We start from the raw sequence: 72,089 nt of genomic DNA, 5'->3' as shown, positions 1-72,089 counted from the left end.
ACTCCAGTTCGCTCCGCCTTCCTGGAGATGTATAAAGGCCACTGCTCTGTCTAGTGACCCTTTAGTCTGGGATTGTATATTGTATATAGTGGCTCCGTTATTGTTGGTAATAAAAGCCTTTATTTCCCGGGTACAATCTAGCCTCCCGTGTGATTTATCGCGCATCAATTTTATTACCAACAAAAAAAAACAACCATGGAGCAAATGTTGAAACCCGAGCGGCTTACGTTAGATCCACGTGCGGCAGGAGCGTCGAACACTTTCGACCATTGGTTGAAGTGTTTCCAAGATTACCTCGATGCCTCTACAGCCGTACAAAACGACGCCGACAGATTGCGGGTCCTCCACGCGAGGGTAAGCGACACCGTATACTTATCGATCCGTGAGGCCCTAGACTACAAAGGGGCCATCGAGCTTCTCAAGAAGCAATACAACAAACCGCCGAACGAGATCCATGCTCGACACCTTCTAGCCACTCGACAGCGGCAGCCCGGCGAAACGACGGAACAGTACCTGTGTGAACTTCAGCAGCTAGCGAGAGCGTGCAACTGCAAGCCAGTGTCGGCGGCCCAGTATATGAGCGACCTAGTCCGAGATGCGTTCGTGGCGGGAATCGGCTAGTCGTACATTCACCTTCGGCTGTTAGAGCAAGGTAATGTCGACCTCGCTAAAATGGCAGAATTAGCTGACGCTCTAGAAACGGCCTCCAAAAGTCTGGAGATGTACCCCGACGACCGTGTGGGGACATCATGGCAGGTACAGCCACAGACTCCACTTTATTCAGCGGCTCCGAAAAACTGCACGATTGTGTTTCCAACTTCGGACCTGACGACAGCAGCAGCTCCAGGAGGCCTGCGGTGTTACTTCTGTGGGGGGGTGAAACACCCTCGGCAGCGATGTCCAGCTAAAACGGTATTGTGCTCCGCCTGTGGCAAGAAAGGGCATTATGCCAAAGTTTGCAGGACCAAACCACCCTCCAAACATAGCAGTGCGGCGTGTGATTCTCCGGAGCCGATATCCTGGTCTTCTGCGTCTTCGAGGTCTTCCACCACGTGCGATTCCAGAGCGCCGCCATTCCTAACGACGGAGTCGCAAGACACGTGCGACCTGCAGAGGCGGCCACTTTTAGCGCCATCGACCATGTGCGACCTATGGGGGCAGCCATTTTGGTCGGCACCGACCGCAAATGACCAGCAGGGGACGTCATCAACCATCTCAGCTGCCTGCAGTTGCACCCAAGATCCAACGGTGGCGTCAATCATCCTGGACCAGGCCAAGCCTCACAGACTCGACAAGTCCATGATGGACATACAGGTAAACGGACGCCAGATTTATTGTTTGTTTGACAGCGGGAGCACGGAGAGCTTCATTCACCCTGACACAGCGAAACGGTGCGGTCTCCGGATTCGGACTGTCAGGCAGACAATTTCGATGGCGTCAAGGTTCCGGTCTGTCACCGTGCTAGGGAGCTGCATGATCAACCTGACGGTGCGGGGCACGGTTTACGAGAACTTCAGGCTCCTTGTGTTACCGCACCTTTGCGCGCCGATACTCCTAGGACTAGATTTTATGGTCCACCTGAAGAGTGTAACCCTGCAGTACGATGGGCCACTCCCTCCGCTTTCAGTGGGAGACCCGCAGCCTCTAAATTGCCCAAAGCGCTCCACATGTAGTCTCTCGACGCTCAGGATTACCCCACCCTCCCTATTCCAGAATCTCGTGCCAGGCTGCAAGCCCATCGCAACAAAGAGCAGGCGTTACAGCGCTGAGGATCGGATCTTCATTTGTTCTGAAGTTCAGCGGCTCCTCAAGGAAGGGATCATCCAACCTAGCGCTAGTCCATGGAGAGCGCAAGTCGTGGTGGTTAAGAATGGGAACAAACCCTGGATGGTCATAGATTATAGTCAGACCATTAACAGATACACGCAGCTGGATGCGTATCCCCTCCCGCGCATATCTGACATGGTCAATCAGATTGCGCAGTACCAGGTGTTCTCCACCATTGACTTGAAGTCTGCTTACCACCAGCTCCCCATTCGCCCAGAGGACCGAAAATACACGGCCTTTGAGGCGGATGGTCGCCTGAATCTGACCTACAACAGGGAGAAGTGTGTATTTCGCACGCGCCGCCTAGCTATCCTCGGATACGTGGTGGAAAACGGGGTCCTTGGCCCTGATCCAGACCATATGCGTCCCCTCCTCAAACTCCCCCTGCCCACTAGCATCAAAGCACTGAGAAGATGCTTAGGCTTCTTCTCATACTATGCACAGTGGGTTCCCAATTACGCGGACAAAGCCCATCCGCTCATCAAGTCTACCTCCTTTCCCCTAACAACAGAGGCTCGCTTAGCCTTTGCAGGAATAAAAGCCGACATCGCGAAAGCCACGATGCACGCTATCGATGAGTCCATCCCCTTCCAGGTGGAGAGTGATGCATCTGATTTCGCCCTGGCCGCCACACTTAACCATGCGGGCAGGCCCGTCGCCTTTTTCTCTCGCACCCTCCAAGGCCCTGAAATTCGGCATTCTGCGGTGGAAAAAGAGGCCCAGGCCATTGTGGAGGCCGTTTGGCATTGGCGCCATTACTTGGCGGGAAAACGGTTCACTCTGCTCACGGACCAGTGGTCCGTGGCGTTCATGTTCAACAACACATTACGGGGTAAGATCAAGAATGATAAAATCTTGAGGTGGAGAATCGAACTCTCCACCTACAAATATGATATCATGTATCGTCCAGGGAAGCTCAACGAGCCCTCGGACGCCCTGTCGCATGGAACATGTGCTAGTGTGCAGGAGAATCGATTACAGGCTCTCCACAATGACCTCTGCCATCCGGGGGTCACTCGGCTCTTCCATTTTATAAAGGCCCAGAATCTACCCTACTCGGTGGAGGATGTCAGGTCCATAACCAGAAGCTGCCAGGTATGCGCGGAATGCAAACCGCACTTCTACCGACCTGACAGGGCACACCTCATTAAGGCCACTCGTCCTTTCGAAAGACTGAGTGTGGACTTCAAGGGCCCCCTTCCCTCGACAGATCGGAACGTGTACTTCCTCAATGTGATTGACGAGTACTCACGATTCCCTTTTGTCATTCCCTGTTCTGATATGACCGCTGCCACGGTTATCAAAGCATTACGGGATCTTTTCACCCTGTTCGGTTACCCCTGTTATATCCACAGCGATAGGGGCTCGTCGTTCATGAGCGACGACTTGAGGCAATAGCTGCTCTCAAATGGGATTGCCTCTTGTAGAACCACGAGCTACAACCCTAGGGGTAACGGACAGGTTGAATGAGAGAATGCTACAGTCTGGAAGGCTGTCTTACCGGCATTGAGGTCTAAAGGTCTTCCAGTCTCCCGTTGGCAAGAGGTACTCCCTGATGCGCTCCTTTCCATCCGCTCACTCCTGTGTACGGCAACCAACGCTACTCCTCATGAGAGAATGTTTTCATTCCCTAGGAAGTCTTCCTCTGGGACCTCATTACTGTCTTGATTGACGTACTCAGGACCTGTCCTCCTGCAGCGGCATGTTAGGACCCGCAAGTCCGACCCTTTGGTTGAACAGGTCCATCTCCTCCACGCCAACCCTCAATATGCCTATGTGGCATATCCTGACGGGCGAGAGGACACGGTCTCGATTCGAGATCTGGCGCTTGCAGGGGGCTTGGAAACCCCAGTCGCTCCCACACCCCCAGTTAGGGACCCCCCGACCCTTATCTCTCCTCCTGACACGGCGCGGGCAGTATCGGGACCACCACCTAATCCTCTTACTCCTGTGTACAGCTTGCCTGAGTCCAGGAGATTGTCGCCACCTCGAGGCGTGCCCGAGTCCAGCAGATTGTCACCACTTCGTGGTCTACCGGCCCGTGAGGAACTGGAGGAGTTACTGGACACCGCTTTGGAGAGAAGGTCACCGCGATTGTCTGAACCGGCGTCATCGCCAGTGTTGAGGAGGTCGCAGAGACGGTGCGGTCCCCCAAAACGACTGAACTTAGAGAGAGATGAACAGTTGTTCTGTTTTTTTTGTGCCCCGCCGGCCTTTGTTTTTAAAGGAGGGGTGAATGTGGTGAACCATTGTTGGTTACCATCAGGAGTGCTGAGCCATGGTTGGCCAGCACTATGGATTTGTAGATATGTTACTGTTGGGGTTAGGGTTGGGCTGTTCTACCTGTTAATATTGTCCTATGGTACACTCCAGTTGGCTCTGCCTTCCTGGAGATGTATAAAGGCCACTGCTCTGTCTAGTGACCCTTTAGTCTGGGACTGTATATTGTATATAGTAGCTCCGTTATTGTTGGTAATAAAAGCCTTTATTTCCCGGGTACAATCTAGCCTCCCGTGTGATTTATCGTGCATCAATAACCTCGCTGTTTTTAAACTCCATCCCCTCTAGCAATAAAGGACAAAGTTCCATTTGCCTTCTTAATTACCTGCTGCACCTGCAAACCAACTCCTTGAGATTCCTGCACAAGGACACCCAGGTCCCTCTGCACAGCAGCATGCTGCAATTTTTTACCATTTAAATAATAGTCCATTTTGCTGTTATTCCTATCAAAATGGATGACCTCACATTTACCAACATTGTACTCCATCTGCCAGACCCTCGCCCACTCACTTAGACTCTCTATATCCCTTTGCAGACTTTCAGCGTCCTCTGCACACTTTTTGCTCTGCCACCCATCATAGTGTCATCTGCGAATTTTGACACACTGTACTTGGTCCCCAACTCCAAATCATCTATGTAAATCGTAAACAATTGCGGTCCCAACACTGATCCCTGAGGCACATCATTAGTCACTGATCGCCAACCAGAAAAACACCCATTTACCCCCACTCTTTGCTTTCTGTTAGTTAACCAATCCTCTATCCATGCTAATGCATTTCCCATAACACCGTGCACCTTTATCTTATGTAGCAGTCTTTAGTGCGGCACCTTGTCAAATGCCTTCTGGAAATCCAGATACACCACATCCACAGGTTCCCCATTGTCCACTGCACATGTAATGTTCTCAAAGAATTCCACCAAATTAGTCAAACATGACCTTTTCTTCATGAACCCATGCTGCGTCTTACCAATGGGACAACTTATATCCAAAGAGATCTAGGAGTACAGATGCATAGCTCCTTGAAAGTGGAGTTATAGGTGGACGGGGTGATAAAGAAGGCATTCTTTCGAATGGTCAGAACATTGAATACAAGAGTTGGGATGTCTTGTTGAAGTTGTGCAAGACATTTGTAAGGCCACACTTGGAATACCGTGTACAGTTCTGGTCACCCTATTATATAAAACATATTATTAAACTAGAAAGAGTGCAGAAAAAAATGCTACCAGGATTTGATGGTTTGAGTTATAAGGGGAGGCTGGATAGACTGGGACTTTTTTCTCTGGAGTGTTGATCTTATAGGAGTGATCTTATAGAGGTCGATAAAATAATGAGGACATAGATAAGGTAGATAGTCAATATCTTTTCCCAAAGGTAGGTGAGTCTAAAATGAGAGGACATAGGTTGAAGTGAGAGGGGAGGGATACAAAAGGATCCAGAGGGGCAATTTTTCTCATTCAGAAGATGGTGAGTGTCTGGAACGAGCTGCCAGAGGCAGTAGTAGAGACAGGTACGATTTTGTCTTTTTAAAAGTATTTACATGGGTAAGATGGGTATAGAGGGATTTGGGCCAAATGCAGGCAATTGGCACCAGCTCCTTGGTAAAAATTGGGCAGCAGGGACAAGTTGGGCAAAAGGGCCTGTTTCCATGCTGTAAATATCTCTGATTCTATGACTCGATATGATTTGGCAGAAAACTGCATTTCAGCAATCAGGCTGGTATTATTCTTGCTTCTGTCTCCACTAATCAGTCCATAGGTATGAGTGCACCTGTGGGTTAATGACGTGCTTTGGTTTTGGTATTGTGATTTTGATCAGGCAGTCCCAGTGTGTCTTCACAATGAGCTTCCTACTCAATAAAACTGACCCCAGGTTATCTCAGTGCTGAACTGATTACTCAGAACCAGCCTTAAATACAAATTAAGTAAAATCATCTTCTCAAAACTTCTGATTTTAGAAGCCATTTGCAGGATGAAGAAAGAAATGAAATCAAAGAGTTAGAATTTTTCTTTTCCGAATGTCTAAATGCATTCAGTAATTGTATTATTGTGTTGTTCCCTTAACCATAGTTTAACCTTATACTTCAAATGATTTCTGAGGACAAAAATAATTTTGCTATCTGTGGTACCAATAATATCAAATGCACAATATATAATCTCACATAAGGCTGGAATTATTTAGAAGACTTGCAACATCTTACATAATAAGAACATAAGGATAGAAGAAGGAAAGAGCCATTTAGTCCTATAAGTCTGTTCCATCATTCAATAGAACTATGGTTGAACTTCTACACCAAGTCTCACTTTTCTCACCTGATCCAAATATTGCTTGATTCCCTTTTTACCCAAAAAGCAACTGTTTTTAGCTTTCAATATACTCAATGACCCTTTACAGTTGTAGCAAGACTTCTCTATTCCTGTACCCCAAAATTCCTGCTTTAACGGCCAACATTCCATTGGCCACACTAGATTCTTGATAGGCCTGCTTGTGAACTTTCTTGGCATCCACATCCCTTTGAACGCCAACATTTGATTTGGCTCCTTAATGCCCAGTTTTTGACATTGAGTGACATTTTGCCTTCGAAATGGGGGGTCCATGCTCTGCAGGGAGACATTTGGTGCATGTTTTGCTCGGTGTCATTTTGAAGAGGGTGTTAGCACACACAGGAAATGGAAGTATCGAGAATAGGAAAATTGTAACATCAATAATCAACAGTGCCATTTTGGAGGTAAATGTTTCAGCTAATATAAAGAGATAATCAACTACTTTTGGGTTAGTTATTGATTGATTTCTGCTGATTATTCCTGCAATTGTCAATGTACTTGGCGACTCCTGGTGTTTTAAATTGCTGAAATCTACAGCAAGTGGCATAGCAGGTGCTGAAGGATTTGTTCTGACCTCAAGGTTTCTCCACAAACAATTTGCTCCCACTTGCATCCAATTTTCTTTAATAAAGTTGTTACATTTGCTACCTTCCAATTCATTGGAACCATTCTTCAATTCAGAGAATTTTGGAAGATCATAAACATGACATCCACTATCTCTGCAGCCTCCTTGTTTGGAACTCACAGACATAAGCCATCAGGAAAGGTGATTTACTGGCTTATTAATTTCTATGATGCATTTTCATTACCAATACCAATTACTTTAAGTTCCTCTTATTAGGCCTTTGGTACCCCAGCACTTCTGATATGTTTTTGTAACTTCCATTGTGATTCCAGATATAAAGTTAACCTCTCTCCCATTTTCTTACACTTCATTATCTTTTCCTGACTCAGCCTCTAAGGGATCCATATTTACGCTCATTTGCCGGAATTCTACTGCTTCGCCCACCATGAGAATCAGAGCTGACAAAGGGTGGACAATGGGAAGGTCCGTTGACCTTGGGAAGGTCCGTTGACCTCGGGCAGGATTTTCTGGTCTCAGGTCGAGTGAGGCTATAAAATCCTGCCCATTATTTCTCCTTTTACAAGCTGCTTGCATATTTCTCACCATTTTAGTGCCATGCTCTATTTTCTCACTCTTGGGCTGGGATGTGACGGAATTCTCCCAGCCCACTGCAGTGAACGGAGATTTGGCTGAGTGCCAAATTTTCCGACTTGGCTTCTTGCGGGAGTGTGGCATGAAGGGCTGGCAAGGTTGTGCCCATCATCAGTTTTTAGGCACATATGGCCACTTTTTAATATGTCCCCATCCGTTCAATGGAATGTATACTGATTGAAAATTTTGAAATATTTATTCATTTTTCAATTTCCCAATCTATCTTAGACCATAAGACCATAAGACATAGGAGCGGAAGTAAGGCCATTCGGCCCATCGAGTCCACTCCACCATTCAATCATGGTTGATTTCAACTCCATTTACCCGCTCTCTCCCCATAGCCCTTAATTCCTCGAGAAATCAAGAATTTATCAATTTCTGTCTTGAAGACGCTCAACGTCTCGGCCTCCACAGCCCTCTGTGGCAATGAATTCCACAGACCCACCACTCTCTGGCTGAAGAAATTTCTCCTCATCTCTGTTCTAAAGTGACTCCCTTTTATTCTAAGGCTGTGCCCCCGCGTCCTAGTCTCCCCTGTTAATGGAAACAACTTCCCTACGTCCATCCTATCTAAGCCGTTCATTATCTTGTAAGTTTCTATCAGATCTCCCCTCAACCTCCTAAACTCCAATGAATATAATCCCACGATCCTCAGACGTTCATCGTATGTCAGGCCTACCATTCCTGGGATCATCCGTGTGAATCTCCGCTGGACCCGCTCCAGTGCCAGTATGTCCTTCCTGAGGTGTGGGGCCCAAAATTGCTCACAGTACTCCAAATGGGGCCTAACCAGTGCTTTATAAAGCCTCAGAAGTACATCCCTGCTTTTGTATTCCAAGCCTCTTGAGATAAATGACAACATTACATTTGCTTTCTTAATTACGGACTCAACCTGCAAGTTTACCTTTAGAGAATCCTGGACTAGGACTCCCAAGTCCCTTTGCACTTTAGCATTATGAATTTTGTCACCGTTTAGAAAATAGTCCATGCCTCTATTCTTTTTTCCAAAGTGTACAACCTCGCACTTGCCCACGTTGAATTTCATCAGCCACTTCTTGGACCACTCTCCTAAACTGTCTAAATCTTTCTGCAGCCTCCCCACCTCCTCAATACTACCTGCCCCTCCACCTATCTTTGTATCATCGGCAAACTTGGCTAACTCTAAAGGTTGCAAGGGGCATGGGCAAAGTGCTGGATACAGTGTTGAGATAGAGAATCAGCCACAATCATATTGAATGGCAGAGCAGACATACCATTGGCTTTATTTAAATTTAATATTCCAATTTAGGATTTAAGTACATCACTCTCAAACTCAGTGTGAGAATCTAACCATTGCCCAATACTGTGGCTACCAGAGCAGGTCAGAGACTAGGAATCCTGCAGCGAGTAACTCACCTCCTGACTCCCCAAAGCCTGTCTACCATCTACAAGGCACAAGTCAGGAGTGTAATGGAATACTCCCCACTTTCCTGGATGAGGGCAACTCCAACAACACTCAGGAAGCTTGACACTATTCAGGACAAAGCAGCCCACTTAATTGGCAACCCATTAACAAACATACACTCCCTCCACCACCGAGACACAATGGCAGCAGTGTGCACCATCTACAAGATACACAGCAGGAACTCACCAAACCTCCTCAGATGGCACAATGCAAAGCCATGTCCACAACAATCTAGAAGGACAAGGGCAGCAGCTACTTTCCATCTGGAATTTCCTCTCCAAGCCACACTGATAACTTCTCAAGGGCAATTAGGAGTGGACAATAAATGCTAGCTTAGGCATCGATGCCAACATCACAAGAATTAATTTTAAAAACCTCTCATAGTCATGTACACCACGATGAAATTCCCGTTCAATCTCCTTTGCTCCAAGGACACAGTTTTTCAAAGGCATAGAAACATAGAAAATAGAGGTAGGCCATTTAGCCCTTCAAGTCTGCTCTGCCATTCAATATGATCATGGCTGATCATCTCAAAACCATACTCCAACACTCTGCCCAAGCCCCTTGCAACCTTTAGAGTCCAGAAATCTATCTATTTCCTTCTTAAATATATTCAGTGACTTATCCTCCACAACTTTCTGTGGTAGAGAATTCCACAGGTTCACCATCCTCTGAATGAAGAAATGTTTCCTCATCTCAGACTTAAATGGCCTACCCCATATCCTGTGACTATGATCCTGTGATCTAGGATATTCCGCACACACCTACCCCACCCCCCTTTCCCCCCACAACATGTTTCGTGACAGTGGAAGTGGCCCGCCCCTGGATCTCCTGGCCCCGTCGCTGTCAATGGGATTTCTCTTTGTTTACACCCTTCGTCACCAGGAGCCCATGGGTGGGGGGATCACTGCTGGTGGGACAGGAAGATCCCGCCAGCAGGAACAACCAGAAAGTTTTGGCCAACATCCCTGCAAGCAGTCCGACCAGCTCTGTCAGATTTTTTCAGTTAGAACCCCTCTCATTTTTCTAAATTCCAGTGAATGCCGGTGCAGTCAACCCAATCTCTCCTCCTGACATCCTTCCTATAGCATTGTGACTTAAAATGGACAGAATACCCTAGTTGTGATCTAATCAATGCAATAGTTCAGCATACCCACCTGCTTTACCCTCCCCTCAATAAACATTTAGCTTCACCACATCACTCTAACCTGATCACTATGAATCTGGAACTGCCCTCCTTCCGCACTGAATGCACCCCAATCATCACTGTTAATGTGCCCACCCTCATCCATCCCACTCCTGTAATCCACATCATCAGTAATAATACCCCCAGAGGAGAACAATACCCACCATACCCGGGCACTGAATCAATCCACCATACCAATGCCAGTTGCCTCTTTCATAGTCACCAACCCATCCTATCACCAGCACCCACAATTCTTCTCGCAGGATTCCAAAATTGACTCGACTGACCCCCCCCCACCTCTTCTATAGCACAGTGGTCCACCCTACCTTCCTTTCCTCTCGCTTCCTCTTTATCCCTTTTTTCCTCACCTCACTCCATCCACACCCCAATTTTTCATCTGGCGACCTTCCTCCCTCCACCATGAGTGTCTAGTCAGGTTGCTGAACAGTGTAGATTGCCAGTGGCGGGGCAGAAGATTTGACAGGGGTGCACGATCCCGATCTGTTGGGGTTTTAATAGACACGCATGAGATACAAAATGGGTTCCCGCCAAACATCAGCAGGAGGCCTGACACGCCATGAACATCAGGAGTGGAAGATCCCACCCTAGTTTCCCAACGTCTGGAAACCAATCTTTTGTTCCCTATCATATCTTCCACACCACAAATCCCACTGATGGTGGGAGAGGATAATTCCTCCTTTTGATTTTTGGGAGCTGAAGTTTTTCTTGATGATGTGTGAGATGTGGGGCTTAAAGCCCAACTTTGACTTGAACAGCATACGGTAGTTTTATTTGAACATTTGTAAATGACCGTTGAAGGCAACATTCGAACATTTAAACTTCCTGTTGCTCAACTGGAGGGAAGTTTGACTCATTGGTGAGTTGATATCAGACAGGCAGCCTGGCAGCATTAGTGGCTCAATAGAATTAGTGGAGAGGAAGAACTGAATATCACCTAAATACAATGGAAACTACCTACAGTGCACAAATCAAAAGTGTCTCTATTTTTATTCAGATCCCATGTGGAATATTGGGAGCAATCCGGTCACCTAATTGTAAAAAGCAGATCATTGCCAATGAGTTTAATTTTTAAAACATTATCTATTAGTGTTACAAGCAGGCTCACATTAACACTGCAATGAAGTTAGTGTGAACACCCCCTAGTTGCCACACCTTGGCACCTGTTCGGGTTCAATGAGGGAGAATTTAGCACGGCCAATGCACCTAAACAGCACGTCTTTCAGACTGTGTGAGGGAACCAGAGGAAACCCACACAGATGCAGAGAGAATGTGCAAACTCCGCACAGTGACCCAAGGCCGGAATTGAACCCGGGTCACTGGCACTGTGAGGCAGCAGTGCTAACCACTGTGCCACCGTGCCACCAAAAATGTATTACGAAAGAAATAAGTCTACTGGGCCCAAGTGAAAAACATTTTATGTTCTTCCTTTTATATTCCTTTTCTTTGCATGCTCTTTTCAGGATATATTTTCAAAATCTGTAGTCTTATAAGTCCACGGGTTCTCACTTGAACTTCATAAATTTATTGCAATTGTTTCACTTTGCGATAAAATCACTTATGCATAAAAGCATGACTATTCAACCTAGATCAGACAGTGAAATGCTTTCCTCTGTAATTATCCTTTGTATATTTTTATATTAAAATTAATTCTGTAATGTAGAAATATCAGTGCATGTTCCATTGCTGAGTCAGTCATAAAGAACCAAAATACTTCATGCGCATGAATCCTGATGAATGCATAAATAGTTTGCCAAGAAAATGTATGCTTCATGAGGATTTTTAAAGACAATTTATTAAAAAAGAACAATCGATAATGCATACCTCAGCCCCTTTAATAAAATGCTTTATATTCTGTCTTATAATCTTATACTCTGTCCAATCTTCTGACCTTCTGCCTGCCTTTCCAAAATTGTATGCTTTTTCTATAAGTTTGCTACTATCTTTAATCTTTCTAGTTAACCATGGATGGCGTGCTGTCCTTGGATGGCTATCAAATGTATTTATTTCTCATGTGTGCTCTCAGTTCATCCATTTTATTTTGTTTCGAATGCTACATGCATGCAACTACAGAGCTTTTTGGCTTCATCCTTTTGTTCTTTTTATAACCTCTAGTCTCATCTGTTGAATTACTATTAGATTTGATTAGATGGGTGGCACGGTGGTACAGTGGTTAGCACTGCTGCCTCACAGCTCCAGGGATCTTGGTTCAATTCCTGGCTTGGGTCACTGTCTGTATGGAGTTTGCATGTTCTCCCTGTGTCTGCATGGGTTTCCTCCGGGTGCTCCGGTTTCCTCCCACAGTCCAAAGATGTGTGGGTTAGGGGCATTGGCCATCCTAAATTGCCCCTTAGGATGCGTAGGTTAGAGGGATTAGCAGGGCCAATATGTGGGGTTACGGAGATAGGGCCTGGGTGGAATTGTTGTTGGTGCAAACTCGATGGGCCGAATGGCCTCCTGCACTTCAGGGATTCTATGATTCCTTCTATGATTTGTACCCTCTGTCCCTTCCTGTCACAATCTGTTTTACATTTCCTGTAAAAAATACTTTTCTTTTTTGTCTAATCTCTGCCCTTTGATTTACCACATATTCCCAAATTCCTGGTCCAGTATTTGGTTTAAAACACTTTGTACTGCCCTGGTTATGTGGTTCTCAAGAACACCAGTCCCAACATGGTTCAAGCGTAGACCCCATTTTCTCCAGTGCTGGGGTCAGTGCCCCATGAACTGAAACCCAATTCCCCAAACCAATCTTTGAACCATGCATTTATCTCTCCAATCTGATTTTTCCAATGCCAATTTGCATGTTGTTCAGGTAATAGGCAAGTGATTATGACCTTTGAGGTTCTGCTTCTTGATTTGCTACCTGGGTCCTCAAACTGACGATGCAAAATCTCTTACTTTGTCCTGCCAATGCCATTGCTACCTAGATAGACTGCCACAACTAGGTCCTCCCCTCCCACTACAAGCTCCTCTCCAGTCCCGAGCAGAAGTCTTGAACTCCGGCAACGGGCAGGCGATACAGCCATCTAGATTCATGTTCTTTGCTGCAGAAAACTGTCAATCCTCCAGAATACACTACCTTCTATTACCACGGCATTTCCTTTGCTCCTCCCACTTGGATGACTTCCTGTACCATGGTGCAGTGGTCAGTTAGCTCATCCATCCCACAGCCGCCACTCTCATCCAAATAGGCTGAAAAATCATCGACCTTGTTGGACAGTTGTAAAGGCTGTGGCTGCTGTGCTCTAGCCCTCTGAGTCCCCTTACCTGCCTCACTCGCAGTAACACTCTCCTATTCCTGACCTCTGACCAAATCCGAAGACTCTGTCCTACGAGATGTGACTGCCTCCTGGTACAAAGAATCCAGGTAACTTTCCCTCTCCCTGATGCGCCGCAGTGTCGGTATTTCAGCCTCCAGCTCATAAATACTGAATCGAAGCTGCTCAAACTTCAAACACTTGCTGCAGATGTGTTTGCCTTGGATCAAACTGGCATCCAGGAGCTCCCACATGCTGTAGCTGTGACACATCATCTGTCCTGCCATTCTTAACATGTTCTAATTAACTATTGAATTATTTTATTCAATTATATATCTTATTTTAGCTTTCATTATCCCTTTTACTTTTACTTCATCTAGTTTAGGGTTTTTAAGGACCGTAGAATTACTCCCAGACCCTACTTACCAAGGCCTTCTTTCTGAGGAAAGATAGAAAAGGAAAAGAACGCCTACTCTTCACTCAACTTCCTCAGTCACCAAACTCCAATTTAAGCATTCTGCTTTTTAAAAATATTTATTTGTGGGACATGGGCATCGTTGGCTGGCCAGCATTTATTGCCCATCCCTAGTTGCCCGAGGGCAGTTAAGAGTCAACCACATTGCTGTGGCTCTGGAGTCGCATGTAGACCAGACCAGGTAAGGGCGGCAGATTTCCTTCCCTGAAGGACATTAGTGAACCAGATGGGTTTTTCCGACAATCGACAATGGTTTCACGGTCATCAGTAGATTCTTAATTCCATTTTTTTTTATTGAATTCAAATTCCACCATCTTCCGTGGCGGGATTCGAACCTGGGTCCCCAGAACATTAGCTGAGTTTCTGGATTAATAGTCTATTGATAATACCACTAGGCCATCACCTCCCCTGCAGTCCAAAGCAGCACTCCAGTGCAGAAATTATGCTAATTTGTCATCAAAGTGCTCCATTGGCATCTTTCAACATCATGTTCCTCCTTCTTCAGTTGATGTCAAAGCACTCAAAAACATTCAAAAGCTAACCAGCTTGTTAAATTTATGTAAAGGATCACTAGTATTCAAAATTGATCAATGCAGTTTCCTATGTATTATCATGGAAAAAACAAACAAGTCTTACTGCTTATTTTCAATTTCCCTCGCTCCTTTCATTTCACCTGGCAAGTTATCCATTCCATCTGATCATTCACTTACTGTCTCCTCGATGTCTCTATCACTGTTGCCACCTCTGCCACTATTGCTGACTCTCTTTTGCTGCTGTTGCTGCCTCCTCCATGCCTTCACTGCTGCCTCAGCTGCCCTCTCCACCACTGTTTCCACCACTGTCATCTCTGTTGCCATTGCCAACCCTTCCTTTGCCACTACTGCCATTATCCCCACTTCCACTGCTGCCTCAGTCACTGTCTCCATTGCTGTTTTGACCACTGTCGCCTCTGTTGCGGCTGCCAACACCACTGCATTCACTGCCTCAATTTCCTCCATTGCCAGTGCTGCCTCCGCTGTCACTGTTTCTGTGATCTCTGCTGCTGTTGATGACTCCACCAGGGTGACCAATTCTTTTTGTTGAGAGATCACGTCGAATCACAAGAAAAGATAGTAAAATAAGAATTAGGAGGTACAGGAACAGTGAGAGTGGAGACTGGGGATGAAATTCAGCTGATAATGGTAAGATGTATAACAGATCATGAATTAATGCCTTTGCGCATACATTAAGGAACCACCTGAAATTGTGTTTGGAAAATTTGTCCAAATTTGTTTGATGCACTGTAAGAATAGATCTGCACAGCCCCATTGCAGTAATCACGATAGTGATTTGTGCACTGACCCAATGTTAAACCATCTACACATTGCTTGCATATAAAGCATCAGCGGAACTTGATGTCTGAAACTTAATCAATTTTGCTGTGATCGCTAGAGCTCAGAATTTTTCCTCACGAACAAACTCCTTGTTCCTTTTTGATGTTCATTGAACAGCCTCTGAGTATTTAAATGATGATGATGGTAAAAAACAATGTTGTTTGATGTTTGTATGATTTCATTTCATGTCAGTTGATCATCAATGATGTCATGTGATCATATTTGATGTCAAATGATGACTGAATTATTGATTTTGGATGCAGATATTTGGCAGATGATTGCCAATGACTCCATGTGAACACTGTTGAATGCTGAATTATGTCAACATTTTCCGGTAGAGGGGATTACAGCAGGGGCGGTGGGAGAAGGAGGGAAATAATAACCAGGTAGGTCCAGACAGGGCTGCAGTATTTTCATTGAGCAACACTACTGCTCCTTCTGGAGCTAAAACAAACTGTCCTTTTCCAAGCAAACCATCAATGCCCATGAGATAAACATGCACATTACCGTCCCATGCATTGAAGTTAGAATTGAAATTCTAACTATATTGTTAGGAATCAAATTTGCATGGGAAAAAGGCCTACTGCTTGTCTCAGGCAGCTACTTCTCTTCAATTGCTTAATGGGATGTGGACATTGCTGGGAAGCCCAACATTTATTGCTCATTTATACTTGTCCTGGAGAGGGCGATGTTGAGCTTCCTTCATAAACATCTGTAGTCCTTGTGATCTAGGCACACCTACAGTTCTACAAGAGAGGGAGTTGGAGGATTTCGACTCAATAAGGATGAAGCAGCAGGATATTTCCAAGTCAGGATGGTGTCTAACTTGAAGGGAACTTGCAGGTTTCCATGTGCCTGCTACCCTTGTCCTTGTAGGTGGCAGGTGTCATAGGTTCAGGAGCTACTGTTGAACAGGACCTGGTGAGTTGCTGCAGTGCATCTTGTAGAGGATACACACTGCTGTCATTGTGCACTAGTGGTGAAGGGACTAAATGTTTAAGGTGGTAGAAAAGATATCAGTCAAGTGGGTTGCTTTATTCTGGATAATGTTGAACCTCTTGACTATGTTGGAGCTGCAATTGTCCAAGTAAGTGGAGGGTATTCCATCACACTCCTGACTTTGTAGATAGTCATGATGTGGAGATGCCGGCGTTGGACTGGGGTGAACACAGTAAGAGTTTTAACAACACCAGGTTAAAGTCCAACAGGTTTATTTGGTAGCAAATACCATTAGCTTTCGGAGCGCTGCTCCTTTGTCAGATGGAGTGGAAATCCACTCCAACTCCATCTGACAAAGGAGCAGCGCTCCGAAAGCTAATGGTATTTGCTACCAAATAAACCTGTTGGACTTTAACCTGGTGTTGTTAAAACTCTTACTTTGTAGATAGTGACAGTAAGAAGTCTCACAACACCAGGTTAAAGTCCAACTGGTTTATTTGGTAGCAAAAGCCACTAGCTTTCGGAGCGCTGCTCCTCGTCAGGTAAGTGGGAGTTCTGTTCACAAACAGGGCATATAAAGACACAAACTCAATTTACAAAATAATGATTGGAATGCAAGTCTTTACAGGTAATCAAGTCTTAAAGGTACAGACAATGTGAGTGGAGAGAGCATTAAGAGCAGGTTAAAGAGATGTGTATTGTCTCCAGACAGGACAGTTAGTGAGATTTTGCAAGCCCAGGCAAGTCGTGGGAGCTACAGATAGTGTGACATGAACCCAAGATCCCGGTTGAGGCTGTCCTCATGTGTGCGGAACTTGGCTATCAGTCTCTGCTCAGCGACTCTGCGTTACAGAAGTTTCCTCTGTAATACAGAGGATACAGAGGTATCCTCTACACGATGCACTGCAGCAACTCACCAGGTCCTGTTCAACAGCAGCTCCTGACCCTACGACCCTGCCACCTACAGGGACAAGGGTAGCAGGCACATGGAAACCTGCAAGTTCCCTTCAAGTCAGACACCATCCTGATTTGGAAATATCCTGCTGCTTCATCCTTATTGAGTCAAAATCCTCCAACTCCCTCACTTGTAGAACTGTAGGTGTGCCTAGACCACAAGGACTACAGGACTGTAGATAGTGGACAGGATTTGGGGTGTCAGGAGGTACATACAAACATACAAATTAGGAACAGGAGAAGGCTATTTGGCCCTTCAAGTCCACTCTTTTATTTAATAAGATTATGGCTGATCTGACTATGGCCTTTACTTTCCCTTCTACCGTCGACACTCTTTGACCCCTTGTAAGTCAAAAACATCTAACTCAGCCTTGAAAATGTTCAATGACCCTGGCTTCACTGCTCTCTTGGAAAGAAAGTTCTACAGGTGAGTTACTTGCCACAGAATTCACAGCCTCTGACCTGTTCTTGTAGCCATGCTGTGGAGATGCCGGCGTTGGACTGGGGTAAACACAGTAAGAAGTTTAACAACACCAGGTTAAAGTCCAACAGGTTTATCTGGTAGCTTGTGTGGCTTTTGCTACCAAATAAACCTGTTGGAATTTAACCTGGTGTTGTTAAACTTCTTACTGTGTTCTTGTAGCCACAGTGTTCATATGATTAGTCTAGTTAGGTTTCTGGTCAATGGTTCCCCCAAGAATGTTAACGGTGGGTAATTTGGCAACAATAATACCATCAAATGTCATGGGGAAATGGTTCACTTCTCTTTTCTTGAAGATAGTCATTGCCCAGTAGAGGGCCCGGATCAAAATGTCACCACCATTTGGTTAGTGTTCAAGCCAGGCAACAGAATTTAAAATTGACCTGATGCTTGACTTGGTGACAAGAGACTATTATGCAAAAGATGGCTGATACAAATACAAAGTATACAAAGAACAATACAGCACAGGAACAGGCCCTTCGGCCCTCCAAGCCTGCACCACTCATGTGCCCAACTAGACAATTCATTTGTATCCCTCTATTCCCAGTCTGTTCATGTGGCTATCTAGTTAAGTCTTAAACAATCCCAGCGTGTCCGCCTCAATCACCTTGCTTAGCAGTGCATTCCAGGCCCCCACCACCCTCTGTGTAAAATACGTCTCCCTGACATCTGTGTTGAACCTTGCCCCCCCTCACCTTGAACCCGTGACCCCTTGTGTTCGTCACCTCCGACCTGGGAAAAAGCTTCCCACTGTTCACCCTATCTATGCCCTTCATAATTTTATACACCTCTATTAGGTCGCCCCTCATCCTCCGTCTTTCCAGGGAGAACAACCCCAGTTTACCCAATCTCCCCTCATAGCCAAGACCCTCGATACCAGGCAACATCCTGGTAAACCTTTTCTGTACTCTCTCCAAAGCCTCCATGTCCTTCTGGTAGTGTGGCGACCAGAACTGGACGCAGTATTCCAAATGTGGCCTAACCAACATTCTATACAGCTGCAACATCATATGTGCTGAACTGAGAATTTTCATTGTGCTGCAGAATGAAAACATTAAAGTTTTATATTTGGAATGAGGTTTAACATTTAAATGTTTGAAGTAGATATAATTGAAGTCTATGGGATTAAAGGGACAGTGGCAGTGTGGCTATGAAATTGGCTAAGGGACAGCGAGCTGAGAATAGTGATGAAAAATCATTTTCAACATTGGAGGGAAGCACACAGCAGTGTTTCCCAGCTGTCAGCATTGGGACAACCACTCTTTTTAATTTATATTAATGATCTGGACTTGGGTATATTGGGCATAATTTCAACATTTGCAGATGACACAAAACTCAGAAATGTTATGCAAAACCTCTGTCAAGCACTTAGTAAGCCTCTGCTGAAGTATTGGTGTGAATTTTAACAAGAGTATACCCATGAGTTTGAATGTGGCTGGGAGGGGGAAATCATGGAAAAATGCAAACATGTCAGGGAGCCTGTTCCAACCTCCTGACTTCCACATTTAAGTGCAGCACATTAGGCTGCTTGTGAGCAAATTTCTTGGAGAAACCATTTGTCAATGTTAATATGTTAATAGGGCAATTACAGTGATAGTAGTGTAAGGTTTGGAATTCAACTTTGGCTCCATGGCCCGGATACTCAGTGACTTGTGGAAGCTCTGAAGACCTTCAAAAATGGTTAGCGAAATCCTGATGAGGGAATCTGGAAAAGGCAGGGCATGACCGAAGAGGGAAACCCAAACTCAGCAGGGCCATTTGAACTCAGTGCAGAGTTCAACAATACTCCATTTTCACTGTAGCAAGAGCATTAACCTTGAGTGTGTGAGTTGCAAATTTTTAGAAAAGATGTAAATGCACTTGAAGGGTGGAGAAGGTCTGTAGGACTGTCAAGCTGTGAAGGTACTTAAATCCCCAGCCCTTGAAAAATGAAAAAAACTCCTGTCAGTGTCAGTTTAATGTAAAATGAAATCTTGTCAGTTATAATAGATGTTTGCTAACATTACCAGAGGGGTTATTATTATAGCACCATTAATTCTTGGCTGCATTATTTGATGAGGGATTGTGAAAGAAACCTAGCCTAATAACAGGTTAAGCACTTGGGCAGATTTAAACATTTTGAATGGGCTTTCATGAGTGGGAGTATTTTTTGATATACTGAATTCTGTAATAGATACTTAGACTTTTATTTTCTTTCATCTCAACATGCCTCCTGAGATATGCCGTGGTGGATATTGGGTGGATTGGCAAGGAGGATATAAGGGAAAAGAGTGGTAGATCATTTGGTATCAATTGTCATGAATTTGCATTAGGGGTCATAATGGTCTATGGGGAAGGGGGTGGGGGCATGAGTTGCCATGGGGCATGGATGGAGGTGTGAGGGGATGTGAGGGGTGAGGGTTCTGCATCCCGCCACTGCATCCCTGGAATGTAGGTCCCTCCATTCAGGGAAATTTCTCCTGAGGCAGGTGTGGCAAGCAGGGAAATTTTCCAACTCACACTATCCGCCTCAGGAATGAAAATCTAGGCCCATGAGCCTCCATTACCATGAAGTAAAGTTACAAGCCGGATGCTTGGAGGCAAGGAACACCCATTTAAAATGTGGCTCCCCGCTTAGAAACCCAAGGAACAATATAATGAAAGCCACATGATCACCCACATTACAAAACCCTCGGATTCAATTGCCGTAGTCTGAACCTGTATTGCCCTGTGTGCTTGCCATCACCAGGTTGGCATCTTCCTCGATGAAAAGTGATTCTACTTACTCAGTGTGTAGCTTGTCTGAGACCACAGGCAGCACATCATGTAGAGATGTGCCTGATTTCCTGATAGCTTGCTGCTATTATCCTTCCTACAGTTCAATCTCATAGGTCTTCTCCTCACTTGACTGCAGTCATTTACACCAATGCTAGATCCAGAATGTAACACTTTACTCCAATAGGTCAATCCGAATCTGTATTACAGTTTATCTGTGAATTAAGAATCATCCTTGTGCAGCAACTTAGTGCCTCTCTTCTGCAATTCTCTACTAATCTCAGTGCTCTTACAAAGCACATCACGATGGGCCGAAGTGCCCCTTGCTGTGCTATAAAACTCCATGAGTCTATGGCTCTATGGCTCCAGTAGCAACAGTTTGTGAGGTAGAATACTGAGAAGTTTCCATTGAGCAGACAGATGGTTCTGGCTGGCTATCTTGAGCAGCTCTGAGTCTTGAGATCCCACTGCAGGCTATAGCATTGTTGCATAGGCCAGAGCAGTGTGACATGGCTGGCTTTGTAGCAGTAAAATCTGAACACATGGAGTGACTGGCAGAGTGCAGGCATGCTGTCAACCTGAGAGAAGAAACCAAGGCAAAAGTTTAGGTTTGGGTGTAATCAGCAATTTGTGTGCAGATTGTGCCCAATCTCCATTCTAAGAAGTGTTGTTTTTTCCCTAAAGTTCCCACTGAAGATCACTTCGTTATTGGAAAGCACTTTAGAATGGAATCTTAAAAAATGCTTTAAAAAATATTCCTCGATATATTTCTTGACATCGGTAACTTGGTGCAATTTGATTCAGACAGCTGAAAGTGAGTTTATCACAAACATTAAGCATTTTAATCATAGTGCCGATCCATCACCTGTGAATAATTTGATTTTAAATGAATGAAAATGATATTTTTTAAAAAATTCAGAATGATTTACTAGTTGGTGAATGATCAGCATTCACCCTCATTACCCTGACGATTCTAATTACAAGCTCTGAGCAAGAGCAGATGAACAAGTTTCTGCTTGTCATTCACTGCCCTGGTACAAGCTTTGCTGTTGTCATCCCCCCAACCCCCCCCCCCCACCCCCCCACCCCCCATGCCCATTGTCCATCTCCAGAGCCAGTAATCTGTGAACTCAATTGATTTAGTAAGAACGCCCCTTTTTCTGCTTCCATAAATCTGTTAGAAACCACATAAAACCTTTAGCCTTCTTCAGGTGTTAACTGGATTTTTACTGATGGTTTAAGTAATAATTACTGCTGAACAACTGATCTGGCACTGAAAAAAGTATTTTTTTATCTGTGGAATGCTGTTAACTATCTCCCTTATGATTACAGTTTCTAAACTAGATTTTAAAAATTATATATGTGCAATAATTACTTTTAAGTTTATTCTTAATATTTTAACTTCTATCTTACCCCATGTGTATATCATAATTGTCATTCCAATTTCCGCAAAATGTTTAAGAAATGGTTTAATTATTAGCATTTTTCCACCGGCTGTCTCTGAGATTTCATTCTGGTGATTGACTGCTTGGACATCCTGTTGATATTAATGCAGCTTGATGCTGGACTCCCCATTGAACTATGCAACAATCAACTGCACCTCAAGAGTGCTAAAGTCCTCACCATAGATCTGTAAATGCTGCAGCATGATTTTTTTTTTTCATGGGACATGAGCGTGTCTGGCCACGCCAATACTTATTGCCCATCCCTAATGACCTTTGGGAAGGTTGTTGTCAGACATTTTCTTGAACTGCTGCAGTCCATGTGGCCTAGCTACACCCACAGTGCTGTTAGAGAGGGACTTGAAAGATTTTGGTCTAGAGATGGTAAGAGAACACTGTCAAGATAGTGTGTGATCTGGAGCAGAACTTGCAGAGGGTGGTGTTTCCCTGCAGCTGTTTTGACGGTCATGTGGTTCTGTGTTGTGACTTTACCAGGTTGACATCTTATTTTTATGTATGCCTGGTGCTGGCTTGTATGGCTCTACACTCCCCATTGAACCAGATTTGGTCCCTTGGCTTGATAGTAATGGCGGAATGAGGAAAATGCTGTGTCATGAGTTAGTAATTGTGGCTAAGTGTATTTTCCAGTTGGTTTTTACTGATGGGGTTTTGTTACCTTTTTAACAGCATTTATTTTTCAGGGTTTCAAGTTACAGGGAACCACATCACTCTCTGATCCTGTGGCTTCACAACTCCTAATAAACTCCTAAATAAAAAGATAACCATCCAGCAGGGATGATAGGTGGTCAGGAAAAGCAACTCTGATGCAGTCTCTCAAGGACTTGATGCAGATTTCTCAAGCCCTTACACACAAACAGTGTACTGACAGCTACCAAGCCAAGCAACACACCAGGAATCAATGAGATTGACCCAGAATTCCTGAAGAACTTTGGATCACAGGGGAGGAAGCAAAGCTGTTTACCAACATCTATAGCACAGGCGCCATTCCAAATATCTGGTTCCTAACCATGATTGAGTCATTGTCAAGACAGGAAACCACTCAATGTCCCATGCAGCTGCCTCCTCCTCACCTTGTGAGTTCCACCATGGAAACAGCAACGTTGCCCTTTCCCCCACTCCAGGTTTTTACATAGGCTCCAAATGCTTCAAGCAGTTTCTGACGCTAACCTCACATATTGAGGGTGAGAAAGGCCTGAAGACAGGAACTGTCTGTGTTGACTTATCCTGTGTCTATGATGCCCTGTGGTGCATAGACATGCTGCTGAAACTCTCAAAAATTACTTGCTATGTGAAAACCCTTTAACCAATTAATTAGTTCCTTGGTCAGCAGCCAACAGATCTTTGTCCATCTTGGAGATCAGATCAGCCTCCCACTGATAACAAACAACACAGGGACCAGTCCTCATACTAATAATAGCAAAATCAGAAGATTCTGGAAAATCTCAGTAGGTCTGACAGCATCAGTGGAGAGAGAACAGAGCTAATGTTTCGAGTCTGGATGTGTCTTTGTCAGGGCTGACGCATTTTGTGTGGCGCTATCTATGAGCTGGTGTTTGCTAGGGTTAGATCAGGTGATGTTCGATGTTAAGGAATGCTCTTCTCCACTCCTCCGCAGAGTATCCTCACCATTGTCAGTGCCTAAAGGCTGAGGGATAACCTAACAGAAGTCTTTGAAATGATGGAAGATATTGACAAAGTGGATAGAGAGTGAATGTTTCCACTTAAGGGGTGAACACAACTTGTAGCCATCAATATTGTGATGATACTGTGCCTTTAAGGAATGTATTTTAATCATGTTTCTTTGCAGGATGTTTTAGCAGTCGCTGGAATTCTTTTGGCGCCATGTTGTCTGCAGCTGGTGTCCTTTATTGTTACTGAATCAGTATAATTGACATCATGTTTGTTTTGATCTGAACAAATGCAGTGTTCTGTGGTTTTAATGTTCCCCTGGGATTGCAGAGTGGAGCATGATTGCGTGTGATTGACAGGGCATTTCATATGACTGGGGACAGCTATGCTTCACAGAGAAGTCCAGTTTTGGTTTCATTTTTTAGAAGCTGCTTGGATCTGAGAGAAACAGCAATGTTTTCCCCCCTCTATGGACTTGGCATTTTGCTGTCTAAGTGTTGCTGTCTAATGCTGCTTTTGAGTTAAGGGAGAGTAGTCTCTCGCTTTTCCCCTCTGTGAAGTTTGGAGACTAGAAGCTGCCAGAGACTGGTTTAACCTAGAGTCATAGAGGTTTGCAGCATGGAAACAGGCCCTTAGGCTCAACTTGTGCATGCCGCCCCTTTTTTCAACCATTAAGCTAGTCCAATTGCTGTGTTTGGCCCATATCCCTCTATACCCATCTTACCAATATAACTGTCTAAATGCTTTTTAAAAGACAAAATTGTACCCGCTTCTACTACTACCTCTGGCATCTTGTACCAGATACTCACCACCCTCTGTGTGAAAAAACTGCCCCTCTGGACCCTTTTGTGTCTCTCCCCTCTCACCTTAAACCTATGCCCTCTAGTTTTAGACTCTCTGAGGTTTTGCTGTTTTGAGGATATATCTTTCTCTGAAAACTGCTGGTTTAGAGTTCTATCCAGAAGTGTTAAAAAGCTGGAAATCCAGCATCATGTGAGCATACTTGTGTATCTGCTAACTAATTCTGAAAACAGGTGTATATCTGTGAGATATTGTTTTAAGTTGGAAAAACAGAGATAGCTAGCTTTTAAAATATACTGTGTCATGTTTAAATCTTGTAATTGGCAAAGTTATGCTTTTTTTGTTATATTCTAACTGTGTTCTTAACTAAACTTTATTTGATAAAAGCTTCCTAGTGGGTCACTTGAATCATACCTGGAGTGAAATACCTTGTGTTCACCCATACCAAAACAAATGTAAATGAGGAGGAACTTCTTCTCCCAGAGGGTGGTGAATCTCTGGAATTCTCTGCCCACTGAGGTGGTGGAGGCTACCTCGCTGAATATGTTTAAAGCGCGGATGGATGGATTCCTGATCGGTAAGGGAATTAAGGGTTATGGGGATCAGGCGGGTAAGTGGTACTGATCCACGTCAGATCAGCCATGATCTTATTGAATGGCGGGGCAGGCTCGAGGGGCTAGATGGCCTACTCCTGCTCCTATTTCTTATGTTCTTATGTTCTTATGGTCTGGGATAAATTCACAAAACACTTTGGAGTCTCTGGCCTGGGTCTTAACAATATAAGAAAGTCACAAAGAACTCCAATTGGGAATTCAGAATAAACTTCTTTACCCAAAAAGTGTTGAACATATAGAGCTCACTTCCACAGGGAGTGGTTGAAGCAAATTGTAAAGATGCATTTAAGAAGAAATTAGACAAGGTTATGAAGGAGAAGGGAATAGAGGGTTACAATGATATATTTAGATTACAAAAGTTAGGAAGAGGTTCAAGTGGAGCATAAATTCCAGCTGGTTCGGCAAAATATCCTGTTCCTATGCCATATATCTGACATAATCCCATATAAGTGAAAGAAAGAGACAAGTGTCTGATGGAAAAGCAGGGAGAGATGATTCGATGTAGAAATTTGCTGTGGTTTTGTCATTTATTATGTGTAGAATGAAATAGAATTGAGAAGGGAAAAATGTGAAGAAACCAGACACAACAGACGGAATTCTCCGAAAAATTCACTAAGTGTCATGACAGTGAGAATAATGGAGTGATCCGCATCGGTCTCTCAAGCATGCTTCAGACCACAATCCTCCTACACTCCATCACTGGCACTGGGAGTTTTACACTGGTACTGGGGGAGAGGGTGGGGGAGGGGGGGGGGTGGGTGTGGTAGGGGCAGGTGAGGCCTAAATACACCGGTGAGTCTGGCTTCAGAGGCGTCCCCAAAATCACCCCCATATTTCCCCCTCACAAAACCATGTTGACTCTGCCTGATTATCTTGAATTCATCTCACTGCCCTGTTACAATGTTTTAACTTCTAATGTTTTCCCTATGGCAGATGTTAAGCTAACTGGCCTGTAGCTTCTTGCTTTCTCTTTTTCTCCCTTCTTGAATAAAGGAGTGGCATTTGCTATTTTACAATCTAATGGAACTTTCCCAAACCCAAGGAATTTTGGAAAATTAAAACCCATGCATCAAATATCTCACTTACCACTTATTTTAAGACCCTAAAATGAAGTCCATCAGGAGCCAGGGATTTGTCAACCTGCAGTTCCAACAATTTACTCAGTAACACTTCTCTGGTGATTATAATTTTCTCCCCCTCTTCCATTTCCTGATTTATTGCCATTTCTGGGATGTTACTTGTATCCTCCATAGTGAAGATTGATGCAAATTACCTGTTCAATTCATCCACCATCTCCTTGTATTCCATTATTAACTCCACGGACTCACTTTCTATAGAACCAATGCTCACTTTTTTAACACTTTCCTTTTGCAAATATCTATAGTGTGACGCTACTGTGCCTTTAAGAAATGTATTTTAATCATGTTCTGTGCACAAGTTGTTTTAAACAGGCCTGACCTTTTGTTTTGGCACCATGATGTCTGTACTGGTATCTTTTATGGTTGCTGAAAGTATAATGGACATCTTGTTTATTTTTAACCTGAGCCTAATACAGTGTCCTGGAGTTTTATTACCCTTTTGTGAATTGTTGATTTGTAACTATTGGGCAGGTCAAGTACGTTTGGACAGTTTTTTTCCTCACAGGAGAAATCCAAAGGGTTTTAGTTTCAGCTGGGCAGAAGCTGTTGGAACTGCAGGCTGAAAGCAGTTTTTCTGTCGCTCTTCCTGGTATTGAAAATTCTGCAGTCGGTGGTTGGCTAGCTGGAAGCGAGAGGCAAGTGGTGTTTCTGTCTCTCGAAGTGTGCTGAAAATTCCAGGGCCAGAAGGCCTCTGCATTTTTAATTCAACACCCAAAGGAGTAATCCACGTCAGGGGTTGGAAAGCTGCAAGATCCAGCATCACATGAGCATACTTGTTTTTTGTGCTAAGCCTAGAATGGGGTATACATTTGTCGGGATGTTTGTTTGGAACAGTATATTTAGCTGTTAAGGTTTATGCAATATTATGGTTGTTTATTTCTTGTTTGTAATTGGTAAAAGTCATTGCTAACTGTCTTATTATATGTTAACTGTATTCTTAAATAAACTTTGTTTGATAAAAGCTCCCTATTGGGTCACTTGAATCAAATCTGGAGTGAAACATTTTATGCTTACCTGTGCCAAATTCAAAGTGCAAAACATATGGTCTAGGCTGACTTCATAAAAACCTTGGAGTTCCTGACCTGGCTCATAGGAGCTCTTGCTGTCTGTTTTTATATTACTGGCCATCTTCCTCTCATACTCTAGTTTCTTTTCCCCTCCCTTCAATCTTTTAGTCATTCTTTGCTGTTTTTATATTCTATCCAATCTTCTGGCCTGCCTCCCATCCTTGCGCAATTATGTGCTTTTTCTTTAAGTTTGATACTACCTTTAACTTCTCTAGCTAACCACGGGGTGGTGGGTCCTCCCCTTGGAATTTTTACTTCTTGTTGTTTAATTTAACAGCCACAGATGAAGTGAACATGCCAGTGGTTGCTGTACCATACAAACCTTTCAATTGTAACTAATGAGAGAAAAATGCCAACAAATAACCTATCTTTCTCTTTTATAACTACTCTGCATGCAGGTGACTGTCTATTGACATATGATGACAAAGGCAGCCTGAAGAAAACAGATAGAATGTGTACAACTGGTGATTTTAATTAAGGATATTTAAAAATAGAAGAAGTATAATATAACTCAGAACAACTATCTACATGGAAATGAATAGTAGAAATATAATCTCACTCCTTGGTTTATGATGCTATCTGAGCCTTTGATTGGATTGCTTTCTTTTATTTCCTGTCCGATATTGTCTATCTAATCTTGTATTTGCACTATTTTTAACACTCTCTGATAATGGCTTTGTTAAAATAATGTAGATGGAAAGTTAACAGGAATGCATGAAATACTGCACTAAAAATAAGCACAAAGAAATGTCGTTTCCACTGTGATTTAGAGCAGTCTTCAATCAGTTAAGAATGGTGTTATGAATTCATATCTGCTGCAGATCCTTCTCGGGTTGAGTGGCATGTCCCTGGGGGAGACAGAAACGACAGACAGCAGTTGGTGTGCAGAATTCTCCCTCAGAGAGAGAGGCTGAGTAAGTAATCTGAGTGCCTTAATATCATGGTAGTTGAATCACGCTGCATTATATGTAGTTGTGTGATAGCATAACCCAAAGATCTAACAATACCATCCCTTTGCGATCTGTATCAAATCCACGTGTCTTCTGCATTTGTATTTCTTCAATCTCTCTGAAGACAGACTAAGTGACCTGGCATTGTGTTTTTAGCATTTTCTGTTCCTCCTGACTAATCATAGTCCAACGAGCTCAAAAGCCTTACAGCGCAAGGGATGTGAACTGTTTATTGATTACGGAAGCAATTGCTTACCATTTGCAGTCTCTGAGGAAATGACATTAAGGCTAGCTTATTAGCATCTTACCATCCAAGAACATACAGAAATGTATTGCTGGAACCTTCTGGAAGCTTTTCCCATTCCACCACACTAAGTTTGGCAGAAGCTTCACAAAACTCTGCTAAAGGATCTGATAAATTGAGCTAGTGCTGTGCACATTCCGCAGAAAGTTATCATGTTAAGGCTACTTGACTACCAAACTACAAGGTATAAATATAAGATAAGTCACTAATAAATACAAAAGGGAATTCAGGAGATACTTCTCTACTAGGTGAGTGGTGAGAATGTGGAACCCACTACCAAAATAAATAATTGAGGCAAATAGCATAGGTAAGGCGAAGCTGGATAAGCAGATAATGAAGAAAGGAATGGAAGTATATATTTATGGGGTTAGAGGAAGAAGGGCGGAGGATTCATGTGAGGAGAATAAATGCCAGTGGGATCCAGCTAGACTGGATAGCCTGTTTCTGCACTATAAATGCTTCGTAATGTTTGTAAACCTATATGACCCAAGTACACATGCCCTGGGTGTACATTATCTGTCAATCCATTTCACATTAATTGCTGTTCCAGCCAAAAACTGCAAGACTACTTTACTATTTTGCAGTTTATAATCTGAACCCTTAGTGCACTGACATCCGACAAAAGCTTTACAATAGCAAACAATAGCAACACAATGTAACTACGAAATGCAGCCTCATGCAGGTTTTGGTATTATTGTTTGTGCTCTTGATATTCCTAACAACTCATCATCAATAATTGCAGAGAAACACCAGAAAAAGAGAAATAAAAAGTACTGACATTCCCAGGACAACATAAATGTGTCAACTGAAACAATATGAATGATGGTTGGAAGTAACCCAGCTGTGATATCATTACAGGATGTTTATTGTTTTTCGTTGCTTCTTGGCAATAATTCATGTTTATGGTAATGCCTCCATGAGTGTCTTTTTATCAATAAATCATTCAAAGTCACAATGGATTATTACACATTAATTAAGACAATTAAATCAGCAATCAAATAAAATTCAAAAAACTTTCACTTTGATTGGAGAGAGAAAGACACAAGTGTCTATCCTTTGCAGGAATGATGGCAAGTTTTGACACAATTTGTTTTATTGTGCCAATTTGTTCTAAACAAATAGAGAGACGATTTATTTATGGTACATACATAGCCACAACCATGCTTATTACTGTGACAGTATTGGAATGAAATTCTATAGCAGTTTGTTTCCAATATGTTTTTTTCACTCGAGCCCACAGTTTTGAATTATATGCAGTTCCGTACATCTTGGCATCACACTTCTCCTGTCCCAGTGTTTGTCTTGAAGTAACTCCCAGCACTGGATCAGTGCAGATCGATTTTCCTCCTTAATGAACAGCCTGGAGCTGGCATTCAGCTCCCAGGCAGCATTTAGATACTTCATCGCTCTCTGCAGCTTCATTAACCATACCGAGTAGCACTGCTGTACTTTACACTGTACAAAGAAACAGGAATCATTTTGCAGCCAGCTGGATGAGCTATGGATAGTAAGTACGAAAGCATGTCATGTGCAGTAGCTGCTGAACTTCAAGCTTGCCTGGCCTCCAAAGATGTACGCTGTGGAAATGAGTGCCGCTGTGGAAATGAGTGCCACTGTTGGACCTTACTCTACAACAGCTTGACTGGAATCGCATCACTTGACATCAGTGACAATGCTAAGTGCTCCCTCCCAAATCTGGAAAAAATGCCTCAAATAAAAAAAATTGAATAACATTGTTAATCAAAGTCAAATAAATCTGCCATAAATAGAACACTGCTTTGTAGTGTATGGAATTAAGGATTCAACATAACTATTTAAAATAATAAATGGTTATGTGATTCAATTCCTTGGTTAATTATTTTTGTAGAATATAACAATTAATTAAATGTGTTTAGTAAATGATTATTGCAAAATGTATTTTATTTCATTTATATAAATATATATATACACAGAAACATAAGCTACCAAAGTGGTGAAAATATTTTGCCCCTAGGCGGCGCTGGGTTCTGAGACTCATTAAGTACAATGGGCTCATTACTTTACATTACTTACTTGATGGCCTCACTCCTCTGATCCAACAGAGTTTTGCATCCACTCGCTGCCTGTTTAATTGCTCATCTTCCTCCCCCATATAAACAAATATCTGATGAATAAGTCCCAGAGAGTTCTTTCATGGTGTGTTGACAACTGGGAAGTGATGTTGTGATGCTCAGAAAAAGAGATATAAGTGTTTAAAAAAACTGAAACAGGGTCACATACACATCAACAAGTGGGAATAACTTGCTCCAGGTGAGAAAACCCTGTGAAAAACATCTCTGACTATTTTACACCCCATTCCATCTTGAATGTTAAACATGAGCATCTGAGGAATTCTGCTTTGAAAAATTAAGATTTCTAACCTGGTGTAATCAAGATCAGGGAACACTCAATCCAAGGAAAAATATGTTTCACCAGGTGGGTAGAGGGAGTGTTGAAAGAAAGGGGGAAGGCTGTGAAATTTGGCATCATGCCATGAATGCTATTCACAGCACCTACCAGCTTGCCCCCACCCCGCCACAATTTTACTGATACCGGGGAGGTTTTGGGGCAGGGGGGGGGGGGGGGGGGGGGTCCGCCAGAGCATGGGCCGTTTGATGCCTTAAGTGGCCATTTATTGACTACCTAAGCACCTGGTCCCGCTGCCGTTGCCATGTGGGGGTGGAAGTCCCAGCTCAAGCCAATTAATGTCCTGACATTTGTCAAATGGCTGCAGGGAGATCTGACTATTACGTATTTGTATTCATTATTATTTGCTTACTGAAGCTCTGTTGTGTTAATTTATTCATGTATTCACTGGAAGTGACATCACAGGCCCCTAGAAGAGGAAACAGGGCAGAGAAGAAGCAGCCATGTAAGAGAACACACACCAGTAAATAGAATTCCGTTGGTTTTAACCCTTTATGCTCCCGAGCATCATTCTCCAATATTCAGCACTGACCAAGCCAGGCAAGCTCATCCCTGACTTTTTCACTTGGGGCAATCACCCCAACCTCAACATAATATCCCAACCATAGAGTATCTTAGCGTTTTCAGTTTCCACATATTGGCCCTAAAGAAATGGTATATATTTATATCATAACTCCAGGAGTCAGCAATAAAGGAACAATGCTTTATTGCACAAAATAAAGTAAGGCAAAACCACAAGCCTGTGGTGAACACAAACAGGTCCCAACTGGGACAATACAACAATGGACCCACTCAGGGGCCTGCTTATAAACGGCTCGGTATACGAACTTCACCTGGTTATCTAATTACCAATCACCAGGGAGCTCGTACTCCATGAGTCCTACAGGGAGGTTAATCAGTGATTGCCCATGTAATCTTGGGGGTTTTCACAATCTAGATTCTATAGATTCACTATAGTGTAAAACAGATAATGATAAAAATTAGGAGAGAAATAAAATCTATCAGTCATTTTACTCCATCACACTAAATTGGAATTGTCTGTATCTTCTTGTCATTCTTCCATTGTTCTCTGAGTAACATATTGATAGTCTGTGAACATTAAAATGACTCGCTGAACAATTTTGCAATTCTAGAGTGCATATTGTGTATTGCTGTATTGCTTTAGATTGGACTTCATAATCAGCCGCAATATCATCACTTCTTCATTTCACTGTCCCAGCTTCACAATCACACTCAGCAGCAAGAAAAACATTTTTAATATATAAAAATATATTACAGAAAATCACATAGATATGAGAGGAAGTTTAAGCTTGTAATCCAGTCTGAGGTTTCACAAAGCATTCATAAATGCTTGAGGTTCAATCTTCTGGTTGAGCACATCATCTGAACTCTTTGATTGGATTATTGCCTCATAATTCCCTTCCATAAATCTATCATTCTATGAGAAAAACAGAAAATGATAGAAGTACGCAGGAGGTCTGTTAGCATCTGAAAAGAAGGGGATTAACATTTTGCTTGTACATCTGTAAAGCTAAGATGAGAGCTGATTACTTATCTTCTAAATTCCTAAAATGTTAACCTATATTTTCTTCTTGTATTAATGGGCCAACACTTCATTTGCAGCATCTTCCATGTCATTTTCTTTAGATTTCCCATTTTGTTCTTTCACCCTCAATTGTGCACTTGGTTTATTCAGCAAATATATTAAATGGTTTTCAATTATTCATATTTCACATTAGCAAACATAAACTGTCCACTAAAGTTGGATTTAGAGTTTCTATTTAATAATGGAATTTCACAAAGATCTCCATGGGCAGAAGATACATTTTAAACGTAGACTCTGTTTCAATGTAGGCAACAGAGGGGAACCAATTTGCATACAGTCAGGTCCACAAAGGGCAATGACATAAATGGTCAGATAATCTTTTGTAAGTCTTGGTTGAGAGATAAATATCAGCAAGCACCCCGGGAGAACTTACCTTCTCATCATTGAATAGTGCCATGGGTCTTTTATGGCCAAAAGGTGTTACACATCAGTAGTCTTTACATGTACCAGTCCAAAGTTACTCCAAGGTTCCACCTCTGTTTAACATCTTATCTATGGGTCAGCACACCCATACTGCAATGATGCATTAGACTGGTTATGTGCTCTCGTCTCTGGAATGGGCTTAAAACCAAAGCACTCTAACTCAGAGATTTCGGCCACTGAGCCAAGGATGACACCTAGTCTATCTCATACAGTAATTTGCATTTTAATTAATTGGGAGAAAATGAGTTTTGATCTGTCCTTATGCATGCTGCATCATTAATCAATGAAAATCACATGACTGGATTAACACACAGTTCAATATTAGTGAAACATTGGATACTGGTTGCCTGGTGGAAGCTATGGTGTGGATTTAATGCTGCCCACCAATGGGTTTGTAGGCAGGAGAGCCATGTTAACTCCAATGGGCATGTGCCTGCCACCCAACCAACCACCCCTGCCTCAACCACAATTCTACCAGCAGCAGGGAGAGGCAGTGGGCAGCTTCCTTTCTGGCTATGTTAGAGTGAATCTTCCTGTGTCCTTTACTCTCCACAAATCCTGTCTCTTTGACCAGGGAATGAGCTCCCACCAACATCCTGCCTGGTAGGTAACTAATATCATGTTTTCCTCTGGTGTTCATATACCTATCTCCAATACTCCATTTTATCTTAAATTAGAGGAGACAGTTTAAAACATAATGATCTTGTAAAACTTTGCATTCGTAACAATCCATTGACTATAGCTTTAACAAAATATAGAAGAATTTAATTTTAAACTAAACACACAAGCTTCATCAAACTCTCTTGATGCTGGGAGCAACATGATGGTATGCTTTCATACAATTTATTGGCTGGAAAGCATATTTGTTTAAATGGTTTGTAAACTTTGAAGAATTAGCATTGAAGCCTACCTGAGTTTTATATGTGCTGAATCATATGGTTTTCTACGAGGGGAAGTTAAATATAAAATAAGGTCCTAAAAATGAAATGAAGCATTGGAAATCGTTCTAATTTCTATTTTAAGATGAAATTTCAAAATTTGTTTTGATGCTAAGAGCAGAATGCTTGTTCAACTGTTAAATTTTAATGAATAGCGAAAGAATCAAATGTGGTTCTGTGGAATGTTGTTCCCACTCGCTTGGAATTAGGTTGCAGTTATTGTACAATGTTATTTTCTTGAAAGGAGAACCATAATTTCCATTGCTGGAGCGATAGATAGTAGACAGTATCATCAACAAAAATGTGATTGCTAATGATACCCACTAACCCATTAATGAAGCAGCACAGTGAAGCGTTGTTCTTTGAAATATCCCTCCAGGGTTTCAAAAAAATGTCCATTTGTTAATGAACTGGTATTTTAGTCTCGAAACATTATATAAACATATATGGAAGAGCAGAGAACAGAGAAAACAAAGTCCATCCATGCAGAAGTATCTACAAAATAGTGTAGTTTGATGTACCACCCTTCAATTTCACTAATAATTCTAACCGCTGGGGGAGAGATAAATACCTGTGGACATTTCTCCAATACTCAAAGACAATCAAGTAAACTTCAGAAGGCCATATTGTGGTACTGGACATATTTAGCTATTGATCTCCACTTGCTCACTCCCTCAACTCAAGGATCATAGGACAATTCATGAAAAGATCACTTCACCAGACCATTCATAAAGATCATGGACTTCATACCCTATCTTATTTCTCTGTTCTGATCATATTCCTGTTCTCTTGAAGTCTATGATGTTTTCCCTGGGAATGGCTATTCAATGCATTAAACCCACTCTACTTTAAGAAGATAGATCTTAATTGTGTACGCACCATTTTTCACCTAAGCTTGAATCATTGATGTTGCATTGAAGGATGCTTGGTCCACCATGACGGAACCAGTCCTTTGAAAGAGCTATTCAATTAGTCTCCCCCCCTTGCTCTTTCTCCATAGCCCTACAAATGTTTAATTATAAGTATTGATGCAATTCCTTTTTTAAAATAATTATTGTACCTGCTTCCACCACCATCTCAATGCATTCAAGATCATGACAACATGTTGCATAGACTGCCATGGAGGCTTATAAAATAGAAATAGACCATTTGATCCAATAGATCGGCAAACCAGCCTTCTCCTGCCCTACTTCATCTCACCTGATGAAGGGGCAAAGCTCCGAAAGCTCGTGCTACCAAATAAACCTGTTGAACTTTAACCTGGTGTTGTGAGACTACTTACTGTGCCTACTTCATTTCACGCAACAATATTTGGGCTGAACTTTTCTTGCCATTTGGAGTTGGATGGGGAGGCAGGAAGGCTGGCAAAATGATATGGGAAGACATTGGATGGTGTGCCCAACGTCATTGTGGCACCATGCCATTTTACCAGTGGCAGGAACAATGGCAGAAAAACCACCTGCTGGAAGCCCAATTGAGCCACTTGAGTAGACAATTAAAAACCACTTCTAGGAATATAAGATCAGGAGTAGGCTTTTGAACCCCCCAAGTCTGCTTCACCATTCAACTAGATCATAGCTGAATATCTACCTCAAAACCTCTTTCCCATGCTCCATTAATATTCAGAAATCTATCAATTTCTGTTTTAATCTCAATGACTGAGCTTCCACAGCCCTTTAGAGTAGAGAATTCCAAAGATTCATCACCCTCTGAATGAAGAAATTCCCCCTCATCTCCAGTCTGAAATGGCCTTCCCTTTATTCTGAGATTGTGTCCCCTGTTTCTAGACCTACCACCCAGACAAGGGAAAAATCCACTCAGCATCTACCATGTTTAGCCCTTTAAGAATTTTGTAAATTTCAGTGAGATCACCGCTCATTCTTCTAAGCCCTAGAGAATATTGATCCAGTCTTCTCAATCCCTCATCATAGGACTGTCCTGTCATCCCAGGCATTATTCTGGTGAACTTCCATTGCACTCCCATTATGGCAAGTATATCCTTCCTTAGCTAAGGAGTCCAAAACTGCACACAGTGCTCCAGATGTGGTCTCACCAAGGTCCTGTACAATTGCAGTCACATGTTTTTACTCCGGCACTCAAATCCCAATGTGATGAAGGCCAACATACCATTTGCCTTCCTAATTGCTTGCTGCACCTACATGTTCGTTTTCAGTGACTTATGAACACTTCCCAATCTCTCACGATTTAAGGAATACGCTGCACCTCCGTTCCTCCTACCTAAGTGGATATCCTCACACATCTACATTATATTCCATCTGCAATGTCCCTGCCCACTCAGCAAGCCTATCCAAATCCCTTTGAAGCCTCTTTGCATCCTCCTTACAAACTTGGGAACATCACATTTGATTCCCACATCAGCTTTTGTTCCCTGAGAAGTCAAGCTGTGCCCACAGGCGTGCAAAGCTGTATATGATACTGAAGGTGAGGTTGGTGTGACGTATGTATGTTGAGGGTTTGGGGAGAGTACTGCCCCTTTGAGAATGTGGGCCATGTGACCTCTGAGGTGGGGTTAGCTCCTCCTTGGATGGAACCTGTTTAAACAGTCTAGGATCTGACTGTGGGACAGTGCATACCTGTAATAAGGAGTTCCCAGTGTTTAAGATACAAGCTCTACTTTGTGGTTCTTCATGTACCATACTCCGATAAGTACTTACACAATAGTTGATGCTGTATTATTTTATACAATCCAGTTCTCTGCCAAAAGGTTTCCATTTCTAGAGCATAAGAGTCAAAGTATCATAAAAGAATGGGTGAATTAAAAGTCAGTGTACCAATTAAACGTGTAAATTGATCAATCCTCCAAGACTTTATCTTGTGAATTAGAAATATAGGAATGCGTCATTAATCCCTAGAATTGGCAAGATTACCTTTGCACAATTGAATAGTTGTCTGATGTTATTTTGTGATATTGTTGCTTTTACAATAGCACTCTTACAGAAAATCAAAGTATTAGTCCTGTAGTATTATTAGTCTTGTCAGTGTCATGGCACACATCATAGTTAATAAACTCTACATGAGCAGCTGTATGGATACAATTTAGAATTTTTGCTACCTGGATGTAATCAATAAAAAAAGATTTGATTTACACAGAAAATTAAGCTAAGTGGAGTTTTGTTTAATGGCTCCTCACAGCCAAAATGGCTTAATGGAACTGTAAATCTGATTATTGCAACTTAATGTTTTGTGTTTAACAGACTTTATCGACTTGATCCACACAGTCCATTTAATACATTATACTTAAGATAATGAGAAAGATTGGAGAATTCCATCCCATACTGAGTTCAGCATTAAATCGAGTAATAATGAAAAATAGATTTTTTTTAAAAAGCAAAAAAAAATCAGAAAATGACACATGCTGAATGTTAAACAAAAATGGAAAATGCTGGAAACACTCAGTCGCTCAGGCAGCAATGGTGGAGAGAACCAGTCAGTTAGCATTGCAGGTTTAACATAGAAACATAGAAGATAGGAAAAGGAGGAGGCCATTTGGCCCTTCGAAACTGCTCCACCATTACCATTCATTATGATCATGGCTGATCATCCAACTCAATAGCCTAATCCTGCTTTCTCCCCATAACCGTTCATTCCATTCATCCCAAGTGCTATATCTAGCCGCCTCTTGAATACATTCAATGTTTTGGCACCAACTACTTCCTGTGGTAATGAATTCCACAGGCTCACTATTCTTTGGGTGAAGAACTGTCTTCTCACCTCCGTCCTAAATGGTCTACCCTGAATCCTCAGACTGTGATCCCTGATTTTGGACTACCTCACCATCAGGAATATCCTCCCTGCATCTACCCTGTCTAGTCCTGTTAGAATTTTATAAGTCTTTATGACATCCCCCCTCATTCGTCTGAACTCCAGCGAAAACAATCCTAACCTAGTCAATCTCTCCTCATACATCAGTCCCGCCATCCCCGGAATCAGCCTGGTAAACCTTCGCTGCACTCCCTCGAGAGCAAGAACATCCTTCCTCAGAAAAGGAGACCAAAACTGCACACAGTACTCTAGGTGTGGCCTCATCAAGGCCCTGTATAATTGCAACAACACATCCCTGCTCCTGTACTAAAAACCTCTCGCAATGAAGGCCAACGTGCCATTTGTCTTCTTCACCGCCTGCTGCACCTGCATGCTTATCTTCAGTGATTGGTGCACAAGGACACCCAGGTCCTGCTGCACACTCTCCTTTCCCAATTTACATTCATGCAGGCAGTAATCTGCCTTCTTGTTTTTGCTTCCAAAGTGAAGAACCTCACAGTTATCCAAATTATACTGCATCCGCCATTGATTAGTCCACTCACCCAACCTGTCCAGATCATTCTGAAGGATCTCTGCATTCTCGTCACAGTTCACTCTCCCACCCAATTTGGTATAATCTGCAAACTTGTTACATTTTGTTCCCTCATCGAAATCATTAATACATATTGTGAATAGTTGGGGTCCCAGCACCGATCCCTGTGGCACTCCACCAGTTACTGCCTGCCAATTTGAAAAGGACCCATTAATTTCTACTCTTTGTTTCCTCTCTGCCAACCAATTTTCTATCCATCTCAATATACTTCCCCCAATCCCATGCGCTTTAATCTTGCATGATAATCTCTTGTGCGGGACTTGGTCAAACGTTTTCTGAAAGTCCAAATATATCACATTGACTGGCTCCCCCTTGTCAACTCTACTGGTTACATCTTCAAAGAATTCCAACAGATTTGGCAAACATGATTTCCCCTTCATAAATCCATGCTGACTCTGTCTGATCTTGCCACTGTTTTCTAAATGCTCTGCTATAAGGTCCTTGGTAATGGATTCCAGAATCTTCCCCACAAATGTGAAGCTTACTGGTCTATAATTCCCTATTTTCTCTCGACCTCCCTTTTTGAATATTGGAGTGACATTAGCTACTATCCAATCTGCAGGGACTGTTCCAGAGTCTATAGAATCCTGGAAGATGACCACCAATGCATCCACTATTTCTAGAGCTACTTCCTTAAATATGCTGGGATGTAGATTATCAGGCCCTGGGGATTTATCCGCCTTCAATGCCATCAATTTTCCCGGCACAATTTCTCTACTACTATTGATCTCCCTCAGTTCTTCCCTCTCACTAAATCTTGCATTCTCCAACATTTCTGGCATCTGATTTGTGTCCTGTTTTGTGAAAATAGAACCAAAGTATATATTCCTCAGTTGCTCGGCCATTTCTTTGTCCCCTAATATACATTCTCCCATTTTTGTCTGTAGGGGGCCCACATTTGTCTTCACCAACCTCTTTCTCTTATGTATCTATAGAAACTGTTAGTGTCAGTCTTAATGTTCCCTGCAAGCTTATTTTCATACAGTATTTTCCCATTCTTAATCAATCCCTTGGTCCTTCTTTGCTGAATTCTAAACTGTTCTCAATCCTCAGATCTATTATTTCTCTTGGTCAATCTATATGCTTCTTCCTTGGATCGGATACTCTCTCTAATTTCCTTTGTAAGCCATGGATTGGCCCTCTTACCCATTTTGCTTTTGTGCCAGACAAGAATAAACAATTGCTGCTGTTCCCCCATGTGTTTCTTGCATGTTTGCCATTGCCTATCCACTGTCATCCCTTTAAGTAACTCTCCCCAATCTATCAAAGCCAACTCACGCCTCATATCCTCATGGTTTCCTTTATTAAGATTCAGCATCCTAGTCTCCAAATCAACTACTCCACTCTCCATTTTGTTAAGAAAAAATCTATCATGTTAAGTTCGCTCATCCCCAATGGGTCTCGTACAGCTCGATTGACAATAATTCCCTTCTCATTACACAGCATCCAGTCTAAGATGGCCTGCTCTCTAGTTGGTTCCTCCACATATTGGTCAAGAAAACCATCCCGTCCATATACACTCCAGAAATTCCTCCTCTACAGTATTGTGGCTAATTTGATTTGCCCAATCTATGTGCAGATTAAAATCACCCATGATCAACGATATTCCCTTATCACATGCATCTTTAATTTTGTGTTTAATGCCATTCCCAACATCACCACTGCAGTTTGGGGCTCGATATATGACACCCACTAATGTTTTGTGCACCTTGGTATTTCTCAACTCTACTCCATGTTGTCAGAGCTAATGTCCTTTCTCACTATTGCGTTAATTTCCTCTTTAACCAGCAGTGCCACTCCACCACCTTTTCCTTTATACCTGTCCTTCCTAAATATTGAATACCCTGGGACATTCAATTCCCACCCCGGTCACCCTGCAGCCATGTCTCCTGTAATCCCAATTATATCGTACCCGTTTACCTTTATCTGCGTGATTAGTTCATCCACTTTATTGCAAATACTCTGCACATTAAGGCACAGAGCCTTTAAGCTCGTCATTTTAACATTGTTTGCCTTGCTCCCAATATTTTTCTCTATAGCCCTTTTGAACTTTGTCCTTGGTTTCTCTGTGGTGTAGTCCCTTAAGTAAGTTGAGGATAAATACAGATATAACAAATGCAGATATAATAAATATATCTCTGCATACACATGCATAAGGAGGTCTTGTGGCACAGTGGACAGCAGTCCTACCTCTTGAGTTAGAAGCTCCAGGTTTGAGTCTCACCCCCAGACATGATGGCCAAGGAATGTATGTTCATAATGCAGTATCCTTCCAACGTGCCAATGACAGGCATTAAGAGCAGGAGAGATTTCTGGTCAGCCATGCTTGATGTGGAGTGGCACCCCTTAAGCTATAAACCACTGAAGACAGGCTCGCAACCTGTTTTGTTTTGGCGGGGGAGGATTCAAAATGGAAATCAACGACAGCCTGCCTTGTGCATCACTAGGTGTGGGAAGTGAACCAACAGTACATACACATACATTATGCATACACAAACACCTCCACACAAACATGCACCAACCTGTGCACATGCATATTTCTACATACATGAGCACCGTTACATTCATGCACACTCACATTTGCACATGCAAGCAAGAAAGCTGAATAACATGTAAAATGCTTATCTGAGAAAAAAACAATTGCATTTTGATAGCACATTTCACTCAGGACATCCCAAAGCACTTAACAACTAACGAGACACTTTTTTATTGAAGTCTAATTTAGGAAATGTGATATCCAAGTTGTACACAGCAAGTTTCCACTAACTGCTATGTTAAAATTACCAGCGAATATTTTTTGTACTGGACAAATGGATGTGATATCAATATGAGACAATAAAAGATATACAAACACCCAAAGAAACAAAAAAGAGATCATTCTTATTTTTGGTGAAGACAAAAACACAGGCGATTGTTGATGAATAAAATAAATATTGGACAGGGTGTTTAACAGATGGTCAATCTTTAACTGCCAGTGTTTTGCCAACTTCAAAAATGAGTATTTTCCTCTGAATATCTAAATAGATGATGGAGAATGGGCTAAAGCACGTAGAATTGCAAACACAAAAACTGGCAAGGCAGGTCAGACTTCATTGACATGTGAGCAGGGTCAAAAAACAAGTAGAATTTTTCTTCATGAGAACCTTAAGGGTTATGTAAAATGTTTTTGTCACATTTCACTATTTGTCTCCCAAATGGATTCTTTGAAAAGGGTTACTTAAAACGTTGTGTTCAAAGCAGTGAACTCATGCAAGTAAATTAATTTCAGGAAAAAGGATTTGCGGTAGTAGATAGTTAATCTGCCAGTCAGCTAACTTTGATGTTCTCTCGGGCTAAATAAGCAATTCGTTTGACTGGTTCAACAATCAGAAAACACTTCACACTCTTTATATTGTACTGGAAATTCTTTGTACTTTTCTGAATCATAGATGTTTCACGGAAACATAGTGCTACAAAACAGCAAGGACCTTTCAAAAGGGAACAATGTGTCAGGATTTGGGATTAATTTAAATCAAGTAAGGTGACCTACTGATTTAGAGACGGTTGACAATCAAGTGGCAGTTGACTCCTTCCTTCTTTAGTTCACATCACTTTGAGTAAGCAGTAGATACTTGATGGTGAAGTATATGAAGCAGACTTTGTTGCTACCCTGTATAAGTGATTGGTCCAACTGGACAGACAGTGGCTTTCAGTTTCTATAGGCTGGACTTTATGGCTATCTGCCAGGAATGCTTCTGACCAGGAGGCACATAAAATATGTTTTGTGGCTAGCTCACTGCCATCTACCCACCACAACCTAGTCTCCATAATCTGGGTGTAGGTGTGAGATGCCCACTGGCTGCCCACACTTACACCTATTAAGGGCCTTGAGTAGTCAATTATTGCCCACTTAAGGCCCTCGACCTGCCTCCACTGGACAGTAGGAGGTGAATGAGAAGGGGAAGGCCTTTTTAAAATAACTTTAGTAAAACGTCAGAAGGGAAGGGAGGCACATCATTCAGGGACCGCCTTAGCTGTGAACACTAGAGCCAACCCCCCTTAGATATTACTCCCCCACCCTTCCCAGTTGTGCCTCCCTGCCTGGCCTCCAAAACCCATCACCTAATCCTTAGCCACCTCCCTAAGGTGCCTGATCCTTCCCTGCCCTAAAAGCTGTAACTTACCTGTGTCTATCTTTGATCTTCGTCAGCCTGCTTGCAGTTCCAGAAATGCCCACTACTGTGTTCTGGCACTGCTGGGACTGCTGGAGGTGTTGTTCTATCAAATTGGCTGGCAGCTTTTGAGGGCAGGACTTCCTTCCACTGAAGGCTGGAAGTCTGACCGCCAGCTTGTTGAGGCAGCTCCAGCATGTTTGCACTTTGGGGCACCTTGTTTTAAAATTGGTCAGTGAGGAACCAACTGTTCTTTTGGTGTGGTTGGGTGCAGGGGTGTGGGGAAGCGGGTGTGGGTGTGCTGCAAAAACCCATTTAGTTCACCATTTATTAGTGTCACAAGTAGGCTTACATTAACACTGTAATGAAGTCACTGTGAAAATCCTCTAGTCACCACACTCCGGCGCCTGTTCGGATAACACTGATGGAGAATTTAGAATGGCCAATTCACCTAACTGCACATCTTTGGACTGTGGGAGGAAACCGGAGCACCTGGAGGAAACCCACACAGACACAGGGTGAATGTGTAAACTCCTCACAGACCCAAGCTGGGAAAACCCAGGTTCCTGGCGTTGTGAGGCAGCAGTGCTAACCCAGATGTGCACTTGCGATGCCATAGAAACATAGAAATTATGCCAAGGCATACAATGCTGTGGACCAAGTGCTGGAAAATGGGATTAGAATAGTTGGGTGATTTGTCTTTGATCGGTGCTGACACAATGGGCTGAAGGGCCTTTTTCTGTACCATATGTCTCTATGACTCTTGACTCGATGACTGGAATGTTACGGCCGTTCATGCTGGTGGGATTTTCCCATCCGCTGTAGTGAACGGAGATTTGGCTGGGCACCAAATTCTCTGACCTCGCTGCAGCGTGAACGTGGCATGAACGGCCGGTAAGATCGTGCCCTTTGAGTCTACGAATGACCATGATACCATTGTTGATTGCTGCAAAAACCCATTTAGTTCACCAATGTTCTTCAGGAAATCTGCTGTCCTTACCTGGCCTGACCTACATGTGACTCCAGACCCACAGCAATGTGGCTGATTCTTAAATGCCTTCTGAAATTTATGGATTTATGAAGGGGAAATCATGCTTGATAAATCTGTTGGAATTCTTTGAAGATGTAACTAGTAGAGTTGACAAGGGAGAACCAGTCAATGTGGTATGTTTGGACTTTCAGAAAGCGTTTGACAAATTCCCGCAGAAGAGATTATCGTGCAAGATTAAAGCATATGGGATTGGGGGAAGTGCATTGAGATGGATAGAAAACTGGTTGGCAGAGAGGAAACAAAGAGTAGGAATTAATGGGTCCTTTTCAAATTGGCGGGCAGTAACTAGTGAGGTGCCACAGGGATCAGTGCTGGGACCCCAGCTATTCACAATATATATTAATGATTTGGATGAGCGAACAAAATGTAACATCTCAAAGTTTGCAGATGATACCAAGTTGAGTGGGAGAGTGAACTGTGACGAGGATGCAGAAATCCTTCAGAATGATCTGGACAGGTTGGGTGAGTGGGCGGATGCAGTATAATTTGGATAAATATGAGGTTATTCACTTTGGAAGCAAAAAAAGAAGGCGGATTACTATCTGAATGGCTGTAAATTGGGAGAGGGGAGTGTGCAGTGGGACCTGGGTGTCCTTGTGCACCAGTCACTGAAGGTAAGCATGCAGGTGCAGTAGATGATAAAGAAGACAAATGGCATGTTGGCCTTCATCACGAGAGGTTTCGAGTACAGCAGCAGGGATGTGTTGTTGCAATTATACAGGGTCATGGTGAGGCCACATCAAGAGTACTGTGTGCAGTTTTGGTCTCCTTTTCTGAGGAAGGATGTTCTTGCTCTCGAGGGAGTGCAGCAAAGGTTTACCAGGCTGTTTCCGGGGATGGCAGGACTGCTGTATGAGGGGAGATTGACTAGGTTAGGATTGTTTTTGCTGGAGAACGAGGGGGAATCTCAGAGAATTATAAAATTCCAGCAGGACTAGACAGGATAGATGCAGGGAGGATATTCCCGATGGTGGGGGAGTCAGAACCAGAGATCATAATCTGAGGATTCAGGGTAGACCATTTAGAACTGAGGTGAGGAGACATTTCTTCACCCAAAGAGTGGTGAGCCTGTGGAATTGATTACCACAGGAAGTAATTGATGTCAAAATACTGAATGTACTTAAGAGGTGGCTGGATATAGCACTTGGGGCGAATTGTTTCAAAGATTATTGGGGAGAAAGCAGGATTAGGCTATTGAGTTGGATGATCAGCCATGATCGTAATGAATGGCGGAGCAGGCTCGAAGGGCCAAATGGCCTCCTCCTGCTCCTAAGTTCTATCGTTCTATGTTTCTATGAAATGGCCGAACAAGACACTCAGTTCAAGGGCAATTAGGGATGGGCAATACGGTTATTTTCAGTCATTTGTTTAGTATGTCTATGTGAATGGGAAGTGGGGCATTATTGCACACACTTTGAGTGTTGTGAGACATAAGCATTTATCTTTTTTAAAATTTAAAACATATCAGGAAGGCTGCTATATGTCGCGCCTGTTCTTAGAAGCCACAGCACTCAAAAGATTAAAACACATTCTCGAAAAATACATTTCAGCAGAATTTTATGGAGCTTGAGCAGGCTCACACCTGACCCAAACCCATGTCAAATCACACATGAAGATGTTGGGTGTGTGTGTGTCCCAGTATCATGGCGCCCTCGTGCAATATTTCAGTCAGCTGGGTCACGCGAGAGTTGGAAGCACGCAGCTGACACGTGAAAGGGAAATCAAACCCATTAAGCATGCGACTGGCCCTAATTTTACATGGCCCTTGTACTTCCATGCTTGGCACATGGACCAATCGGCAAGGTAGCACTCACGCCTTTACATTATTCCCGATCCAGGCGGGATAAAATGTCCCGAATGAAATCGAATAAAATAAAATGTTTGTAAGTTGATTGCTTGTTTCTCCAATATGGAGAAGGTTTGCAGCATTTGTTTGGTGCAGATGTCACTGGAACAATACTGCAGTTCCCTGCCGCAGCTGTCAACCTGCAGGGAGCTTGTTGGATTTTCCCGCCTGAACTGTCACCTCTCTCAGCCCCACTCTCTTCCCACCCTCGCCGCCAGAGCTCAGTCTTTCAGAGCACAAGTTTCATGCTGTCTGGCCATTAATTAGCCAGCCAGTGTGGAATCACGCTCCGGGGCTGATCACAGATAGAAACACCTTTCACACCCCCTTCCAGGCCCACCAAGTGCGCACACCCGACAGTCAACAATTTTAGACCCTTGTTGCAGTCAGTCAAGGGGTGTGAAGAAAGAATTTATCCTGCATCTCTACCCTATCCATAGTAAGTCTATCCATGTAAATTGTGGCAATTGTTTACTCGAAAGCTACTCCCACAACTTCCAGGCTGAATTTGCTCATTAATTCATTCATAGGCTCTGTTACCAGTAATCTCTCAATACTATAGTTCATTGGTAGGTATAACATTGTTCTCGTTAATTTTATTACAGAAGCCCTACAGTGTCTGCACTGACTCTCCAACAGAGAATTTTACCCAGGCCCACCCACCCTGCCCTATTCCCGCAACCCCATGTATTTAGCCCACAGATCTCCCTAATCTACACATCTTGGGACACTAAGTGGCAATTTAGCATGGCCAATCCACATAACCTGCACATCTTTGGACTGTGGGAGAAAACCGAAACACTTGGAGGAAATCCGTGCAGACAAGGGGAGAATGTGCAAACTCCACAATAACAGTCACCCAAGTCTGGAATCAAACCCGGGTCCCTGGCGCTGTGCGGCAGCAGTGCTAACCACTGTGCCAATGTGCCGCCCATTTATATATATATTTCACATTTGAGGCATTATTTTCTTAGTTAAATTTTGTTGCCGACATTTTCAAAAGCATTAGGCATTTGATTTTGCAGCAGCATTAAGTAGAAGTAGAAACTGGTCCTCAAATGGTTTTCTGCTTCTTTGGTTTTCTTTGTTACCTATCGCTTTCTTTCTCTTGTAATATTAATTTTACAAATCTTTTCTTTATTCTTTCATGGGATAATGACACCACTGAAAAGGCCAGCATTTGATGCCCATCTCAAATTGTCCTTGAACTGAGTGGCTTGCTGCGCCACTTCAGAGGGCAATTAAGGATCAACCACATTGCTGTGGGTCTGGAGTCACATGTAGACTAGGTAAGGACGGCAGGTTTTCTTCCCTAAAGGACAAATGGTGCGCTTTAACTTTCATAGTATATGAAACGGGTCAAGTGGAAATACTGCAGCTATTTCTGCTTTTTATTCTCCATTTACCTGGTAAGTAAAATTCCATTTACACATTCTGCTTCAAACCGAAAATTATTTATTCAAGATTTACATGATAGCAACATGATATTTGTCATCAACAGTTAGAGCATCCAACATATTAGAAATTGGTGCAGTTCAGACTTTTTAGCTTGCAATATTTTATGTTCAGAGCAGAAGGTACTTTCACTACGTAGACAAAACCAATGGTCCTACAACTGCATTTGAATCTGTGCAACAAGTTAGTGTGCCACGGGGCTCATCATTTATTCTGATAGATAATGAGAGTCATATTGTCAGGATGTTCACTTGAAGATAAAACTAAATGTATACTTCATTTACATGTAAAATAATATACAGAATCTTTAAAAGAATGCAGATAGAAACAGTCCACACAAGATTAAAGTACCCACTTTAGTGCATTTTCTTATATACACAATCTTATGTTCAGCAAGGCTTTTTGATGAAGCTAGGTTTTGTGTAGGAGGTGGAGCATTTTGACCATCGAGTATGTTACATTTAGCTAAGTGCCTGAGTTATACTTGAAGAACATTCTAGGCTGTATAAAGTGGCTCCCACAACAGTAGTGATGGGCTCTACACTTACTGAACTACCATTAACATCTGTACATCACTGTGCTTATTACTGAGTCCAAAACAATGACCACTTGCATTTATATAACATTCTTAATATAGTCAAATATCTCACAGAAGTGTAATCAGACAAAAAAACAGGAGACAATAGAACAGATGACCAAATGTTTGGTCAAATGTTTGGTCAAAGAGATAGATTTTAAGCAGAGATGCAGATACCTTCCAGCACTTTGTCATGGGTTGAGAATAGAGGGATAGGGTGGTGAATGGTCAGATTTGATTTGTCCTGCTTTGTTTATGTATAGTACATACCTGGGCAATTTTCCTCATTGCTGGCTAACTGCCAGTGTTCTAGTTGTGCCAGAATAGCTTGACAAGTGTTACCGCTGGTTCTGTAGCGCAGGTCTCCAGCACTACAGCTGGGATATTGCCAGGGTCCATGGCCTTTTTTGTACCCAATGTGCTCAACCATTTCCTGATATCATGCAGAATGAAGCAGTTTGGTTAAAAACTAGCATCTGAGATCGTGGCAATCTCAAGAGGTCAAGATGGATCATCATCAGCACTTCTGGCTGACGATGTGAATGCTTCAGCCTTGTGGTTTTGCACTCAGTCTACACAAGATAAGAGCTCATGGTGTTGAAGATAACGTATTAGTGGATAGAGGATTGGTTAGCTTGCAGGCAGCAGAGAGTCAAGATAAATGGGTCATTTTCAAGCTGGCAAACTAACTGATGGAGTGCCACAAAGAACAATGCTGCAGCCTCAACTATTTACAATCTCTATGAACGGTTTGGATCAGATGACTGGATGTACTGTAGTTATATTTCCTGATGAGGCAAGGGTAGGTGAAAACATTTTGTGAAGACGACACAAGTTTGCAAAAGGATTTGCTGGGTAAAGTGAGTGGGCAAAGGTTTGGCACATGGAGTATAACGTGAGAAAATGTGAGCTTGTCCACTTTGGCAAGAAGAATAGAAATCATTTATCTGGAGAAAAACTGCAAAAAATCCATGGTACAGATGGATCTTTGTGACACGAATCCCAGGAAGCTAGCATGTCGGTACAGCAAGTGACTGGGAGGGCAAATAAAATTTTGACCTTTATTGCAAGGGGCATGGAGTATAAAGTAGGGAAGTATTGCCATAGCTATACAAAGCTTTAGTGAGGTTGCGTTTGTGTGCAGTTTTGTCTGCTTATTTAAGGGAGGATATGATTGAAAGCAGTTCAGAGAAAATCCACTTGCTGATTCTTGAGATGAATGGATTGTCTTTTGAGGAAAGGTTGAGCAGGTTGTGTCTATACTCATTGGAGTTTAGAAGAATGAGAGGCGATCTTATTGAAGCATATAGATTTTGAGGGGATTTGTTAGGTTGGATGCTGGGAGGATAATTCCCCTATGGGGATTCTAGAACCACGGGCAGAGTTTGAATATAGGAAGTCTCCCATTTAAGATGGAAATTAGGAAAATTCTTTCTCTCAGTCATTGGACTTTGGAATACTCTTTCTCAGAGAGCAGTGGAAGATGAGTGGTTTAATATATTCAAGGCTGAGTTAGACAAATTGTTGATCAACAAGGGTATCAATGTGAATGGGGGCAGAGAGAGAGAACTGAAGTTAAGGCCATAATCTGGTCAGCCATGATTGACAGAGCAGTCTTGAGGGGCCAGATGGCTTCTGCCTGGTTTTATTTCTTATGAACTTATGAGCTTATTTGCTGAACTCTGCCAGCTTTGTGGATAGGGATGTTCATCCAACTTCTACATTTATTTGGTTGGATGGAGGGGTGGAACGTTCAAAATGACTAGAACATCTGATTGTGAACTGTGTGAAAAACAGAAAAAGACTTCAAGAGGACATAAACAAATTGGTGGAATGGACACGTGACAGAATAAATTTAGTGCAGAGTAGTGTGAAATGATAAATTTTGGAAGGAAGAACACAGAAAGGCATTATAAAATAAAGGCGGCAACTCTAATGATTCAAGGCAGAGGACCTGGAGGAAAATGTGTACAAATTGTTGAAAGTGGTAGGACAGGTTGAGAAAGTGTTTAAAAGGCATAAAGAATCCTGGGTTTTATAAATAGTGATATAGAGTACAGAAACAACGATGAACTTTATAAAACTTGAGTTCTGTGTCATCTGAAGTCTTGTGCTCAGTTCTGAGCACCTTAATTAGGGAAGGATCTGGAGGCTTTAGACAGATTGCAGTTAAGATTCATGAACATGGTCCAGGATTGAGGAACTTTGGTGACTTGGATAGCTTGGAGAAGCTGGGGTTGTTCTCAAAAGAATAAAGATGGTTGAGATGAGATTTGCTAGAGATATTCAAGATCATGAGGGGTCTGGACAGTGCATGGATACATTGTGCCCAATAATTGAAGTGATGCAAAGCAGAAGACATAGCTCTATGCGAATTGGCAGAAAAACAACTGTGGCATGAGGAAAAACTTTTGTATGCTGAGAGATTAGGATCTGACATGCACTGTCTGAGAGAATGTAGGAGTCAATCAAAGTTTCCAAAAAGGAAATTGGATAAGCACTTGAAGAGAAGATATTTATAGAGCTATGGGGTGTGGAATTAGTGTATTTTTCTTGTAGAGAGCTGGCATGAACACTATGGGCTACACAACCTCCTTCTGTGCTGCAACCATTCTCTGATCCTATCATGGAGTCAAAGGTTTAGTTGGATAGAATGTTATGGTTATTAATTGCTTGAATCAGTCAGAGACAGTGGCCAGGGCAGGAGAAGGAGTCATTAATGAGGATGAAGAGTGTGTAGTAAAATCTGAATATGCCTGCTTCAGCCTTCAGAATGTATAGTTAAAGGAGATCGCAGTTTCTATAAGATCATATATTGAACAAGCAATCTGACAGTACAAAAAGCAGAAGGATCAAGGAAAGGGGAAGGTGGGTGTCATTAGCACATACATGTAGAAGCTGACTGCATGGGTGAAATCTTCCCAGGGCAGCGGTGGTGGGTTTGAAAGCAGGACTGGGAGCAAATTCCAAGAGTCATGCCTCGGGTCGTCTCCCAAATGTGTTCCCGCCTCCGAGTGATTGGCAGTGGCAGTTAATCAATTCGGGTCACTTGAGAGATTAACTGGGGGGAAATATTCCCAATATCAGACTGGCCTCATATTGAGGTCAATGTTTGGCAGGTACATGGTAGAGAACTCCTAGCAGCAGGCCGTAGGGTAATTGCACCACCTCTAAATCCACCATCCCAGAGCCACAGTCGCAGCTACAAGTTCCCCCTTTCACAATGATAGCCTTCCAACTGTGGCCATTCTTAATCTTAAAGCTTTCATATGGCTTCCTGCAGTAGCTCCATCTTGAGATGCTCTCTGATGTTTCAGCAGCACCCACCTCTCCTGGTGGGGCTGCCGGCCATTCACATCCTGGGGCGTCTGAATGAGTCTCCCACCTTGGGAACCTGCCTGTCATTCTGAATAGGATGGTGAATACGGAGATGGGCTCCGAGTTGGCTTCCTCCAGGAAGAGTACACATCCGGGCAGAACACTGACACGGTCGGAATCAAGAATTTGAACTTGTCCTTGTGCCCAAGAATTTTCTGAGACCGGGAGTTTCCCGCTCATATCTGCATATGATGTCATCACAAGACAACATGCAGATAAGAGGTCAAGGATGAATCATCAGGAAGCTCCATAAGTGACTGTACAGATCAGCAAGAAGAGAAGAATCATGGCCAATCTCAGAGGTGGGTAACTCAGGAGATGGATTGGAGGACAATGGTCTGATTAACAATGTCAAAGGCTGCAGAAGGATTGATGAAGGCAAGCACAGGATAATATGCCATGGCAAAAGTTATAGATATTTCTCATGACATCGGATCTTGATTTCTTCTGTTAAGCCCTTTTCACATTTCTGATGGTTCACATTTTGAGTTCTAAGTTTTTTTTCTCCAATATTGAACAATGGCTGCAGTTTGGTTTCTCTTAAAGCAGCACAACATAGGATAATTTATATTAATTTAGCACAAAATACTTACAGGTTAGGAAGATGGATTTTGTGGCATGTCAACTTGAACAAATATTTAACATCCAACGTCGTCCACTGGTAACCTTTGTTAGGTTAGCTGCCTTTTTACTGAGTTGTACTTTGCACCACTGGGCTGTCCATTTATCCTTTCAACTATGTTTCCTCGAGTTTGTTGCCTCTGGAAGGAAATCTTCAACAGCATACAGTACAACCCTCCATTCCTTCACTTCTGAAATAAACCCTTCAGAGTATGTAAGCTCTTAGTTTTGCACCTCAAAGCAATTTTGCTTTGTAAACCTCTGGCATGCTGTCCCCTACATAACTGTAGGGGTTTAAATTAATATCTGTGGAAGCATTTAATGGCTGGTCTGCCTCGTAATGACTTCTGACGTTTCATTAATGAGCCTGTGATGCTGGTGTTATAGCAATTCTACAGCTAAAGTCAGAAATACCAGAGTTTATCAGCAGAAATAAATTCTCCCTAAACATTTTAGTAGCCATTTTTCATTCCAGAATGAACCAGCAAACAATAGTTTATTTATTAGTGTCCCAAGTAGGCTTACATTAATATTGCAATGAAATGACTGTGAAAATCCCCGAGTCGCCACACTCTGGCACCTGTTCGGGTACACTGAGGGAGAATTTAGCATGGCCAATGCACCTAACCAGCACATCTTACAGACTGTCGGAGGAAACCTGAACACTCGGAGGAAACCCACGCAGACACGGAGAATTTGCAAGCTCCACACATACTATGACCCGAGCTGGAAATCGAACCCGGGTCCCTGGCGCTGTGAGGCAGCAGTGCTAATCACTGTGCCACTGTGCTGCCATTTCTAGGCTACAGATATTGTAGAATTTAAAGTGAACCAATAGATGGATTGCGCTTACATTGGGATCTAAATGAATCAGTGCAATGAGAAAGACTTCACCACCAAGACGGTGGAGCCAGTGTGACTTTTCAGCAAATCAGGTAAAATAACAGTGATTCAGGTTAAGCAGTCACTTTAGTCTATAATCTATAGTGAGGATGTGAGATAAACATGAGGGAGAAAGATTCAAAAGTTAGGTTGATAAGGTTAAATGATGAGGAGTGGGAAGAGGGTCAAATGGAGCAATAACACTGGTATGGTCCAGTTAGCATCTGGGGGGCGATTATCCCACCTCGCCGCTCCTGGCGCGAATCACGCCAATCCAGGAAAATAGTGCTCAGGCCTCACAATTGGTTTCCTGCAAAGCAGTCTGCAATCATCCGGGTCTCTTTTTACTGGCTGGAACTGGGTCACACCCAGAAAGGCCACAAGGCCAATTTGCATGGGATTGGCTCGATTTCAGTCTCATTCACGAGTTTGGCACCCGATTGTCCCCACTCCCAAAATGTTCCCTCCTCTTCGCCAGGAGGTCACGCCGGCATGATTCACTATTGCTCGCCACGAGCAGATAACTGGTGCAATAGTCACTCCAGGGAGCTTGGAGGACATTGAAGTCCCTGGTTGGTCAGGGGTATGGCCAGGCAGTGCCTACCTAGTGAGACCCACCTGACACACTGGTGGTGCCCATCTGGTACACTAGCAGTGCCATTGGATACCTTGACAGTGGCCACCGGACACCCCACCAGTGGCAGTTGGGTGCCCCTGGCGATGCCAGGTGGGCATCACCAGTTGTGCCAGTTATGCCAAGGGGGTAGGGCTATGACGGGGGGGGGGCTGGGGAGGGAGTCATGTCGGGGGGCTATGCATGGGGGGCCTGACGGGGGGCTATATGTGGTGGGTGGGTCGTGCAGGGATGGACCATGAAGGGGGTCACGATGAGATGGCATGTCAGGGGTCATAATGGGGGACCGATTGGGAGGGCCCCAGTGCCGGTGACCCGTGTCAGCATGGGGGTGGGGGTACGTGCCACCAGTGAGGAAGGGGGTTCCAATGTCCATGGTGGGAGGGAGGGTCTCCCCAATGCACAATGAAATAGGGGTGCCCTTGCGAAACGGCACCACAGCTCTGTGAAGCCGGATTCACCAATGTTCAAGCCCTTCCCCTCAGTACCGGCACGCACCTCACCGTGCTCCAAAATGCTGACTGAATGTGGAATGATTGCGATGTACCTGAGACACCGGTGCGGATCGCTCCATTATTATCGCCATTTGTTTTGGGGAAACTCACGCCCTCCATCGTATTTGTTTCAGAATCTTTAAGCGTCTCTGCCTATTCAAATGTATCCAACCAAACAACAAAATAGAACATAGAACATAGAAAAGCTACAGCATAAACAGGCCCTTCAGCCCACAAGTTGCACCGAACATGTCCCTACCTACTAGGCTTACCTATAAACCTCTATCTTACTAACTTCCATGAACTTATCCAAAAGTCTTTTAAAAGACCCTATCGAATCCGCCTCCACCACCACTACCGGCAGCCGATTCCACGCACCCACCACCCTCTGAGTGAAAAACTTACCCCTAACATCTCTTCTGAACCTACTCCCCAGCACCCTAAACCTGTGACCTCTTGTGGCAACCATTTCAGCCCTGGGTAAAAGCCTCTGAGAATCCACTCTATCAATACCTCTCAACATCTTATACACCTCTACCAGGTCACCTCTCATCCTTCGCTTCTCCAAGGAGAAAAGACCTAGCTCTCTCAACCTATCCTCAAAAGGCATGCCACCTAATCCAGGCAACATCCTTGTTAATCTCCTCTGCACCCTTTCTATGGCTTCCACATCCTTTCTGTAATGAGGCGACCAGAACTGGGCACAGTACTCCAGGTGGGGTCTGACCAGGGTCCTATACAGCTGCAGCAGTATCTCCCGATTTCTAAACTCAATTCCTCTATTGATGAAGGCCAGTATTCCATACGCCTTCCAAACCACAGCCTCTACCTGCAATGCTGCTTTGAGCGTCCTATGAACCCGGACCCCAAGATCCTTCTGATCTTCCACACTGCCAAGCGTCTTACCCTTAATATTAAATTCTTTCTTCCTATTCGACCTGCCAAAATGACCTACCACACACTTATCTGGATTGAAGTCCATCTGCCACTTCTCCGCCCAGTCTTGCATCTTATCTATGTCTCATTGCAACTGCTGACATCCCTCTACACTATCCACAACACCACCAACCTTTGTGTCATCAGCAAACTTGCCAACCCATCCTTCCACTTCCTCATCCAGGTCATTTATAAAAATCACAAAAATACTGCAGACTCTGGAGATATGAAGGTTTTGCAAACGTTATATTTCGCAGATTTCATTCATTGTGCCCACTATTGCTTATGCCATTTAACTATTTCTTTCTTCATTAAAATATAGTAATGATTTTCCTGAGTGTGTGTTGTATTTTCCCCTCTCCTTCACATTTTTCAGATCTTCTTTAAATACAATTCATCTGTAATATTTTCCCGTTCTGACGATGGGCCCTGGCCTTAAATATGAATTTGCTGGCTCTCTCCATAGATACACGACCGGATCTACTGAGTGAGTATTCCCAGTTTTTCCTTGTTCATTTTCCTTCATACGGGCACCAAAAAATATTGAGGAAGGGTTCACTGCAATGTTCGTCTGGAAAAGAATGGCTGATCTCTCCCAATATCGTTCATAAATGCTTACAAAAATGTTTTTTTTCCCTTGGTTTTTTATGTTCTGGGGAGAAGATGGAAACGTTCTCACAATTACTTTCTCAGAAGACTAAGGAAATTTGGCATCTCACCAATTTTTACAAATGCACCATAGAAAGCATTCTTTCTGGTTGTATCACAGCTTGGCATGGCTCCTGCTCTGCCCGAGACTGCAAGGAACTACAAAAGGTTGTGAATGTCGCCCAATCCATCACGCAAACCAGACTCCCATCCATTGACTCTGTCTACACTTCCCTTGGCAAAGCAGCCAGCATAATTAAGGACCCCACGCTCCCCAGACATTCTCTCTTCCACCTTCTTCCGTCGGGAAAAAGATATAAAAGTCTGAGGTCACGCACCAACCGACTCAAGAACAGCTTCTTCCCTGCTGCTGTCAGACTTTTGAATGGACTTACCTTGCATTAAGTTGATCTTTCTCTACACCCTAGCTATGACTGTAACACTGCATTCTGCACTCTCTCATTTCCTTCTCTCTGAATGGTATGCTTTGTTGTATAGCACGCAAGAAACAATACTTTTCCAGTATGCTAATACATGTGACAATAATAAATCAAATCAAATCAAATCAAACTGTTCGTTGTGACCAGAAGGACATGGAAACTTTGGAGAGAGTGCAAAGAAGGTTCACTGGGATGTTGCCTGGTCTCGAAGGCATTGACTGTGAGGAGAGGTTGAATAAATTAGGATTGTTTTCACTGGAAAGACAGAGGCTGAGGGGAGGCCTGATAGAGGTCCACAAAATTATGAGAGGCATAGATAGAGTAAACAGCCAGAGGCCTTTTCCCAGGGTGGAAGTGTCAATTATAAGGGGGCACAGGTTCAAGGTGAGAGGGGGAAAGTTTAAGGGAGATGCACAGGGGAAGTTTTTCACGCAGTGAGCAGTGGAATGCGCTACCAGAGGAGGTGATGGAAACAGGCATGTTAGCAACATTTAAGAGGCATCTGGATGGGTGCATGAACAGAGAGGGAATAGAGAGATACGGTCCAACTAAGGGCAGAATGTTTGTTTTAGTTTAGTCAGGGCATCATGATCGGCATGGGTTTGGAGGGCCGAAGATCCTGTTCCTGTGCTGTACTTTTCTTTGTCCTTTGTCCAATTCCATTAAATGATTAGATTTATATAGTCGACTACAAATAATAGACCATGACTGGGTTCATGGATTCTTACTAGCCATCTAACCAAGTCCCTCACTCCATCTATTAGTTCTGTTTATGAACTGTTTCACAATGGAAAGATTTTTTTTGCTATTTTGCGGCATTTTTAAACATCCAAGTTCTTTCATCTGTACAATGTACTTTAATTGTCATAAACATTATGGCTGAATCAATATCAGTGCTACTAGGAATGTGGCTTATTGCTGATTGCAGTCAGCATCAGTTTAAATGATAAATTATCTTACATTAGGGCAACCTATTCACTCGTTTCTCCAGTGGGTTTTGTCAGGGTTTTGCTCTGGTGCCCTGGATTTTGTTGAGTATTTTGTTTTAATGAGAAAATCAACTGAGGCCATTTATCATTAGCACATAATTTGTCTTGTTAAATGTGTTAATTGCATGAGGGATGTGATTGACCAAATTAAACTGAGTTAAAACAATTCCCATTACATCAAAAATTGCTATTTATTTTTATAAACACATTACATACAGTGCACTTTGATTTAGATTGTGGTTTACATTTGCACCATTTTACTTTAACCTCAGTTTTCATATGCAATAGGTCACATAATGCTTAAGCAAAACATGCAGAGCAACAATAAATATCAACCTATCTCACATTTATACATCAATTATATATGCTAACATATTCAATTAATAAAGAATGTGGAATAAGTTCAATCAACATGCTCTTTGCAGTGAATATAAAGAGCAGGAGATATTATGCTGTTCCAAGCATAGCTAATAGGCACAGCTTCATGAAAGACCTGAAATTCTAATCTCCAGATGATCATATCCCAGGGGGAGTCCCTCCACTGAGGGACTCTTGACGCACTGACTCCATGAGAATTGTCCAGAGGTTTGGACTTCCGATTGGTAATTCTCCTGCATCTGGAATCTTCCAAAACCCGAAAACTTGAGATGGTTCCGACTCACTCACCAGCATAGTTACACAGAAAAGGTAAAAGGATGAAAACCAATTCTAACTCGAGGATAACTATGCTATTAATCCCCAAGAGGCTTTAAATCCTTTAAACTGTCTACTTACTGAAAAATGGCAGCTAGTTCTTCAATAAGGTCACGTGGCTTGGCTTCTCCTTGACGATCCTGCACTAGAAAGAAGGACTCCCAGAATAGGTACATTTCTGAAGAGGCTTGGTTCAGAACTCTGGGCCAGAAATACGAAGCTCCATCTTGGTGCAAAAAAGTAGGAATGGAATGGCAATCTGCTGGTGACTGCCACTCCTCAGAAGATTTGGCCCAAGATCTTGGATCATCAGCTTGGTATACTTAGGGGACTTTTTCCTCTTTGTACTTTTGTACATTCAATCATCTGTTGGCTGTGTTACATTCTCACTGAAGTTCCAAGTTCCAAGATAGTGAAGAATACATTTTTCTTCCTTGGAAGGGAAGCAGGTTGAGCTGATTCCAAAAACCTTGATTGTAAGTTACTGTTTCCAGTGTTTTTACAATGTCATAACAATTCTTGTAGTTTTTGTGCTTTGTTCTAAGGACCATTACTCAGTATGGGAACAAATTGCATTCATGTTGTATTAAAGTGTTCATAAATCATACACCCTTAATTACTATCTTGAAATTAATAAATGATTGTCCTTTCATTCTTATTGAAATATGCACTACATATTCTGCCTGTGTTTTTGCAATAAATTGAATTTAGTGTATGATTAAGCTGGTGCAAAGAACTCCCCAAAAGTACTTACAAAAGCTGTAGGGTTCACAATGTTATCATTACACAATCCCAGTAACTGGAGGACAGGGAACAGATAACAGGGCTCACTTATTTCAATTACATTTCCAAGGATCAGATTTCCCTGAACGAAACTCAATTGAAAATTGTTTCATAGCACTAGGTACTGACAGTCTCATTGTCTATGTCAAGATTTTGATTCTTTCTCCTCCTACACAGAGAGCAGGTGAGAATATTTAAAGAGTGTATTCTTGGGACATGGGCGTTACTCATCCTTAGTTGCCATTGAAAAGATAGTAGTGAGCCTTTAGCTGGGACTGCTGCAGCCCCTGTTGTGAATGTTCTCCCACAATGCTGTTGAGTAGAGAACAACACTTGTGGACCCTTGTGTTGGTGAAGGGACAATTGGATTTTCATCCTCGAGGTGAGTACAGTGTTTAGCACTGCTGCTTCACAGCGCCAGGGAACCGGGTTCGATTCCCGGCTTTGGTCACTGTCTGTGTGGAGTTTGCACATTCTCCCCGTGTCTGCGTGGGTTTCCTCTGGGTGCTCCAGTTTCCTCCCACAGTCTGAAAGATGTGCTGCTTAGGTGCATTAATCCGAACAGGCACCGGAGTGTGTTGAATAGGGGAATTTCACAGTAACTTCATTGAAGTGTTAATGTAAACCTTACTAGCGACTAATAACTAAACATTACATCACATTACATTAGTAGTGGGAGTTGGGAAAATTCAGCTGCCCGCCTCAGGAGAAAATGCTCACAAGGATGGACTTTTCATTTTGCGGGGGGGGGGGGGGGGAACATGTACGTCTGGTTATGGGGTTGTGGGGGGGGGGGGGGGGGGGGGCGGGGGCAGGGGTGTGAGGGCAGGTGCAGGCTAGAGTCAGGCCACCAGGCCCAAGAAAAGGTTTGGAGGCAGCCATAGGAGTTGATTGGGTGACAAGTTATCTGTTTGAAAGGTCTGCGTCTGTGCTATGGTTAAAATGAAAACAGAAAGAACCTCCAACCTCACCATTTCACACCCCTTCACTGCCCACACATTACCCATGGCCCATCCTGCCAACTCATGCCCCCTCCACCTACCCACTATGGCCCCTCATGACTCCCATGCAAAGTGAAGCCCACAAAAAACCCTATAGTCCCCCATGCTCCCATATCAAGCTAATCCCCTCAACCCATCTCCATGTCCCCTCATGTCCCCTATTCCAAGATTCCATGTCCATTGACGCACTATATACAATAGAACAAATGAACCTTTAGTGACAGTTGGATTTGTAAACAAAGCTTTAAAAAAGGTCATTCAAAAAAAGTAATTTTACTACACAGCAAGAAAAGTGTCAACTTTCCAGACCCTTTAAAGTTTCAAAAGTTTAAATCACAAGCACTTGAAAGCTTTTAACCTTGTGTAAATAGGCATTGTGCAATTGACAGAAGAGATCAGAAAGTCAGTGTTGTCAATCAAGCAATGCTTTCGTTGGGATTCAGGCAATTTACTACTCTAATGGATAATTGAACTCTCAGCCAGGAATACATAATGAGGTTTGACTGAGAACCCAGAAACTCATTAACCCATTGAAATTCCTGAGCTGTGGAGAAAGCATTACTTGATTTACAGCTCTGGTACTCTGATCTCTGCTGTCAATTACACATTGTTTGTTCACACAATATCAAACGCTTGCAATTTCAGCCATTGAAACTTCAAATGGTCTGGATGATTGACATTTTTATTGCCTTGTAGTAAAATGATTGCTTTTCTAGCGTAATGGAAACTTACACGTGAATGACTGTTTTTAAAGTTTTGTTATACACATCTTATTGTAACTATAGAGTTAGTTGTATATATATATATGTATGTATATAAACTATAGTGTATAGTAGGCCAATGGGCATGAAGGTGGCACATGGCATAGTGGGCATGAGGGGTCATGGACAGTGAGTGGGGATAGTTATTGGCATATGGGGCATGAGGGGCAATGGGGCTGTGTGGAAGAGCATAGCTTGGCATAGGGGTTGTTTAGCAGGCATACCTTTTCATGGGGAGGAGGGGGTCATGAGGAGGACCTTTAGAACCTAGCTTTCCCTCAAACAGACTATGGTGACATCTCTAAGGTACCATGAACCATGACTCATTGGAAAGCTGACCCAACTCCATGAAAATTGCAGAGGACTTGGACATGTCTATCCCCACAATGGAGCCAGGGTTTGGCCTTTCGACTTAAAACAGCCCACACCTTTAAAAGGCACTGCCAAAAATTGGAAATCTGGAAAATGGGAATCATGGAATCGAGACCAGGTTGCCACTTTTAAAGAGCTAAAGGGCTCTAGAGCCATCCTGACCGAATGAAAATCCAACCCATGGTTTCAAGTCAGGATCGTGTGTTTCGGCAGGGGAACAGCAAGGAGATGGTGTCCCATATGTCTGTTGTATCCGTTTTTCCAGTGGAGGAGATCATGGTTTTGGGAGTTGATATCAAAACCAGCAGTTAATCCTTTAGATAGTGCTCACCAATACTTAGCCCCAGATTATACTGAATTTCTTGCGTGATAAAGCTGTAGCCCATCTAGGCAAGTGAACATAGAACATAGAACATAGAACAGTACAGCACAGAACAGGCCCTTCGGCCCACGATGTTGTGCCCAGCTTTATCTGAAACCAAGATCAAGCTATCCCACTCCCTATCATCCTGGTGTGCTCCATGTGCCTATCCAATAACCGCTTAAATGTTCCTAAAGTGTCTGACTCCACTATCACTGCAGGCAGTCCATTCCACACCCCAACCACTCTCTGCGTAAAGAACCTACCTCTGATATCCTTCCTGTATCTCCCACCACGAACCCTATAGTTATGCCCCCTTGTAATAGCTCCATCCACCCGAGGAAATAGTCTTTGAACTTTCACTCTATCTATCCCCTTCATCATTTTATAAACCTCTATTAAGTCTCCCCTCAGCCTCCTCCGCTCCAGAGAGAACAGCCCTAGCTCCCTCAACCTTTCCTCATATGACCTACCCTCCAAACGAGGCAGCATCCTGGTAAATCTCCTCTGCACTCTTTCCAGCGCTTCCACATCCTTCTTATAGTGAGGTGACCAGAACTGCACACAATATTCCAAATGTGGTCTCACCAAGGTCCTGTACAGTTGCAGCATAACCCCACGGCTCTTAAACTCCAACCCCCTTTTAATAAAAGCTATCACACTATAGGCCTTCTTCACAGCTCTATCCACTTGAGTGGCAACCTTTAGAGATCTGTGGATATGGACCCCAAGATCTCTCTGTTCCTCCACAGTCTTCAGAACCCTACCTTTGACCCTGTAATCCACATTTAAATTAGTCCTACCAAAATGAATCACCTCACATTTATCAGGGTTAAACTCCATTTGCCATTTTTCAGCCCAGCTTTGCATCCTATCTATGTCTCTTTGCAGCCTACAACAGCCCTCCACCTCATCCACTACTCCAGCAATCTTGGTGTCATCAGCAAATTTACTGATCCACCCTTCAGCCCCCTCCTCTAAGTCATTAATAAAAATCACAAAGAGCAGAGGACCAAGCACTGATCCCTGTGGCACTCCGCTAGCAACCTGCCTCCAATCCAAAAATTTTCCATCCACCACCACCCTCTGTCTTCGATCAGACAGCCAGTTACCTATCCAATCGGCCAACTTTCCCTCTATCCCACACCTCCTCACTTTCATCATAAGCCGACCATGGGGGACCTTATCAAACGCCTTACTAAAATCCATGTATATATCAAGTGATGAGTGACTTGTTCCTTGTAGATAGTGGAGAATCTTTGGGGAGTCTGGAGGTAAATTACTCACTGAAGAATAACCAACCTCGGCCTGCTCTAGTAGCAGCCATGTGTGTATGTCTTCACAGTAAGAAGTCTCACAACACCAGGTTAAAGACCAACAGGTTTATTTGATAGCACAAGCCACAAGCTTTCGGAGCGCTGCTCCTTCATCAGGTGAGTGGGAGTGCTGTTCACAAACAGGGCATATTAAGACACAAACTCAATTTACAAGCTAATGGTTGGAATGCGAGTCTTTACAGGTAATCAAGTCTTAAAGGCACAGACAATGTGAGTGGAGAGAGGGTTATGCACAGGTTAAAGAGATGTGTATTGTCTCCAGCCAGGACAGTTAGTGAGATTTTGCAATCCCAGGCAAATTGTGGGGGTTACAGATAGTGTGACTTGAACCGAAGATCCCGGTTGAGACCGTCCTCATGCGTGCGGAACTTGGCTATCAGTTTCTGCTCAGCGATTCTGCGTTGTCGTGTGTCGTGATGGCCGCCTTGGAGAACGCTTACCCAAAGATCAGAGGCTGAATGCCAGTGACTGCTGAAGTGTTCCCCAACAGGAAGAGAACACTCCTGTCTGGTGATTGTCGAGCGGTGTTCATTCACCCGTTGTCATAGCGTCTGCATGGTTTCCCCAATGTACCATGCCTCGGGAAATCCTTTTCTGCAGCATATCAGGTAGACAACATTGGCTGAGTTCTTCATCCAGACACACGGAACAGCCACGGGGACCAAATTCGCACCTAAATATGCCAACATCTTCATGCACAGGTTCGAACTCGACCTATTCACCGCACAGGACCTTCAACCGATGCTATACACTAGATGCATCGATGACATTTTCTTCCTTTGGCCTCATGGTGAACAATCACTGAAACAACTCTATGATGACATCAACAAGTTCCATCCCACCATCAGACTCACCATGGACTCTCCAGAATCGGTTGCATTCTTGAACACACGCATCTCCATCAAGGACGGTCACCTCAGCACTTCACTGTACCGCAAGCCCACAGATAACCTCACGAAGCTCCACTTCTCCAGCTTCCACCCGAAACACATTAAAGAAGCCATCCCCTACGGACAAGCACTCCGTATACACAGGATCTGCTCAGATGAGGAGGATCGCAACAGACACCTCCAGGTGCTGAAAGATGCCCTCATAAGAACAGGATATGGTGCTCGATTCATCGATCGACAGTTCCGACGCGCCACAGCAAAAAACCGCACCGACCTCCTCAGAAGACAAACATGGGACATGGTGGACAGAGTATCCTTCGTCGTCCAGTACTTCCCCGGAGCGGAGAAGCTATGACATCTTCTCCGGAGCCTTCAACATGTCATTGATGAAGACGAACATCTCACCAAGGCCATCCCCACACCCCCACTTCTTGCCTTCAAACAACTGCACAACCTCAAACAGACCATTGTCCGCAGCAAACTACCCAGTCTTCAGGAGAACAGTGACCACAACACCACACAACCCTGCCACAGCAACCTCTGCAAGATGTGCCGGATCATCGACACGGATGCCATCATCTCACGTGAGAACACCATCCACCAGGTACACGGTACATACTCTTGCAACTTGGCCAACGTTGTCTACCTGATACGCTGCAGGAAAGGATGTCCCGAGGCATGGTACATTGGGGAAACCATGCAGACGCTATGACAACGGATGAATGAACACCGCTCGACAATCACCAGGCAGGAGTGTTCTCTTCCTGTTGGGGAACACTTCAGCAGTCAAGAACCTTCAGCCTCTGATGCTTGGGTAAGCGTTCTCCAAGGCAGCCTTCACGACACACGACAACGCAGAATCGCTGAGCAGAAACTGATAGCTAAGTTCTGCACACATGAGGACGGCCTCAACCGGGATCTTGGGTTCATGTCACATTATCTGTAACCCTCATGACTTGCCTAGGCTTGCAAAATCTCACTAACTGTCCTGGCTGGAGACAATACACACCTCTTTAACCTGAGTTTAACCCTCTCTCCAATCACATTATCTGTACCTTTAAGACTTGATTACCTGTAAAGACTCGCATTCCAACCATTATCTTGTAAATTGAATGTGTCTTTATATGCCCTGTTTGTGAACAGAACTCCCACTCACCTGATGAAGGAGCAGCGCTCCGAAAGCTTGTGGCTTGTGCTACCAAATAAACCTGTTGGACTTTAACCTGGTGTTGTGAGGCATTTTACTGTGCTTACCCCAATCCAACGTCAGCATCTCCGCATCATGTATGTCTTCAGTCAATGGTAACCCCCAGGATATTAATGATGTTGATTGGCCATGCTAAAATTGCCCTTAGTGTCCTGAGATGCGGAGGTTAGAGGGATTAATGGGTAAATATGTAGGGATATGGGGGTAGGGCCTGGGTGGGATTGTGGTCGGTGCAGACCCGATGGGCCGACTGGCCTCTTTCTGTGCTGTAGGGTTTCTATGATTCTATGATGAGGAATTCAGCAATGGTAATACTGTTGAATGTCAATGTGTTGAATAAGTTCTGTTTAAGGCTTGTGTTTTAAGTGGTTTGAATAAATTTCAGGCAGCAATGTTGAGACAAAGATTTCTGATTTGTTAATAAGCCATTTACAGTTGTTTCCGGTGACTAGGTGAACTGAGGAATTTGTAATGCCATCTTAGATGGCTGAACAAAACAACTATATTAATTATGGTGGGGGATTTCCTATCATCTGATAAAAATGAAAATTAAACTCTTGCAGGTTTGACAATGGGCAGATGCATCGCCCCACTCGTTCACTGCTCAAGCAGTGTAGGTGAAGACGACTTTCACAATACCCACAATTATACATGCAACAATTATTTAAATTGATATATCTTTAGTTCAGAAACACATCTCGCGTTACTTCACAGAAGCCCAGCAGATGCAAACTGTCTTTAAAATACAAAACATGTTTCGAAATCATTAACTAGTATTGCACTTCCATGGAATTTTATAGATAATCCAATTATTAATTTTGAGGGCAAAAATACAGGCTAAATCCAAACTGAGTTGGCAAAGGTTGAGGGATGTTTATTGAAGGTACTCAAATAACTTCTCCCCCAAAGATGGGATGAGTTTGATTCTGGTTTCAGGCTGACTGATGTTCGATTTCTCTGAATTTTTTCAAAATACTAGTTGTCTGATAAAAATGTAAAATATGCACAGTTAACAACATAAGCAATAAATTGCAGCCGGATGTAATGACCTGTTCCTTGTTCCCTGGGGCCTATATTACATGGGCTACTGACATTTCAACAGGTAGGTAATTCAGGACAGTGAAGCTTTTAATGAAAATGCTGACTCTGATTTCTCTCTTACTATTAATCTTTTGGTCACAGGATGTGATCCTTAAGAATTATGAATGTGGTCACCAACTAAATGAATACTTGTTGTGTAACCTCAAGTAATCATAGCGTCTGTCACAAAGAGGATTGCAGCAACACCTTTCCAACATTGAGTTAGTCTTCATTTAATTACACTAAACACTTTATCAACAAATTGTTGTTTTGAAATTGAAACTTAATTTAAAGTAGCGCTTCCTTAACATATTGATATGAACAGTTCTAGGAATCGAAACATAGAAATGAGAAGCAGGAGTAGGCCATTCGGCCCTTCGAGCCTGCTCCACCATTCACTATGATCGTGGCTGATAATCAAATTCAATATCCTGATCCCCCCTTCTCCCCATATCCCTTGATTCCTTTAGTCCCAAGGGCTACATCTAATTTCTTCTTGAAATCGCACAAAGTAGTTGAGGCCACAACTACTTTCTGTGGTAGTGAATTCCGCACATTCACCACCTCTGGGTGAAGAAATTTCTCCTCACCTCAGTACTAAAAGGTTTACCCCTTATCCTCAAACTATGATCCCTAGTTCTGGACACCCCCACATTGAAAACATTCTTTCTGAATCTACCCTGTCTAACACTGTTAGAATTTTATAAGATTCTATGAGATCCCCTCTCACTCTTCTAAACTCCAATGAATACAATCCTAACCTACATAGTCGCTCCTCATTTGACAGACCTGCCGTCCCAGGAACCAGCCAGGTAAACCTTCGCTGTACTCCCTCTAATAAATAATGAATGAATAATAAATGTATTTCAGGTGCAAGCTGTTTAGTCTGGCCAGTCTGTCAGAATCAGTTTGAAGTTCTCAATTGCATTTTTACACAAACAGACATTGAGGCAGTTTCGATCCTTCCTATATTGAGTTACTCTCACAAGTGTGAACTTTTCCAAGACGCAGCATTATAGCTTCGTGCCATATTAATTTGAGACAACCCATCGGATTACTGAAATTGCTGCTGCACCACATGGGGCTGGAGTATCTTGTCTCTGCTGCACAACGTGGAAAGTGGAGACCAAAGTGAAAGTACAAAGACACCTTCTGAGGCTGAATTTTCTGGTGATTACAAAGGTGTTAATTATCCATGAAAAATGACCGAATCGGATTCAAATCGAAAACCGTGTTTGAAGTCTATGCTGCAGGTACGAGCAGACAAACTGAGACGGCTTCATTGCTGATTAGTGAGTTAGCTGCTCTAACCTGGTTCAGTGATAGGGATAATATAATTAGCCTCTGCATACTGGTGTGAGCGAGGAGAAAATCAGGAGGTATTCTTGCTCTTAATTTCTCTCACTGTTCCTTTCCAGAAGGAGCACAAACATGGATGTGAGTGGAGGCCGGATTCAGCTTTGCTCTGAGAGTTGAACACCAGGCAGACAATCCTTGTTTGGATGTGAAGAAAGGATCATTCTGTGAAAGGCGGGATATCTGTGGAATCATATCTCAGCATGAGGAGAGGAGAGGAGGCATTTGGAGGACAAATGTCCTCAATTTGTGTAATGTGCACAGTGTAAGATCTGCCCTTCGCTTTTTGCAATCTTAATCCCAATCCTGGGGCTGGATTTTACATTGTCCAAGCGGGCAATGTGAGCAGAAGCGGTCGGCTCATCTATTCTTGCCCAGTCCTGTGGTTCAGCAGCAATTGAGCACCACACAGCTAATTAGTGGTCACCCATCGAGGTCTCAGCAAAATGCCCAGAGCAGTCTGGAAGGTGATGACGGGGGTGGGTGTACAGACAGAAACAGCTGCCAGCAGGCAGGTTAATGGGGATGCCAACATGGAACATGAACACAAGGAAGAGCTTGGAGGAGAAGGGCAGGGTGCAGTGCCAGGGGCAGGCTTTGTGCAACAGCCGTAAATGAATGAAGAAATCACGGCAGACACAGAAATATCATCACAGATTATCACAGGATGTGATTATTGCAGCATTAAGATAGACAAATCCCCAGGGCCGGATTCATCTATCCCAGATTGCTGAGGGAGACAAGAGAGGAAATTGCTGGGCCTCTAACCAAAATCTTTGTTTCCTCTTGGCCACAGATTAGGTCCCAGAGGATTGGAGGAGAGCCAGTGTTGTCCTGTTATTTAAGAAGGGTAGCAAGGGTAACTCGGGTAATTATAGGCCAGTGAGCATGATGTCAGTGATAGTGAAATTGTTGGAGAAGATTCTTAGAGATAGGATCTACACACATCTGGAACTGAATGGTCTTATTAGTGACAGCAGCATAATTTTGTACAAGGGAGGTCATGTCTCACTAATTTGATTGAGTTTTTTGAGGTGGTGACAAAATGATTGACGAAGGAAGGGCCATGGATTTTGTCCACATGGACTTTGAAGTTTATTTAAAGTTTATTTATTTATTAGTCACAAGTAGGCTTACATTAACACTGCAATGAAGTTACTGTGAAAATTAGTAAAGCATTTGACAAGGTCCCTCATGGCAGGTTGGTGCAAAAGGTTAAGTCACACGGGAGCAAGGGTGAACTAGTTAGATGGATTCAGAACTGGCTTGGCCATAGAAGTCATGATGTGGAGATGCCGGCGTTGGACTGGGGTGAACACAGTAAGAAGTCTCACAACACCAGGTTAAAGTCCAACAGGTTTATTTGGTAGCAAATACCATAAGCTTTCGGAGCGCTGCTCCTTCGTCAGATGGAGTGGAAATGTGCTCTCAAACAGTGCACAGAGACACAACATCAAGTTACAGAATACTGATTAGAATGCGAATCCCTAAAGCCAGCCAGGTCTTAAAGGTACAGACAATGTGGGTGGAGGGAGCATTAAACACAGGTTAAAGAGATGTGTATTGTCTCCAGACAGAACAGCTAGTGAGATTCTGCAAGCCCAGGAGGCAAACTGTGGGGGTTACTGATAAAGTGACATAAATCCAACATCCCGGTTTAGGCCGTCCTCATGTGTGCACTGTTTGAGAGCACATTTCCACTCCATCTGACGAAGGAGCAGCGCTCCGAAAGCTTATGGTATTTGCTACCAAATAAACCTGTTGGACTTTAACCTGGTGTTGTGAGACTTCTTACTGTGTTGGCCATAGAAGACAGAGGATAGTGGTGGGAGGGTGTTTTTCTGAATGGAGATCTGTAGCTAATGCTGTTCTGCAGGGATCAGTGCTGGGATTGCTGTTGTTTGTAATATATATAAATGACTTGGAAGAAAACATAGCTAGTCTAAGATTGCTGGAGTTGCGGATAGTGATGAAGATTGTCAGAGAATACAGCGGGGTATAGATAGGCTGGAAAATTGGGCAGAGAAATGGCAGATGGAATTTAATTCAGACAATGCAAGGTGATGAATTTTGGTAGATCCAATTCAAATGGGATCTCTAAAATAAATGGCAGAAACATCAGGAGCATAAACACACAGAGAGATCTGGAACTACAAGTCCACAGCTCTTTAAAGGTGGCAGCACAGGTGGAAAAGGTGGTGAAGAAAGCATATATCATTCTTGCCTTCATCGGGTGGGGCATCGAGTATAAAAGTTGGCAAATTATGTTACAATTATATAAAACATTGGTTAGGCCACATTTGGAATACTGTGTCCAATTCTGGTCGCCACACCACCAGAAGGACGTGGAGGCTTTGGAGGGAGTACAGAAAAGGTTTACCAGGATGTTGCCTGGTATGGAGGGTATTAGCTTTGAGGAGAGATTGAATAAACTGGGATTGTTCTCCCTGGAATGACGAAGGCTGAGGGTTGACCTGACAGAAGTTTATAAAATTATGAGAGGCATAGGTAAGATGAACAGTTTGAAGCTTTTTCCTGGGGCAGAAATGACAATTACAAGGGGCACAACTTCAAGATAAAGGGGGAAAGGTTGAGTGGAGATGTGCGGGGGAAGTTTTTTACACAGAGGGGCATGGGGGCCAGGTATGCGCTACCAAGTGAAGTGGTTGAGGCAGACATGTTAGCGACATTTATCTGAATGGACACATGAACAGACGGGGAATCAAGGGATACAGGCGGTTGGTCTAGATAGGACAACGTGATCGGCACAGGCTTGGTGGGCTGAAGGGCCTGTTCCTGTGCTGTACTGTTCTTTGTTCTTTTGTTCTTTATGTGTAAGGCTGATTGTTGTGTTGTTCTCATGCACTTTAAATTGTTATCTTTTATGACTGTGTCATCTTTACAAGGGATCTCAAAGCCACCTGATAGTGATAAGGGCTGCAATACTATGACATTTCTGAATGGAATTCAAAGGCCCATCAAAGAGGTTTGTTGATGTGAGCCTTTCGGCTGAAGTAAACATTTGTTTGATTGGGATGGACAGATATCAGATGATGTCGCCATAATTCTGGATGGGAGAGGACCCCAAACTGTTGGCTGAAATGCCTCAGTATCAGGGCCTCCCTGGTCTCACTGGTACCCACTCTCTCTGATGGTCCTCATTAAGTTCAGCATGCTGCTCTGGACCCTGATGATCCTTTTCTGAGTTGTCTTGAGGATGCCCGGTGGTCAGTGATGCCCTCATCTGCCAGCTCTTCTCCCCTGCCACCTCTGCAAAGTCACGTTGTACACTGTGTTGCAAATGATAGCGATCAAGGAGACACCAGCCAAAGTGTCCTGCAAGGTGCCAGCTGATCAACTGGAACAAAGAACTCTCCTTTTTAGCACATACATGGTCCTTTCCATTATCACCCTGGTGAAAGCACGGCTCATATTGTACCACACCCGTGCCTCAGAACATTGTTTAAAGTTTATTTATTAGTTTCACAAGAAGGTTTACATTAACACCGAAATGAAGTTACTGTGAAAATCACCTAGTTGCCACACTCTGGCACCTGTTTGGGTACACTGAGGGAGAATTTAGCATGGCCAGTGCACCTAACCAGCACATCTTTCAGACTGTGGGAGGAAACCGGAGCACTTAGAGGAAACCCACACAAACACGGGGAGAACGTGAAGACTCCCCACAAACAGTGACCCAAGCTGGGAATTGAATCTGGGTCCATGGCACTGTGAGGCAGCAGTGCTCACCACTGTGCCACTGTGCTGCCAGCCTGGTGCCTGATCAGCATCATGAGCCATCTTCTTAAAGGAAAGTACTGACAATGCGAGTGGAGGGAGGTTTAATCACAGGCTAAAGAGGTGTGAATTAGAGTCATAGAGGTTTACAGCACCGAAACAGGCCCTTTGGCCCAACTTGGCCATGCCACCCCTTTTTTAAACTCCTAAGCTAGTCCCAATTGCCTGCGTTTGGCCCATATCCCTCTATACCCATCTTACCAATGTAACCGTCTAAATGCTTTACAAAAGACAAATTTGTACCCGCCTCTACTACTACCTCTGGCAACTTGTACCAGACACTCACCATCCTCTGTGTGAGAAAATTGCCCCTCTGGACCCTTTTGTATCTCTCCCCTCTCACCTTAACCCTATGCCTCTAGTTTTAGACTTCCGTACCTTTGGGAAAAGATATTGACTTTCTAGCTGATCTATGCCCCTCATTATTTTATAGACCTCTATAAGATCACCCCTAAGCCTCCTACACTCTAGAGGAAAAAGTCCCAGTCTATCCAGCCTCTCCTTATAACTCAAATCATCAAGTCCCAGTAGTATTTTAGTAAATATTTTCAGCACTCTTTCTAGTTAAATAATATCCTTTCTATAACAGGGTGACCAGAACTGTACACAGTATTCCAAGTATGGCCTTACCAATGTCTCCTACAACTTCAATAAGATATCCCAACTCCTGTATTCAATGTTCTGACCAATGAAACTAAGCATGCCAAATGCCTTCTTCACCACTCTGTCCTCCTGTGACTCCACTTTCAAGGAGCTATGAACCTGTACCCCTAGATCTCTTTGTTCTATAACTGTCCCCAACGCCCTACCATTAACTGAGTAAGTCCTGCCCTGGTTCGATCTACCAAAATGCATTACCTCGCATTTATCTAAATTAAACTCCATCTGCCATTCGTCAGCCCACTGGCCCAATTGATCAAGGTCCCATAGATAACCTTCTTCACTGTCCACTATGCCACCAATCTTGGTGTCAGCTCCAAACTTACTAACCATGTCCACTAAATTCTCATCCAAATCATTGATATAAATCACAAATAACAGTGGACCCAGCACTGATCCCTGAGGCATGCAGCTGGTCACAGGCCTCCAGTTTGAAAAACAACCCTCGACAACCACCCTCTGTCTTCTGTCATCAAGCCACTTTTGTATCCATTTGGCTACCTCACCCTGGATCCCGTGAGATTTAACCTGATGCAACAACCTGCCATGTGGTACCTTGTCAAAGGCCTGTCTTAAGCCAGGACAGTTAGTAGGATTTTGCAAGCCCAGGCCAAATGGTGGGGGTTACATGTAGTGTGACATGAGCCCAAGATCCCGGTTGAGGCTGTCCTCATGCGTGCTGAACTTGGCTATCAGTTTCAGCTCGGCGATTCTGCTTTGTGTGTTTTGAAGGCTGCCTTGGAGAACGCTTACCCGAAGATCGGAGGCTGTATGCCCTTGACTGCTGAAGTGTTCCCCGACAGGAAGGGAACACTATTGCCTGGTGATCCTCGAGTGGTGTCTGTTCACCCGTTGTCGTAGCGTCTGCATAGTCTCGCCGATGTACCATGCCTCGGAGCATCCTTTCTTGTACCGTATGAGATAGACAACGTTGGCCAAGTCACATGATCTTTTGTTTCTGTCTACTCTATGATGGTGACTCCTTGGCTGAAGCTCCTTTTACAATGACTCTCTTAACCTGAACTTTTTGCTTGCTCAGAGTGTTCAGAAAATACTTTGCCTTACTCTTCCTGCAGCCTTCAACACCTCACTGTCCTCATCTGATGAAGCCTGTTATTTCATCCTTGTGTTCCTAGGACGATCTGGTCACAATAGGGCATTTTTTCCCAAATGTAGGGGAGTCTAAGACTAGAGGGCATAGGTTTAAGGTGAGAGGGGGAGATACACAAGGGTCCAGCGGGGCAATGTTTTCACACAAAGGGTGGTGAACGTCTGGAATGAGCTGCCAGAGGCAGTAGTGGAGGAGGGTACAATTTTATCTTTTAAAAAGCATTACATGAGTTACATGGTAAGATGGGTGTGGAGGGATATGGGCCAAATGCAGGCAATTGGGACTAGCTTAATG

This window comes from Mustelus asterias, chromosome 2 (genome assembly GCF_964213995.1).
Source record: "Mustelus asterias chromosome 2, sMusAst1.hap1.1, whole genome shotgun sequence".
In the NCBI taxonomy this organism is placed as follows: domain Eukaryota; kingdom Metazoa; phylum Chordata; class Chondrichthyes; order Carcharhiniformes; family Triakidae; genus Mustelus; species Mustelus asterias.
Note: the sequence above shows the minus strand (reverse complement) of the source record.